The sequence below is a fragment of the Pinus tabuliformis genome, chromosome 2_1, assembly GCF_031772625.1.
Source record: "Pinus tabuliformis cultivar Carrire ecotype Pingquan chromosome 2_1, CPIR1, whole genome shotgun sequence".
NCBI lineage: Eukaryota > Viridiplantae > Streptophyta > Pinopsida > Pinales > Pinaceae > Pinus > Pinus tabuliformis.
The window spans coordinates 751687306-751759394 of NC_142299.1; positions in this window are offsets into that span (position 1 = coordinate 751687306).

Consider the following 72089-nt stretch of genomic DNA (forward strand, 5'->3'; position numbering starts at 1 on the left):
AGGTTTGAAAATTCTCAAAAAGTTGAATGAAAAAAGGATATCAGTCTATGGAGATTCGGAGCTGATAATCAAGAAAGTCAAGGGTGAATATCAAGCTAAACACCCACGGATGAGGGCCTACCAAAATTCAGTTTTAGATACCTTAAGGATGTTTTAGATTATACTTTGACAGTAGTACCCCATGCTCAAAATGTTATTGCAGATTCACTTGCCACTGCTGCAAGTAATTTGAAAATTCCGATGAATTTCAACAACAAATTTGAGATCCATGTCAAGCACTGCCCTACTATTCCAGATAATTTAAGGTATTGGCAAGTGTTTTTAGACGATAAGGAGATCAATAATTTCTTGTACAATGAAGGAAACTACAAGGATGATTCCATATATTGTGATTATGATGATGAAGAACAAAAAATAGAGGTGAATCAGATGGAAATTTTGTAGCTGAAGGACAACATTATCCCTAAAGGCCTCATACCTTTAGAAGAGCTTTTCGATCAAGATGATGTAGCTAGAAAGTGAAGCTTGATGCCTACAGAAAATGGTGTTGAGGATATAAACCTTCGAACAATGGATAAGCCCAAGTTTGTGAAATTTTCAAAGACATTGTCCCGTGAGGCGAAGTCTAAATATGTTAGATTGTTATCTGAATTTGCTGATGTGTTTGCTTAGGATTATTCAAATCTAAAGGTGTATAACAAAGACATAGTTCAACACACTATTCCGATCAAGCCAAATCAGAAGCCATTCCGATAGAAGCTAAGAAGAATCAATCCCAAGTTGTTGCCTTCTGTTGAAAAAGAGGTAAATTATACAAGGCTGGTATAATTGCCCCAATCAGATTTTCTGATTTGATTTCGAATCTTGTTCCTGTGAAAAAGAAGACCGGGAAGATCAGATTGTGTATTGATTTCTAGAATCTAAATAAGGTGTCATTGAAGGACAATTACCCGCTGCCGAAGATGGATCATATCCTCCAGAGAGTGGTTGGAGCATCGCGTATGTCACTACACGATGGATATTCACGATATAACAAATTATAGTACATGAATATGACATAGATAAGACTACATTTACCACCCTTTGGGGAACATTTCATTATGCTAAAATTCCATTTCATTTGACAAATGTTGGAGCCACATTTTAGTGTGCAATGGACATCGCTTTTTCCAATGAAAAGGATGTATTTTTGGTTGTATATTTAGATGATTTGATAGTGTTTTCAAATTCAAATGATGAGCATCTTCACCATTTGAGGATTGTGTTTCAGCGATGTAGGAAATTTTTGATATCACTCAATCAAAAGAAAAGTCTCTTTGCTATGGATGAGGGGAACCTGCTTGGCCATATTATTTCAAAGAAAGGAATTTCACATTGATGCTTCAAGGGTAGAAGAAATTCAATAGATTTCTTTTCCCAGGAATAAGAAGGATATATAAGCATTTAATGGTGAGATGAATTTCCTACGAAGATTTGTACCCAATCTATCTGAGCATTTGAGAGAAATTACTAATATGTTAAAGGAGGACAGCATGGTAAAATGGAAGGAGGATGCTATGAAGTCATTTAATTTGGTAAAGTATGCTTTATTTACAACCCTGGTTTTGATTAGTCCTGATTATACACAAGATTTCATTTTATTCTCATTTGCATCTCAGCATACCATGGCAGCAGTTTTAATGCAAAAGAGAGATCAGCTAGAAAAGCCCATTGCATTTTTCAGCAGGAGCATTAGAGATGTTGCTTTGTAGTACAACATAATTGAGAAACAAGCTCTTGCCCTTGTCAAAGCTTTGAAGGACTTCAGAGTGTATATTCTGCACTCTCACATCATAGCATACGTTCCTAATGCAGCGATTAAGGATGTGTTTGTACAAACCAATCCGGAAGGAAGGTGGGGAAAATGGATTGTAACAATGTTAGAATACGATATGGAGATCAAGCCTACAAAGTTGATAAAAGGAAAAGGCCTAGCGAGGCTAATGGTGGAATCAAATTTTCATGCTTTAGATATAGATCTTATTGCAGCCATGTTGCCTCAGCACAAATGGCTCCTGATAGCAATCGACTATTTTACCAACTGGATTGAAGCAATCCCAACTAGACAGGCAATAGATACGAGAGGCATTCAATTTTTGGAATCAAATATTTTATCTTGTTTTGGTTGTCCTAGTAAAATCATCACACATAATGAAGTTGCATTCAAATCCAAGAAAATGATCAAATTTTGTAGCAAGTATAAGATTACCTTGGGTGATTCTATAGCATATTATCCTCAAGGTAATGGTCTAGTTGAATCATCCAATAAGTCATTGGTGAACATCATCAAGAAGCTATTGGAATCAAATAAGGAAGGTTGGCATAAAAAGTTAGCTAATGCCCTACGGGCTGACAGGGTGAGCCAAAAGAAGTCCAAAGGTATGTCTCCATTTGAAATAGTTTATGGCATTGACATAGTCTTTCTGACATCTCTTACAATTCCAATGGTGAAACTTTTATAGGAGGCTGGTAGTGAGGAAGATTATTTTCAGCAAAGAATCAATTAGATGATCCATTTACAATAGATAAGGGTGGAAGTTTTCCAAAACACCTTCAGATTGCAGGAGAAGATCAAAAAGATCTATGACCAAAAAACAAAAGCAGATAAATTCCAACTTGAGGATGTAGTGTTGTGGTGGGATGCTAGGAATGAAGATAAAGGCAAGCATGGTAAGTTTGAAAAATTATGGAAGGGACCCTATAAGATTGCTACATACATAGGAAAAAATGCATTTCTTCTCAAAGAGATGGATTGACAAGATTGTTCAGGAGGACCAGTCATTGGTAGGATCTTGAAGGGCTACTTCTTGTAAGGCGATTTCTGAATCTTGAAGTGGTCATTATATATGCCATTTTCCTTTCATTGCAAGAGTTCAAAGGTACACAATCATTTCAGCTTGCGGCTCAAGGTGAAGGCTATAAAGTTGAGTAATTTGTATCAGTCTTTGAGTCTTGAGTCAGTTTTCATAGTGTCAGTTTTAGTCTTTGAAGTATCCTAACCATATTGCCCAATGGATGAGGCACTAGTCTACTTATCGCAAAGATATATGGTTCCTGGCACCTCCAAGGAGCTACCATCTTGTTATCGGGAAAACTAGTGTCTATTCAGAGCTGCTAGTCCCACTAAGACAGGTAGCTATCTTAGAAACAAATAGATTAAAGTCACTTGTTTTTCCTTTACGAGAGAGAGATGAGAAAGAAGAAAAGAGTACCAACCTCAGTCTTTTGCTTGGCTGCTTGCTTGTTTACTTTCCCCTTTGACAGAATCTCGCCACTGCTTCCTTACTTGCCCTGCTTCAGAGAACATCTATATATTCACAGCAGCATAATACCATCAAAGCATAGAGATCTTTCACTGTAAACAATATAGGATCAGATATATATTGACCATACAAATTCATATATCAACACAATATTCAAAGATACACAATAATATGGAGGAAAACTCAAATAGCTTTATTAGTAAAAGTAGTAGAAGAGAGGATTACAACCACTTGGTCTGACCCCATGCCATCCTCCCAACTTGAGAGCCCTTTTCACCTCATACAAAGCAAGATCACCCAACAATGTCTTCAAAGAGAAACCAACAACACTTCCTTGCAAATTACAAAATTCCAGCCTCTAGATCTCTTGGATGAGGGATCCATATATATATGTTTACAAGAGAGTGAGTCAGCTTCTGGGATTTTGATTAGTTTCATTTCATTGATAGTTCTTGGTTCCACATGGAGCTTTTAGATCCCTTACTCATCCCTGGGCGAACTCAGAGAGGCAAGTGTCAAATGAGCGGTTTCTAGAAGATTCTCTGGGTGTCCACCTAGCAAACTACTTATGCCATTTGTCTACTCTCGCTCATCGCACCCTATAGAAGGGCTTTCCAGTATGCATCGCACTTTTTCTATGTGGCAGGTGAGATGCATCGCAACTTTAGCACTGGGCAGTCTCTATGGTCCTGCTTTGACCAGTTATGAGTAGTTTTTCATGGAGAACTTCTGGGAGATGATGTGATCAGCTGACCTTGCTCCTTTAGGGTATGAAACAACACTTTTAGGGACTTAGAAGCCCTTGGTTTATGGACATGTATGATTGGGGTTGCAGTGCCCAAATATGTCTATAACAGTTGCCCCCTAGAGTATGAGGTCGTAAGTCCTTTTTGATGTCGGGTGAAATGCTTTATAATTAGGATCCAAGGTTTTTCACACTGGAAGGTGACCTGTAATAAGATACAATACAATACATTATCCTCATAATATTTTCATGATCTAGCTGAGGTGGGCATTCCCATGCTTAGCTTGATAAATTCATTGTACATAGTACAAACAACCGTCTGTGTGCAGACTGATGATTCTGGTAGAGCCATAATCCCTTAATTTGGATGATTATCTATGCAGCAATGATGTACATTTGATGTCTTTATTTTCTTGATTATATCACAGCCCGGATGGATGAAACTAGATCGAGGGTCTTCAAAACTCGTTCAATATTCACCCGAAGTACAAGTCGATCCATGTGAATAGATGTTCTCATGTCGAACATGGAAAGACATTGCCTGATTAGCAGCCAATGATGTAAGTTGTTAACAAGTGCGAGAGGAATTGCCGATGATGATGATCCTCAAGGTACTGCAGTACAATTCACGTGATGTGAATACATGAGTTGATGTCTAACACCATGCAAAGTCTTTCGGTCGAAGGCCGTTAATGTAAACTTGTCGCCGGAAGTGAGAAACTTGCCATTGAGGCATGCAAGCTTCAAAGTACTGAAAGGGTTGTTCCTAGGTCGGCTTCTTGGATAATGAGTTGATATCGATAAGAAGTGACCCGTCATAGGAGGCCATTGATGGATCCCACATCTATGACATGGAATGGAGAAAATCATTTTGTAGAGGTGAAAACGATCTCATGATACAAGGTTGAGGGTGGCAGTCATGAAGGAATGAAGCGTGAAGGTATTGTAGTGGATGAGACACAAGCTGGGTAGGTGAATTCTCTGAGCGACATCTCTTGAACATATTGGTGACACCGAAATGGAGTGGTAGCATTAATCCCAAAAGTGGATGGTATGGTGGACCAATGGTGATATTACCGATGAACGGAATAACCTAGCCCGACTCAATCATGGTGATGGAGTGAAAGTGTCATGTTCAAGAGCGACTTGCTACCAATAAAGTTTCTTCAAGTTTTCTTCCCAATTTTCCCCAGTCATTTCTGACTAGTACCTCTTTATTTTTGTCAATATTGAGGAGGATAACATATTCTTGTTCTATAATTTTCCCTTCAGGAAAACCCATCGCTATGTTTTAACGAGTCTAGCGACAGTGAAACTCTCTCTTGTCTGAATGGACAAGTTTGTCGCTATTGTTTTAACGAGTTTAACAACAACGATAACTCGGTTCTTTTCAATTTTAGAGAGTTTGAAAAGAGACGAAAGGGAAACTCCAATATTCCTTTTTCGTAATATAATCCCTTAAGTGCGAAAAAGTATAAAACAATGTGAAAGGGATGGCTTTTTGATAGTTTTAACGAGCCAAACAAGACAAACGCTCAATCTTTTTGTGTAATAATCCCCCAGGTCCAAAAAGATTAAAATCTAGAGGAGGGATAGTGCTTCCAATCACTTTAACGAGCTGGAGAGGCCAATTGCTCGACAATCTTTTCATATTTTATGAGTCAAATGAAAACAGCTTAAAGGAGACTTGTTTTTTGAGGAACAAGTGATTTTTCAAGATAGTAGCTGGTTATAGGTAATGTTTGGAACTTTTCAATCATGGCAGTGTAAAGAAGGTGGCTAATAGGATCACTTGTCGCAGTTGTTCCTCAAAAGGGGTAAACTATCAAATGGAGGCGTATGATCGGCTAAAAAAGAGTCAAGGTGACGGTAAGCACACGACCAAGGCTCAACAGCTGATAATAATTCGATCTCAATGGTTATTTATTGGTGGTGGGTTCATTTTTTAATGAGCTTAAACTCTGGTGGAACATATGCTCATTGCTAGGTTTATTTTTTAATGAGCTTGAACTTCGTGTAAAACTGCTCGTGCCAGTCGTATAATAAGGATGTCTCATCGATTAGTTCATTTTTTAGGGATCTTGCACCATTCGAAATTATGCTCCGACTCCTTTTATTATGTAAGCTAGGAATGACCAATCCTACGAGTTTAAGGTGTTGAGAATCTACAAACTAGAAAAATAAATGGTCGCTTTTCACTTTCACACAAAAAGGCTTGCATGCCCCTAGGTATAATGAAGTAGAGTTCCCAGGTTACCCTTCAATTTGCAGAGAAAACATTTGTTCTATTGGGAAAAGCCTACCTTTTCCAGGTTACCCTTCAATTTGCAGACAAAACATTTGTTCTATTGGGAAATGCCTACCTTCTAACAGAGGTATCTTATTCCTTTCTAATCCCTTTCTCCTAAACGGACGGGTGTGTCAGACTAGTCATATATCCTCTGCGGAAACCTACCCTATACCTGAAGTTTTTCTGCCGAAGCAGACCAGGGTTCATTCCCCCTTGGGTTTCAGTCACAACCACCGAATCACTCGCGCTCATCACATGGATGGACTGGAGATTGATGAGACATTCCTTGCGCAAAAAGACCTTCCTGGGATGGAATTTGACTATTAGCTATGTGTGAACTGGGGAATGTAAGCTAGTCTATGAGCTAGACCACTCTGCCTTCATGTGGAAAACACATTACTCGAAAGAGTGAGGAGACAATGGCTCCGATGCTATAAATTTAGTCACGTCCAAGGAGTAGATTGTAATATAAATGTCCTTGGACTACCATTACATTTAGATAAATGGTTTTCCTTCTCAAAGTTATAGACAAATCTGGGAGGATCTCTAATGGTCGATTGGTTCCTTTGTCAAAGCCTGTCAGATGTCACATCTCAAGAAGAAGTGATGGTGAACAAAGCGCTTTCTAAGAAGTTGAGGAAAGGATACTCACAGAAACCCCTTCATCTATGATGGTACCAACCATGACCATTCTGTAAGTTTGGACTATGATTCGGAATGGTACATTAGATGGTAAACAGGTTCTGCCTAGTAGATTCCAATCGAAGGAGACAACTAGGTTTCTTGGAGGTGGGACTGAATAAATGGCCAGATACATCTCTAACAAACTTCCTTCCCACGGTAAAGGAACAGGTAGATTGCCCCCATGTTCATCGGAGTCTATATTTATGAAAATAATTTGAATGATGTTGTTCTCATTCTCTTTGCTGACTGTATCATCTGAAGGTAAATCCACTGAAGACAAGATCGGGTCAACTGCCATCTCGACCTGTTGACTTTGGTCTGATGTGGACTCAGAGGTTTCATCTTCAATGATAGGCGTTTTCACCGACAACAAGGGTGTGCCAGTCGGGTTTTCAACTAGCAATGGACTTGGCCAGAGTTTCTTCTATCTAGGAGGAAGTCACTGCAGTGATGCAGGATGGTTATCCAAGACTCTTTTGGCTTCGTCTAGGAAGGGACAACGGTGGAGTGCATGATTGCCTTGACACAGTCTGCAAGGAAATTTATATTTTCTTTTCTGCCCGGTGACTTCGTTTTCACTAGTTGACGGTGTACTCTCAACATGATCATCAGAGGTTGACGACACCAGATTTTGCAAGCGGGGAGACCAGTCCTTTAAGATCTATGGGATGCAAGGACAATCTTAATGATAGTGGTATCCTTTGCAGATGACACATGGAGATTTAGGTTTGGATGGTGCAGTGTGTGGATTTTCACTAGACGATGCATGGTTGCCCCTTTTTGTTGTTGGCCCCTTCTTCTTCTTCTTCTTCTCCTTCCCTTTCTTCTTCTTCCCAGTTACTTTGTTTTAGGTTTACTAGCTTCACCAAGTGAAGAGGAAGAAGGGGAAGGAGAAACAAATGAAGCAGAAAGTTGGGGGGTAACTCTAGTATCATCTAGTTCCTGATTTGATTGCTGAGGAATCACAGTGCTTTGAACGACAGAGGTTGAGAAAAGCCATACCGGCAGGCCAATTGTTAGTTCGAGGAGGGACAATGTGTCGATATGAAGTGCATCAACATCTCCCCAAGAGGAGAAAGGACTAGGATTTCTGCCAAGGGGAAATCCTTGATTGGTGGACTCCATTTTCTCAACCCAAGACCAATGAGGGAACAGTGACGTTATTCAGATTAAAATAAATTTTAGATGCTTTGACACAACTTTCTTTTTCAATTTTTAAGAGTCGAGAAAAAGCTAAAGACGACTCTAGTTGCCTTCGATTTTTAATGAGCCTAAAGTGACAAGTGCTCAGATGGACCTTTTCCTTTAAGGAGTCTGAAAAGGAATGAAAGAGACTACTCCGGAAATCTATACAGAGGGATTACCAAACCAATCACAAAACTGTAGAATACTTTTTACGGTACGGAAGTCAATCTTCCCAAATGCTGTGTTCAGTGCATTGCGATTGATAGGGTGGTAGACACGACTTCCTAAGGATAAAGGATATATCCTATTGTGGTTTCCCAATATATACTCGACGGTACATGGGAGCATAATTTTGCACTGGTAGTTGACATGTCAAAGAGGAGGAATCACCCAACCTATGATGAAAGTGACAGTTACCAGGCTTTACAATGCCGGAATACGTCTCTAGCCCAGACTTCTAGATGTTGTGTGTTAGGTTCCAAAGCATTTTTATGTTGATTGAATTTATTTTACAGTTGATCTTTCTTAAGAAGTTTTCCTTTAAGCTCACCGTGTGATGTAGATATATAATTCCTAAAATGAAATCGAAGATGATAAACAGTCATTTAATCTCCTTTCTGCAATGAAAATCCTAGCTACTAAGGAAAGAGAAAAGAAATCCTTTCAACATAGAGCAGAGAGCACACACTGGATGCGTTGTCCTAAATGGAAATCAAAAAGTAGTCTAAGGCAAATGCACATGAATGTATTTGTTTTCCACTTTCTTAATGTGTGAATGACAAAAATAATTCTAAATACAAATCTGAATTATCTCTTCTTTCAAAGCAACAGTACTAACGATTTTCTTTTCAAAAAACGATACGAAGGAAAGACAACACTTTATTATTTTGAATTGAAAACTACTTTCGACACTTGAAATACTATAAATTCAGATCAAATACAAGAGTAACAGTGTAATCGACTATCAAAAAGAGAAGTATTCTTTTCTTTGACTGAAAATGACACTTGCGACACTTTCAAATCAAAAGACAATAGTTTGATTAAGCTACTATTTTGTAAATGAGAGCTGTGAATGCTGAAAAATACATGAAAACATTCACAAATCTTTGTACAATGGAGGCTGAATGATGCAAATGAAGGGGGTTTCTACAATGGTCTACTGATCATAGACAGCAAAAATTCTGAATAGAACTGAAGACAGTGAAGAAAAAGCCAAAATTTGGAGGCAAAAACAGTCTTACCTGATCATCACACCTGTGACATAGGGAAATAGGGATGCATCCCACCTACTGCACATGGGAGGTGCAATGCATCCATTCTGCCTAAAGGAGAGGGTACGATGGTCCAAGAACGAGATTTTAAATTGGTTTTTGGTCACAGTTTGCAATTTAGTTCAGGGATTTAGGTTGAGCAAATAATAATCAGTAACTATAAAGTATAGGGCTGATCTAATGAGGTTACTCAAGCTACCTCTAGGGAACTTATGATGTTTGCAAGTCAATTTTCCGTCATAAACAAACCCGAAGATTGACTGAAGTAGCATTGATCTACTTTGCACTTGCATAGAAAATGCAGTTTGAAGGCTAGCTGGCTTAACTTCAGGCTCCGTCTGTGGTTTATGAATCAAACAAATAGAGGCAAGCAATCAAACTAATCACTCCCCATTGGAGTCACCATTTTGTTATCGGAAAACTAGTGTCTATTCAAAGCTGCTAGTCCCACTAAGACGGGTAGCTATCTTAGAAACAAACAGATTAATGTCACTTGTTTTTCCTTTACGAGAGAGAGATGAGAAAGAAGCAAAGAGTACCAAACTCAGTCTTTTGCTTGGATCCTTGCTTGTTTCCTTTCCCCTTTGACAGAATCTCGCCACTGCTTCCTTACTTGCTTCAAAGAATGCCTGTAGATTCACAACAGCATAATACCATCAAAGCATAGAGATCTTTCACTGTAAATAATATAGGATCAGATATATATTGACCATACAAATGCATATATCAACACAATATTCAGAGATACACAAGAATATGGAGGAAAACTCAAATAGCTTTATTAGTAAAAGTAGTAGAAGAGAGGATTACAACCACTTGGTCTGACCCAGTGGCATCCTCCTAGATTGAAAGCCGTCTTCACCTCATACAAAGCAAGATCACCCAAAAACGTCTTCAAAGAGAAACCAAGGGCACTTCCTTGCAAATTACAAAATTCCAGCCTCTGGATCTCTTGGATGAGGGATCCATATATAGATGTTTACAGGAGAGTAAGTCAGCATCCGGGATTTTGATTAGTGTCATTTCACTCATAGTTCTTGGTTCCACATGGAGGTTTTAGATCCCTTACTCATCCCTGAGCGAACTCAGAGAGGCAAGTGTCAAATGAGCAGTTTCTAGAAGATTCTTTGGGTTTCCACCTAGCAAACGGCTTATGCCATTTGTCTGCTCTCACTCATTGCATCCTATAGAAGGGATTTCTAGTATGCATCACACTTTTTGCATGTGGCAGGTGAGATGCATCACACCTTTAGCACTGGGCAGTTTGTATGGTCCTGCTTTGACCAGTTCTGAGTAGTTTTTCATGGAGAACTTCTGGGAGATGATGTAATCAGTTGACCTTGCTCCGTTAGGGTATGAAACAACACTTTTAGGGACTTAGAAGCCCTTGGTTTACGAACATGTATGATTGGGGTTGCAGTGCCCAAATATGTCTCTAACACATCCCCATTCGAGCCAATGTTAGTGTCAGTGTCTTCACACTACCATCAGTGATCAAAATTACTCTTTTGCATTTCATACTAGGTGTCCCATTCCGATGAGTTTCTTTCCCATTAGGTCATGGATCAAATGATGGTAGGGTTCATGAATTTTTTCCCTCATGACATATAGCTACCGTCCTCCTTTCATACTTTTTTGTCCATGATTCATGTTTATTTTCAGTTCATTTCATCAATTTGGTCTTAGGTCTTAGGGTTTTAGTGTCATTAGGTATTAGGGTTTTACCATGGTCAAATTCTCAGTAACTATTGATTATTAATGGTTAGCAGACACATGAGGATGACAATAATCATCAGAAAGTTTTAATCTCTTAATTTGTAAACTTAATAAAGTTTTCACCTCAAAACTAGTTTGAGGTGAAAACAGAGCATTGGTATATTATTTCTAAATTTCATAATTTCTCATATGCAATTAATAGTTTCATGTTGCTCCTCGTCACCTGCTAATATTTCCAAGAACATGCCATTGCAAAATTCAAAGAAATGAAAATATCAATTTTCCTATTCAAGCAATAGATCAAGCATCCAAAAAACAAAGTATTTGAAAAGCCAATAGATATTATAAAGTGGGTTTTGAAAATTCAAAAATCAAAAGTTTCCAAGCAATATAAAGGTCGTCCCTCTCCTAAGTCATTCCACTTTTTGAGTTGAAGTCCATAAGCCAAGCTAAAAACACGATTTTGAAGTGTTATCGAGCAAAGGGGGTGAATCATTCTGTCTGTGGAAAAATCTTCTTGGTGCTACGCACCAAAGTCGGGTGCTACACATAGAGCTAGCGCTACATAGCTAGGTTTTTTCTGCAGTGTAAAATTGAACTAGTGCTATGCACCAAGCCCATGCTATGCACCAAACCGGCACTACGCACCAAACCAACACTATGCCCCTGGGTGAGTGCGCTATGCACCTCTCAGTGAAGTTCCAGATCATTCCAAATTGCATCAAATCACTTCAAAACCTCTCCATTTCCTTTTGCATGTAAGTAACACCATCATTGTTGTTGAAAAGAGGTTGTTGCATCAGTATTTGGTGGTTTTGTCTCTCAAAAAATCAAACCCTAATTTTTACCAAATTGCCTTATATATTTTAAAAATTTTACTAATTACTATTGTCCTGTATCATCTATTTTCTTCCCTAAACCCAATCCCCTCATATATAATTCCCTAGACATCATTCCCTAAACTTTTTCTCAATCCCCAAACCCTACTCACTATTCCCAAACCCTACTCACTCTCTTATTCACTCTCACCTATTTACCTATAAAATCTCTTCATACTCATCTTACATTCATTCACCACACTTCGTTCGCCACAAGAGAAATAGCTATAAAACAATGGAGAGGGATAGTGAGTATGAATTGGAAGAAGAAAGCCTTAGTGATAGTTCTAGGGAGAGAGACACACATGGAAGGAAGCCTCATAAGGGAGAAAAACATATCATAGAAGAGCCAACCAATTTGAGGGAGTTGTAAGCCTGCCAACTTGCCATTTCTCGTTTTAGACATCAGTCATGTTTTAGTTTATGTGAAATGGTGGAAAGGTTCAGATTTCATCATGAATTAGTAAGGTTGTTTGTGACACATTTGGACAACAATGAGGTAAACCTTGTTGGAGTTACATTCATTTTGTAACCACTTGTTATTTCAGAGGCTACAGGTATTCCAAATGTGGGTGGAAAGTGAAACAAAGGTCAAGACATTGATACGGAGTATTATGAGTCTTACATCAAGGCTAAATACCATAACCAACTCAAGAGAATATTTCCCTTTAAATTCTTGGAGGACAGGTTTGCTCCATGGATGAAGATCATCATCAAGTACTTTACTTGTGAAGGTAGATTCTCGTGCTTGTATGTGTTATGATCCTATACAATTAGGTGTCATATTTCATGATTGACTTGATGAGCTCTGTAATATGTTCATCCCTTTCCTTGTTGGAAAGGGTTTCCATATTATCAAAAAATAAAAAAATGTAAAAAATGTAAAGAGGGTATACCCTAAAAGAAAAAGCAAAAGGTAAAAAGAATAAAATGGTCAAAAAAGTGAAAGAAATGAACCCCAAATAAAGAAAGACAAGGAAAGTGTGCAATTCCAAAATGCCACTACCTTTTCATTTTCTGTAAATAAAGCATTGTATGCAACTAGTTAATTTATGCCACAATTGATGAATGGCCAAACAACTTAATCTTTGCTAGTTCATGTTTGAATTTCATGTCTCAAAGATAGAGAATAAAATCTGACCAAACTGTTTAATCTTGGTAGATAAATAGATAGGTAGAGTAAATAAAAAGGAGCTCAACAGTTAAATTTGAGCCCTTGGATGTTATAAGTGCAGACTTAGGTAGGCTTACTATGCAAAGAAAAGAAAAGTTGATGAGGGTTTTCTAGTCCAAGTGCAGCCAAAAAAAGAAGGAAAAATGCTAGGCCAAGTAGGCAGGGTAGGTAGTTGGTGTTGCAGAATGATACTTGTGATGGATTATACTTGATACAGCTCAAGCGAGGCAAGATTACATAACTAACTCCCCTTCATACTTTTCCCTAATCATTTACTAATTCCCCCCCTCAAATATTAAGAATCTGTTCTTAATATCCCTCATAAACCATTCAGTCCATTTCATAAAGTTTACCTAAGGAAAACCATATTTTACTAGGAAAATACATTATATCACCTCAAAACCTCTTTTTTCATCCTAAGCCTAAGTTTGGACTACAAAAGTCAATTTTTTTACTTAGTGCTTATTATCGATTCAATTCATATTAACCTCTCACTATTATTATATAACTCCCTTATAAACATTTTTGCCCAACCCCATATTATGTAAATACATTAAAAAAAACCTTGTATATTACATATCCCCTCCCCGGTCGAAGTACGACAATATCACTGTTTAACAGGGACTAACAGGTTTATTTGAAACCCGTTAAAAACCTTCCTAGCGTGAAAATTATGGAATTAATTAACCATCTGGGTTAATTAAATAACCAAAGCCCCGAACCAATCAAAACGTGCCTGAAAACCATTAAAATCGTTTAAAAAAATGTTGGCCCCACTGCTTATCCCTTCGCCAAGTTCAAAGACCCTCCACTGTCTGATCTGGGCCTCACCATCCGACGGTCGATGATCATTTCGCAACCCACATTCTGACCACCTTTTAACGCCCGATCAGCTGGCGGTTTTACCCCAGTACCTCAACCACGCGTCATCCATCTGGGGTGCTCGCTCCCTCTCGGCCCAAAACCGCCCAGCCCCAAAGGCAGTGTGGGAAAAATCGCTTACTAGCCCCTCGCTAACGTCATCTACTGACATCTTCCATCCTTTTGCTGACGCCGCCTGCCACATCACCTACCACATCCTCTGCCACGTCATCTGACCCGTACTTCTGCTGACGTCATCCGTACCACTCATGTCATCCACCCAATCAAATAAAAAATTCCTTCCCAAAAACTTCATTTTGTCAAATAAAAAGGATAAAATATCATTTTTGCAATATTTCACTGCAAACTGGGCTCCGAGCATAACAACGACTGAGGTCGCATTTTCAATTTTCTGACCAGAAAGGCTACATCAATGAGCTCGCAGACTCAACCAACCTACCATTTCACAGTTTCCTCCTAATTTTGACGCAGGTACCTTTAAAAACTTTCTCAATAAATGGCTGTCAGTGCATCAATTGCCAGGACTTCTTAGTAGTCTCTGCATGAAGTTACCATACCAGCCACAGAAAGGTCTAAAGGAAAGGAATTGGAAAGCGCAGAACAACCTTCAGTGTCCCAACAACAGGTGTTTTTCCATAGTGGTGTTGTTACCCTTGGAAAAAAGGGAAATTTTGGGCTAAATATCAGAAGGAGATGAACAGGGATCAACATCACCATTAAAGAAAATCATATCAGAATTAAAGGGTGTCAGAGCAGAATTGAAATGTATCAGATCAGAATTAAAGTATGACAGATCATAATTCAAGAGTATCAGTTAAGATAGGCAGCCAGCGCAGAGTTACTGAAGAAGACTAGTTGTTTCTATTTTTCCTTTTAAACTATTATTGCGTATCGTAGATATTATCTCATAGCTGTTATGAGATATTTGTTGTACAAATTTGTTGCATAAATACCCCCTTTGTTGGATTATTGTAGGTGGATTCCTAGACTCTGTTGTAATATTGAAATTTTGGAATAACGAGCTATTGGGATCAGCTATTGTATGGCCTACTCGATGAAGAATTGAAGTAGAGGACTTGTCATAGACTTCTTGAATCAACCTGTAGACCAATAAGTCCTCTATATCTTGTGTTTTATAGTTTTCTTGTTTATTATACCATCTCTGTTTCATAATCTGAATGATAAAGAAAAGGTTAATTTCATAATATGCTTGATTGCACTCTGTTTTCAATCTTTATTGTTCTCTATGTTTTCTTTAGAATTTGGATAAGCAGTGAAATCTTAATTGCTCCTGTTTCCTTATTCTTTCATGTTGATTATTTGCTAAAGAATACTTAACTGTTGCTTACCAGTAATCATCCATTTTCCCTCTTTCAAAAGGTTGAAAGATTCTTAACTGCCCTTCACCCATTTTGAGCCCATTCCATCTGTTTCAAGCCTCTATTTATTTCCTCTTTGACTACCTTGCTCTGTGAAGCCATCCTTTGTTAAGAAACCAAATCCAGAAAGCCACCTTCTTTGACTCCATTAGCCCAATAGACTGAACTACTCGGTTTTACCTCTCTGTTCTATCGAATCTCACCACCCAAACTCAAACAAACCCTTGAACTTCATAACTAGCCTAATACCTTTAAAAACAAAGCTAAATCATAAAGAGAGAGCCCTCTCTGGATACAGATTAACTAGATTTTGTATCTAAAAGATTGGTCTCTGCTTACCTCGTCATCCTTGCCTTTCTTATAACTTTTGGGAAAACCTAAGTGATAACATCATTGGCGACTCCACTGGGGACCTGAATAATTGTTTGTTACTATTGTTTACTTCATAAGCTATAGACGGAGCCTGAAGTTAGCCATGTATCCTTTGAAATGCTTTTTATTTGCAATAGCAGAAGTAAATGAATGTTGCTTCAGTCTATCTCCGTCTAGTTTATAGACTGAACCTCTAGTTTCAAATACTTGATCAGTTCCTCTTTCAAAAAAAAGTCTTTAGGAAAGTTCAAAACTCCCACATCTAAAATCTCCTAGAAGAGACTTTTAAAGTCGCTTTGTCAAATCTATTTCAAGAAAAAACCAAAAACAAACCTAGAAACCTAGCCTTAGAAAGGATTCATTACACCAGATCAAATCCTGATCCTATTCCCCCACCTGTGTTTTAAAATCCTAATCTGATTCCTAGGATTCTTAGAAGACATGGTAGCCAAGAAAATTCTGCTAGTTCTTGGCCTCTATACAGATCAAGATCTTGTCTTGTGAGGTGGATTTACCCTGAGGATGAACCTTTTGATAGATATTTTGAAAACTCTTTGTTTGGGACCTTTTCAAAATCTGCACTAACCCACATAGTTCAAAATCCAATATTCATTGAAAATTTGCAGATTGAAGTTGTTACTTCACACCTGGATAGACATTTGCAGAACTCCATTCAATCTGAGTTTACCTCTAAAAGAACAAAAAACCTTTCTATGATTACTATAGCTTCTCCAAGTTCAGCATTAGCACCTCAAACTACCCTTTCCACTCCCCCATCTACAACACACATTCCCATTGTTATCCCTACTCCTCCAATTGTCACATCTATTTCTGCAACCATGGCAAACTGATACACTCCCCCGCTCTTACCTTCCAATCCAGGGGATATGCCCCAAGACTATCAAAGTAAAATTCCTTCTTTTGAAGGTACTAGCACTTACATAGCTCAACAACATACCAATAAAATGACAAACTATTTTGAAAGATATGAAGTTTATGATGATGATGTTAGAATGAAAGTAGTTGTTCAAAGTTTAACTAGAGATGTTAGAACCTGGTTTAGAGCCCTCCCTGCAAATAATATCAATGACCCACAAGCTCTTTATTAGACCTTCTTTCATAGATGGGAAAAGAAGAAATATCCTCTCCACATTTTAACAGAATATGAAAACCTAAGAAGAGGCACACAAGAAATTGTCCAAGATTACTGTACCAGATTCAATAATATCTATAATTCTATTCCCCAAAATCTCAGACCTCCTCCAGATTTGGCCTTAATCAAATTCCCTGATGCATTTGATTCTGATATGGCATACCAACTTAGGGAAAGATCTCCTTGAAACTTAGAATAAATGCAGAGTATAGCTATCATTGTTGAGGCCAACCTGATATCTAAACAATCTAGAGCAGGGCTGAAAGGAGGACACCTTTCAAAGAATAACCTTCTGCCCTTGAACATAAATTAGATGCTATTGTTAAATGAATGGATAGACTTGGAGATGTAGTAGAAACAATCGAGAGAAAATCCCCTTGGAATGGTCAACCAAGAAATACTAGGAGAAATCCAAATTTCAGGAAGAACCAAAATCTTGACACTGGAAAGATAGGGCCTGAACAAAATATTAGGCCCCCATTTAAAGAAAATTATGCTGAAGCATCAAGTTCTGATGAACCAATAGAAGACACTGAAATTAATCTGATGGGACTCAACAATGAACAACAAGTTTTCTTGACCCAAGAGGATCAAGAAGCTCAAATTCTTAAACAATTCCAAACTCAATCAGGTGAAACATTTGACTTTAGGGAGGGATATGATACAACTATTTATGAAGTCCACAAACAATACAATCTGAGGAGTAGAAGAATACGTGTCCCTAAAACCAGTAAAGGGAAAGGTACCAAGCAACCTAACAAAGGTAAGATTAGTACCCCCCTTGTACATATTCTTTCTAAAACAGATCCTAACCCTAATAACCCAATTGTTGAAGATGTATCATATAATCAACCACCTAATAGAAGACCTTCCACTTCTATTCCTTCTAAAGGAAACGTAGAAGAGCCTATAGAACTCGATTTGGAAACAACTTCAACCCATAATCCCACTCTTGAAGAGGAGAAAAACGCAGAAAATCCAACTGTCCAAAATACAAGAAATTAGACCGAAAAACCTTTCAATCTTGAGACAGAAGTAGGCAAACTAAAGATAGTTGTTCCATTATTAGAATTGGCTAAACATAATGTCTACATAAGTCAAATCAGCAGATCACTCAAAATTTCTATGAACGAAGATCCAATAAATGTTTTTGATGACCAACATGAATTGATATTTGGCCCTAGAGTAAATGGATAAACAGTAGAGGGAGAAATTCCTCTGTTCTATGTAGGTTTAAACATACATGACAAAATACTCCATAATGCCATGTTTGATTCTGGTGCTTCCCATAACTTAATACCTAAATCTGTAATGGAGAGACTGGACCCTGACATCACTAGGCCATATAAAGACCTTTTCTCTTTTGATTCAAGTCAGGTCAAATTTTTGGGTTTAATCTAAGACTTATGTGTGTCATTAGTCCAATATCCTGCCAAAACCATCTTAATGGACATAGTAGTAGTTGATATCCCACCAAAGTATGGCATGTTATTATCTAGATCTTGGGGTGCAAAGCTTCAAGGATCTCTATAGTTAGACATGTCTTACACTACTATTTCAGTATTTGGTCAACCCAAGAGACTATACAGAGAAACCTTAATGAAGTATGTAGTAATTAGTCAAGAGAAACCTCAAAAATTCCCTATCTACTCAGTACATTTAGATATGGATTCTTTTATCCTTTACAATTCTGGAATTGATCCCCCACATGCAATAAAAGTTCTAGCAGATGAAACAGAAAAAATTGCAAATGAAAGGTCTAGTGTCTGAATCCAAGAAATTTTTGAAAATCATGAAACATTAGATAAACTAGAAAAAACTGATAAACCAGATCTCCCTATTAAATAGATCCCTGAAACATGAGACACTAATTGTGAACATGAAATCCTTTGGTGCTTAGAATTTGATGGTTATGTGAACAAATTAGGAGCAGGAGCAGGAGTCTGGGTGCACAATATTGAAAACAATCATGCTGAAGGCCAGGCCTACATATTAAACTTTAGATGCACTAATAATATGGCTGAATATAAAGCTCTATTGCTAGGTCTTAAACTGGTCAAAAAATTGGGAGCAACTAGAGTGTCATTCATAGGAGATTCTGATTTAATCATTCAACAGATAAAATGGAAGTTCTTGACAAATGATCCCAAATTAGGAGAGTAAAAAGAATAGCTAAAGAGATCCTTAATACATTTCTAGAAACTCAGCTTGCCAAAATCCTGAGAAAACATAACTTGCATGCTGATAGCCTGGCAATGTTTGCCAGCACCTATAAATTACCATTTGAACCAAATCATCAATTCAGAGCTGAAGTTAGACACAGGCCAACCATACCTGATAATGTAAAGAACTGGCAAGTGTTTTCAGTGATAATCAGATCAACACTTTTTTAACCCTATAAGAAGAATTTTCTAGCACTAACGTAGATGGAGATACAATTAGTAAGTTTGATCCAACAAATCAGATAGAAAAAAACATTTCAGCAGAAAATGAAACTCTAATTCTTCATGCAACGAAATTTACCAGGAAGGAAATACAGGATCTTAAAGAAATAGATGTTGATGAGATTATTGAAGGAGAATCTGAAGTTATCAATTGGAAAGACAATCATTTTCCCAAAGGATTAACTCCTTTGGAAGATCTCTTTAATTTCAACGATATTCCAAAGAAACCCAAGATGGAACCTCGAAAAGCAGACATTGAAGAATACAACATAGGAACTAAAGAGAATCCGTAAATGGTAAAATTATCCAAATCTTTGCCTCCTGATCAAAAACATGAGTATGTTGAACTGATCAAAGAATTCCAAGATGTTTTTGCCTAGAGCTATGAAGACATGAAATCTTATGACACCTCTGTAATTCAACATACAATACCCCTCAAGGAAAATCAAAAGCCATTCAAACAAAAGCTTAGAAGAATCAACCATGTACTGCTTCCTTTAATTGAAAAGGAAATCAAACGGATGCATGATGCAGGGATAATTGCTCCAATCAGATTTTCAGAGTGGGTGTCTAATTTAGTGCCTACCAGGAAGAAAACAGGAGAAATCAGATTATGTGTTGACTTAGGAAATGTAAACAAGGTTTCTTTAAAAGACAACCACCCTTTACCAAAGATGGATTATATTTTACAGAGAGTAGTATGTGCTTCTAGGATTTCACTTTTGGATGGGTTTTCAGGTTATAATCAGATTTTGGTTCATCCTGATGACCAAGAAAACACTGTATTTACAACACCATGGGGTACATTCAAATATGTTAAAATTCCATTCGGACTTAAGAATACAGGGGCAACCTTTCAACAAGCAATGGCCATAGCTTTTGCAAAGCAGATTCACGATTTTCTGGTTGTATATCTAGATGACCTCACTGTGCTTTCTATATCAGATCAACAATATTTAGATCATTTGAGAGAAGTGTTTTTAAAATGTAGAAAGTACGATATTTCATTAAATCCTAAAAAGTCTTTGTTTGGTCTAGAGGAAGGCAAACTGTTTAACCATATCACCTCCAAAGATGGCATCAGAATTGATCTTGCTAGAATAGAAGCTATTATGCAAATACCCCACCCTAGAAATGTCAAAGAGCTTCAAGCTTTCCTGGGAAAGATTAACTTTTTGAGAAGATTCATATCTAATTTGGCTGAATTAATTAGATTGCTGAACAATATGTTAAAAAATGATTCAAACATTAAATGGACAGTAGAAGCCAAACAAGAATTTGAAGAAATTAAAATGGCTTTGATCAGAACACCAGTCCTTACAAGTCCAAAGTTTGATAGAGACTTTATAGTTTTCACATTTGCATTAGAACACACTATAGCAGCTATTTTACTGCAAAAAGATGATCGAAGATGTGAAAAACCCGTAGGATTTTTCAGTAAAGCACTTAGAGATGCACCTCTGAATTACAAAATCATGGAAAAATAAGCTTTTGCACTTGTGAAAGATATTAAAGGCTTCATAGTCTACATATTATACTCCCATGTAGTGGCTTATGTACCAAATGTTGTTGTCAAAGACATTCTGAATCAGGATGGAATTGAAAGCAAACGAGGTAAATGGATAGCTAATATATTGGAGTATGATATTGAGATAAAACCTACAAAGCTTATAAAAGGACAGGGATTGGCTAAACTCATGACTGAAACAAACTTTCAAGCCCTGGATATTAATGAACTGGATAATGAATAGGAGATGGCAACTCCATAAATTAGTCAGGCCTTTCTAGAATCACCTTGGTACGCTGATATAACTCATGTATTATTAAACCTACATGCTCGTCCAGGGTTATCCAAAACATAGAAAAGGTTTTTAAAGATGAACGCTTCAAAATTTTGTATTTTAGATAATGCTCTTTTTTAGAAAAACCATGAAGTTATTCTATTGAATTGTTTAAGAAAAGAAGAAGCTGACAAAGTTCTCAAATAATTTCATGTAGGGGACTATGGTGGACACCTTTACTGGAAATCAACTGCAGACAAAATCCTAAGGGTTGGATTTTACTGGCCAACATTGTTTGCTGATGTAAAGAAGTTTGTCACTGCTTGCCACAAATGCCAAATTTTTTAAGGTAAAAGGAAATCGTTACCCTTACCCTTGAGACCAATTTCCATTGAAAATCCCTTTCAACAATGGGGTTTGGACTTCATTGGGGAAATACACCCTCCCTCTTCTGGCCAACGTAAATGGATTCTTACTGCCACAAACTATTTCACCAAATGGATGGTAGCCATTCCTTCTAGACAAGCCAATGATACATTGATTATAGGATTCTTAGAAACCAATATATGGTCTAGATTTGGTTGTCCTGAAAAGATCATAACCGATAATGCTACTGCGTTCAAGTCCAAGAAAATAACACATTTATGTAACAAATACCATATCATTTAGGCCATTCCATAGCCTATTATCCTCAAGGTAATGGTCTATCTGAATCTTCCAATAAAAGCCTGATTAATATTATTAAGAAATTGTTGAAAGAGAACAATAAAAACTGGCACAAGAAACTTACAAATGCACTATGGGCAGACCGACTTACTACAAAGAGATCTATTGGAACTAGCCCTTATGAGCTAGTTTATGGCATGGAGGTTGTGTTTCCTTCATCTCTAGGAGTTCCTGTAATGAAATTACTGCAAGAAGCTTAGGCAGAACCCAATGACATTCAAAGGAGAATAAATCAGACCATCCATTTGCAGCAGAATAGAGAAGAAATGCACCAAAGATCCCAAGCGTTACAAAGAAAACTCAAGAAAATATTTGATAAAAGGACCAAAGAAGAAGACTTCTACCTTGGAGACAAAGTTATAAGGTGGGATTCCATGAGAGAAGACAAAGGGAAACAAGGGAAGTTTGAGTTCCTGTGGAAAGGGCCATTTATCATCCAGGCATTGCAAGGGAACAATACTTACTTTCTGAAGAACCTAGATGGCATAGAAATAGAAGAAGGACCAGTGGATGGTCAAATGTTGAAACATTACCTCGATCTAGTTTTTAATGTATTATGACTCTAACATGTACATACTATATCCTTAATATTGTCACAATTTGGATTGGACAGTAACTTGCTGCAGTTGAAGACCGAAGAGAAGGCCCTAAGATTCACAAAATGTGTTGTCATACATACAATAAAGCAATCAGCAGAAGGAAATTTTAGAGCATAGTCTAAGTTATTCAGAAGGCCATCTGACTTGCTGTTCTTGACTTTCAACCAGGGAAAGCCATCCCCGAGTGGAGCCACTGTTATGCTTTTATACCAATAGGTGTCATATTTCATGATTGACTTGATGAGCTCTGTAATATGTTCATCCCTTTCCATGTTCAAAAGGGTTCCCATATTATCAAAAAATAAAAAAAATGTAAAAAATGTAAAGAGGGTACACCCTAAAAGAAAAACCAAAGGGTAAAAAGAATAAAATGATCAAAAAAGTGAAAGAAATGAACCCTAAATAAAGAAAGACCAGAAAAGTGTGCAAGTCCAAAATGCCACTACTTTCTCGTTTTCTGTAAATAAAGCATTGTGTGCAGCTTTTTAATTTATGCCACAATTGATGAATGGCCAAACAACTTAATCTTGCCTAGTTCATGTTTGAATTTCATGTCTCAGAGATAGAGAATAAAATATGACCAAACTGTTTAATCTTGGCAGATAAATAGATAGGTAGAGTAAATAAAAAGGAGCTCAACAATTAAATCTAAGCCCTTGGATGTTATAAGTGCAAACGTACGTAGGCTTACTATGCAATGAAATGAAAAGTTGATGAGGGTTTGCTAGTCCAAGTGCACCCAAAGAAAGAAGGAAAAATGCTAGGCCAAGTAGGCAGGGTAGGTAGACGGTGTTGCAGAATGATACTTGTGATGGATTATGTTTCTAAAAGTGTGTTAACTTTCACTTATATCACAAGTGCATGGCAGACATTATACTTGATACAGCTCAAGCAAGGCAAGATTACATAACTAACTCCCCTTCATACTTTTCCCTAATCATTTACTAATTTCCCCCCTCAAATATTAAGAATCTCTTCTTAATATCCCTCATAAACCATTCAGTCCATTTCATAAAGTTTGCCTAAGGAAAACCCTATTTTACTTAGGAAAATACATTATATCACCTCAAAACCTCTTTCTTCATACTAAGCCTAAGTTTGGACTACAAAAGTCAATTGTTTTACGTAGCGCTTATTATCAATTCAATTCATATTAACCTCTAACTATTATTATATAACTCACTTATAAGCATTTTTTCCCAACCCCATATTATGTAAAACATTAAAAAAAACCTTGTATATTACATATCCCCTTCGCAGTCGAAGTACGACCATATCACTATTTAACAAGGATTAACAGGTTTATTTGAAACCTGTTAATAACCTTCCCACTGTGCAAATTATGGAATTAATTAACCATCCAAGTTAATTAAATAACCAAAGCCCTAAACCAATCAAAACGTGCCCGAAAACCATTAAAATCATTTAAAAACATGCCGGCCCCGCTTCTTAACCCTCCGCCAAGTTCAAAGCCCGTCCATCGTCCGATATGGGCCTGACCATCTGATGGTCGACGATCATTTCGCAACCCACCTTTTGACCACCTTTTAACGCACTATCGGTCGACGATTTTACCCCCGTATCTCTACCATGTGTCACCCATTTGGGGTGCTCGAACCCTCCCAACCCGAAACTGCCCAACCCCAAGGGCGGTGCGGGAAAAACCGCTTACCAAACCCCCCCCCGCCCCCGCTGATGTCATCCGCTGACGTCCTCTGTATTTTTGCTGACATCGCCCGCCATGTCGCCCGCCACGCCCTTCGCCACGTCATCTACCTTTATACATCCGCTGACATCATCTGTACCACTCATGTCATCCGTCCAGTCAAATAAAAAATTCCCGCCCAAATCTTCATTTTGTCAAATAAAAAGGATAAAATATCATTTTTTCTATATTTCGCTGCAAACTGGGCTCCAGTCATAACAACAACTGAGGTTGTACTTTCAGTTTTCTGACTAGAAAGGCTACATCAACGAGCTCGCAGACTCAACTGACTTGCCATTTCATAGTTTCCTCCTCTTTTTGACATAAGTACCGTTAAAAACTTTCTCAATAAATCGTTGTCAATGCATCAATTGCCAAGACTTCTTAGCAGTCTCCACAGGAAGTTAGCATACCATCCATAGAAAGGTTTAAAGGAAAGGAATTGGAAAGCGCAGAACAACTTTCAGTGTCCCAACAACAGGTGTTTTTCCATAGTTGTGTTGTTACCCTTGGAAAATAGGGAAATTTTGGGCTAAATATCATATGGAGATGAATAGGGATGAACATCAGCATTAAAGAAAATCAGATTAGATTTAAAGGGGGTCAAAGCAGAATTGAAGTGTATCATATCAGAATTAAAGTATGACAGATCAGAATTCAAGAGTATCAGTTAAGACAGGAAACTAGCGTAGAGTTACTGAGGAAGACTAACTGTTTCTATTTTTCTTGTAAACTATTATTACTTATCCTAGATATTATCTCACAGCTGTTATGGGATATTTGTTGTACAATTTTTTTTCATAAATACCCACTTCAGTGGAGTATCATAGGTGGATTCCTAGACTCTACTATAATATTGAAATTTTGGAATAAAGAGTTGTTGGGATCAATTGTTGTATGGCCTACTAGATGAAGAATTGAAGTAGAGGACTTGTCACAGACTTCTTGAATCAACCTCTGGACCAATAAGTCCTCTATATCTTGTGTTTTACAGTTTTCGTGTTTATTATACCATCTGTGTTTCATAATTTGAATGATAAAGAAAATGTTAATTTCAGAATATGCTTGATTGCACTCTGTTTTCAGTCTTTATTGTTCTCTGTGTTTTCTTCAGAATTTGTATAAGAAGTGAAATCTTAATTTCTTTTGTTTCCTGATTCTTTCATGTTGATTATTTGCTAAAGAATACTTAACTGCTCCTTACCAATAATCATCCATTTTCCCTCTTTTAAAAGGTTGAAGGATTCTTAACTACCCTTCACCCATTTTGAGCCCATTCCATCTATTTCAAGCCTTTATCTGTTCACTGTTTGACTACCTTGCCCTGTGAAGCCATCCTCTCTTAAGAAACCAAATCTAGAAAGCTACCTTCTTTGACTCCATTAGCTCAATGGACTGAACTACTCAATTTTACCTCTCTGTTCTATCGAATCTCACCACCCAAACTCAAACAAACCCTTTAACTTTATAACTAGCCTAATACATTTAAAAACAAAGCTAAATCATAAAGAGAGAGCCCTCTCTGGATATATATTGGCTAGATTCTATATCTAAAATATTGGTTTGTGGTTAACCTAGCATCCTCCCTTTCTGACAACTTTTGGGAAAACCTGAGTGATAATAGTATGCCTACCACATTAGACTGATTATGCAATTCACTAGGGTGAAAATGATGAATATCCCCTACTTCATGTTCAAAAACATTGAAAAGGTGTCACTTATTGTATAGAAGAAATCATATCCCCAACAATTAACAAGCATTTACCACTACTCTTTGATTAGAATCATTGTTTTACATTAGTTGAACGTTCTCAGCATGCCGTGGGAAACTTTCATTTCTCACGAAATGTTCAAATTCCCTCAAGTATTTTCATTAGTGGCACATGAAGAAGGTGGATCTTCAGGACATGAAAAGGTCCAAGAGATTGAAACTATTGGAGTGCCATTATCTATGACATATGAGAGGGGCAGTAGGAAACTTTTTGCAACTGCCAGGGGAGTATTATCTCCACAAGGTATGGAAGGGGTTTCTCCTTCATCTTCAGGCCATAGGAAAATGTTATCTCCACAAGGAGTGGAAGGGGATTTGCCTTCCTCTTCAGCTAAACAGGTACAGGTTGAGCAACAACACAATGGCAAAGGTAAAGGCAAAAAAAAGATACATGAGAAGGATCCTAGTGATGGGCAAGAGAGATATTTTGAACTTTTTGATCATGAGGAGACACAAGCAGTTGTTGTCATTGACTTAGATACTCAAAATCCAAATACTGTCAAAGACATGATCATTAAAGAGAAAGAGGTTGAGATAAAAGCTTTGTCTAACAACTTAGAAAGGGCTAAATGGGTCATATGATATCTAGAGCAAGAAAACAAATAATTGAGCGATAAGCAAGTCGTCATGGAGCTACAGACGATCAAGGAAAACAGACAAGAGGCTAAAAAGGCTAAGGTCAAGTTGACTTCCATTGAACAAGAGATCGAGAATGACCAATAAACTTGGCTTGAGAGGGTCAACATACACCTTGAGGGGCTACTTGAGAAGGCCAATAGATACAAGAAGATTTTTCACCACATGGCCTACCACTACATGACCCGGAACAAAATATGCAACATAAGGATGAGGAAGCTTAAGGCTAGGTTAAGGAAGGCCTTAAGGAGAAAAAAGGAGCAAGATAGGTTAAAAATATTGGCTGAAGCCTCACTAGTCCATATAAGCAACTAATGATAGTCCCTTTTGCCAAATATGGGCAACTTTTGACAAATTTTTGTCATTTTCAATTTTTGAGATTTTGAAATAGAGAAAATTGGCCTAGGTGCATAGAGCCACAGGCATTACGCTTTTCTCTGGAAGAATTTTTTGAGAAATGGCTTGTATATTTGGATTGAACATGATGACAACATCAAACCCAAAAAATCTCAGTAATTTTGGAGCAGAACTTGGGCACCAAAAGGTCAAAAAAACATCCAAAAATGACCTCTCTGCCTCTTTTTGGACAAATAGAAGCAGCCTTGGGAGATTTCACTTTTGAGGGGGCAATGAAATCCAAATGAGAAAATTCAAGATGTGCCAGAAACTAGATAGGAATACTCTTGCAATGATCTATCTTGGATCAATTTTTCTAAGGGGAATACCTGAAAAAGTAGTTGCGAAGTGGAGCTATGCACCTAGCCAGTGGCGCTACACATAGAGCCAGTTTGCTCAAAAATCCAATTTTTGCCTAGTTTTTCTACAAGTTGACTTTTTCCCTCATCAGAGATGAATTTATGATTGCAAATGATGTTATGCTATGTAAATGTAATTTTAAAATGATCTTAGAGGGTAGATTCATCATTTTGAGGTTGTTTTGGGGTCAATGAATCAGTTTCCATGCTTATAGAGGCAAGTCGTTCCACTACCTATATTCTTGTTCTTTGTTGGGAAATGGTTGTAACAATCCCTTATCTCTTGGATTTGACCCTTGATGGCTAGAAGAGGTGGTTTGATGTCTATATTTTGTATTTTTTCAATCAATAGCAAAGGTTGGACTCTTTTCTATTCTCTGAGTTACATTGTGCATCTTTATAGTAGTTTGACAAGGAAATAAACTAGGATTTGCAGCTATTTTTGTCGGATACTTGTGGTAATGTGTTTTTGCATAGTTCCTTTTTCTGTCATTAGTTTTTCTCATGTGTTATGTTTTCCAAAAACTAATGCGTTCTTCAAAGCTAAATGAAATCAAGATAGATTGGTGGAATACACTAGTTACAGTGCTCTGCCTTGGGAATACATTTAGTTTTTGATGTTTTCTACTATTTGAAGAGGACTCATGATCTTTGCATGCCCTCCTCAGCTCCTCACCAGTCTTGGACATACCATCTCACTCAATTTCATGTGCTAAAACACCTGGCTACCTCACCCCACAGAGCACCCTACATTCCTAACTTGATTTCCTAGACCCAAAGTTGCGTGGTCCATTTGATCCAGCAACAAAACCAACAAAATCTATAAAAAACCCTAGAGCTACTATACCTAGCCTGAAATCCATATTTGATTCAGTCATCTTGATTGATATTCACAAGGAGAGAGCCCTCTCCCGGCCTGGTAGAGCTAGCTACCAGGTTAAGCTTGGTTTGTGGTTATCCTAGGATTGCGTCCCTTCAGCCTGAATTCAATGTAGGCTTTAATATAGTGGCAAGCATACTGGGGAAGAAAGACAGATCACCCTAGTAATACTAAGAAATTTTGATCTTTTGGATGATGACATAAGAATTCATTAGGATGAAAAGTGGAAAGTTGTAAAGAAATAGAAAAATCTTGAGAAAATTGAACACATTGGCCTCAAGACCAATTTTCAGATCCCATTCATGCCCCGTAGAGTGGTTGTTTCCTGAATATCTTCCTTTCATCGAATATTTTGGTCTATCCCTATTTAGAACCACATATGATAGTGAATTGTTGGACATAGTCACAAACCCAGAATTCATTAGAGAGCTTCAAATCCAATGAGCCAACTTGATATGTAACCGAAATCTTCAAAACTCTCCTCAATCATACCACACTACTGATCGAATTCTTGAACTCTCTGATTCGGCTTCAACATCTTTTGCCTCTCCATCATTTCACCATATTTCAGAGAATCATCCATCATCTCTGTTTATACCTTCACTCCCTCATCAGCCTACCATTACCCCTCAAATACCCATCACTTCCGCTACATCAACAAATCTTGTTGTCATAAATCCTCCTCTTTCCCCAAGACCAATTTCAAATCTGCCTCGAGTCATTGCTACTAGATATGCACCTCTTGTTCTGCATCAGAATTTGGATGATATGCCCACTGATTACCAAAGTAAGATACCTATGTTTGATGCCACTCAAAGTATCACAACGCAGTAGCATGTTGATAGGATGAATGAATGAATTCTTTGATCTTAATGAGGTAGATGCAAAAAATGTGTCCATGAGATTATTTTTACAGAGCTTTGGAGACGAGGTTCGAAAGTGTTTTAGAGCATTACCAGCGGGATCCATCAATACTTTATCATTTCTCCATAGACAATTCTTGGACCAATGGGAGGTAAAGAAAAATCCTCTCCAAATTTTATTTGAGTATGAAAATATTAAAGGAATGTAGGTGAAAGTGTCCAAGATCACTACATAAGGCTCAATACAATTTATAATTCTATTCCAGCTGACATTAAACCACCGATGGGTTTGGAATTGATCAAATTTCCTGACAGTTTCGATGCTGATATGGCATAGCAATTGCAGGAAAGATATCCTACTACACTTGAGGATATGCAGAAGAACGTTGTAAGTGTAGAGGAAAATCTCCTGGCCAAAACAGAAAGGATGAAAAATTAAAAGAAGGTGACAATAAGGGAAGAATCATCTTCCTCAAATGCTAAGACAGATAATATTCTCTGGAAAATTGAGAAGATGTTTGATCAGTTGACAATTGCATACAAGCCTGAAACCACAATCAGAAATCCAAGCTTCAGAGGATAGTAGCAGCCCCAATTAAGGATTAAACAAATGGAGCAGAAGGGACAAGATCAGTCATTGCAACAACAGATCAAAACTCCTTTGCAGAAAAATTATGTACATGGAATAAAGTTTTAGGATGATCATGATCCGGTGGTAGAAGCAAATAAATTCTTTATTGCTGATGGTTTGCTTATCTATCTCACGAAAGATGAAAAATATTCAGAGATCCCTGATGTTCAAAAGGATGAAGATTACATAGTGGCAAATGAGGCAGTTTTCGAGGATGAGTTAGATGATTATCAGCGGGGATATATGAATGCATTGACAACATAAGAGAAACAATATTCATTGAGAAGCAGACATGTATGAGTAATCCCAATTCAAAATATTAAGGAAACACAAACTAAAAATGACTCCTCAAACATTCAGAAGAAAGGGAAGGAGCCTACTAGCCCAACTTCCAGCAAAGGATCATTCACAAATGAGAAGACCAATCAGCAAGGTGCAGCAAAAGAGAATGTCGAGAAGAAGGACCCTCCAGTCAAAGAGGTAGATAAAGTTTCAGCTTTTAGTTTGGAAAGTGAGATTGCTAAATTAAAAGTTTCAATTCGCTTGACTGAGTTGATGAAGAAAAATAGTTATAAAAACCAAGTGTCCAAAATTTTGAACATAGATCCTTTATTTGATATGGTCAATGTAGAAGATGATCACCATGAGCTCATCTTTGGCCCTGCTTTAGAAGGCCAGTCTAAGGATAGTGAAGTTCCTCCATTCTATATAAGCCTTAGATTGCATGAGTATGTCCTCCACAATGCCATGTTCGATTCCGGAGCTTCCCATTATTTGATGCCAAAAGCCATTACGGAAAACTAGGCCTTGACATTACTCAAAAATATCATGACATGTATTCTTTTGATTTGGGTAGTGTTTGTTGTATTGGTCTTATTAAAAACTTGGTGGTGTCTCTAGACCAAATCCCAGTAAAGAATGTTCTCATGGATGTAGTTGTTGCAGACATTCCATGATGGTTTGGTATGCTTTTGTCTAGATCGTGGGGTGCAAAGCTTAAAGGGACTTTACAACTAGATTTCTCCTATGCTACCATTCCTGTGTTTGGCCAATTGAGAAAACTATATAGGGAGAAGAAAATGAAGTACATGATTACAAGCAAGAAAAAACCGCTTAATCATCCAATTAATGCTCTACGTACAAATTTAGAGTCAACTGTATTATATTTAGATAGTGGTCTGAATGATGTTGATAGTCAGTTTGTTGAAGTAGAATGTGTGCCAAAGATTTCAGAAAATTTTAGAGCAATCTTTGATCAAGAAAGACAAAAAATTGCAAGTACCTCTAAGCAGTCCACATTCCGGCAGTAGCAGAAAGGTAATGAACAGTAGAAAATTGAAGAGATCAGTCAAAGTAAGAAAGGGAATGAAACATAATTTTAGCATTTAGAGGAAGAAGCAGCCCTATGGAGCATGGATTTTGATGGAGCCATGGGTAAGGATGGTGTCGGCATAGGGATTTGGATTCGTAGCCCTGCTTTCCAGCCAAATAAAGTCCCTAGTAATGTCATAATTTGTTCATATAAATTGGCCTCTGACTGTTCTAATAAACAAGATGAATATGAAGCATTGACTGCAGTTGAAAAGTCTTAAAAATTTGAATGCAAAAATGATTTAAGTCCATGGAGATTCGGAGCTGATAATCAAGAAATTCAAGGGTGAATATCGAGATAAACACCCACAGATGAGGGCCTACCAAAATGAAATTTTAGATATCTTAAGGATGTTTCTTGATTATACTTTGACAAAAGTTCCCCATGCTCAAAATGTTATTGCAAATTCACTTGCCACTGCTGCAAGTAATTTGAAAACTATGATGAATTCCAACAACAAATTTGAGATCCATTTCAAGCACCGCCCTATTGTTCTAGAAATTTTAAGGTATTGGCAAGTGTTTTGGGTTGATAAGGAGATCAATAATTTCTTGCAGAATGAAGGAAACTACAAAGACGCTTCCATAGGATGTGATTATGATGATGAACAACCAGAAATAGAGGTGAATGAGATGGAAATATTGCAGTTGAAAGACAACATTATCCCTAAAGGTCTCATACCTTTAGAAGAAGTTTTCGATCAAGATGATGTGGCTAGAAAGCCAAGCTTGATGCCTACAGAGAAAGGTGTTGAGGATATAAACCATGGAACAAGGAATAAGCCCAAGTTTGTGAAATTGTTGAAGAAATTGTCCTCTGAGGTATAGTCTATATATGTTAGATTGTTACCTAAATTTGCTGATGTGTTTGGTTAGGATTATCCAGATCTAAAGGTGTATAAAAAAGATGTAATTCAACACACTATTCCCATGAAGACAAATCAGAAGCCATTTCGTTAGAAGCTAAGAAGAATCAATCCCAAGTTTTTGCCTTCCATTGAAAAGGAGGTAAACAGATTATACAAGGCTGGTACAATTGTCCCAATCAGATTTTATGATTGGATTTCGGATCTTGTCCCTGTGAGAGAGAAGACTTGGGAGATCATATTGTGTATCGATTTCCGGAATCTAAATAAGGTGTCACTGAAGGACAATTACCCATTGTCGAAGTTGGATCATATCCTACAGAGTGTGGTCGGAGCATCGCATATGACACTACTCGATGGATATTTAGGATATAATCAAATTCTAGTGCATGAAGATGACAAATATAAGACTACATTTACCACCCCTTGCGGAACATTTCATTATGCTAAAATGCCATTTGGTTTGAAAAATGTTGGAGCCACATTTCAACGTGGAATGGACATCACTTTTTCCAATGTAAAGGATGTATTCTTGGTTGTATATTTAGATGATTTGACAGTGTTTCCAAATTCAAATGATGATCATCTTCAACATTTGAAGATTGTGTTTTACCGATCTAGGAAATTTGGGATATCACTCAATCTAAAGAAAGGTCTTTTTGCTATGGATGAGGGGAAGTTGCTTGGCCATATTATTTCAAAGGAAGAAATTCACATTGATCCTTCAAGGTTAGAAGCAATTCAGCAGATTGATTTTTCCCAGGAATAAGAAGGACATACAAGCATTTAATGGTAAGATAAATTTCTTATGAACATTTGTACCCAATCTAGCTAAGAATTTGAGAGAAATTACTAATATGTTAAATAAGGACAACCTGGTAAAATGGACAGAGGATGCTATGAAGTCATTTATTTTGGTACAGCCCTGGTTTTGATTAGTCTCGGTTATACACAAGATTTCATTTTATTGTTGTTTGCATCTCAACATATCATGGCAACAATTTTATTGCAAAAGAGAGATTAGCTAGAAAATCCCATTGTATTTTTTAGCAGGACCATTAGAGATGCTGCTTTGCAGTACAACATAATTGAGAAACAAGCTCTTGTCCTTGTCAAAGCTTTGAAAGACTTCAAAGTGTATATTCTGCACTCTCACATCATAGCATACATTCTTAGCGCAACGATTAAGGATGTGCTGGTACAAACTGATTTGGAAGGAAGGTGGGGAAAATGGATTGCAGCAATGTTAGAATACAATCTAGAGATCAAACCTACAAAGCTAATCAAAGGACAAGGCCTAGTGAGGCTAATGGTGGAATCAAATTCGCATGCTTTAGATATAAATCTTATTGTGGCCATGTTTGAAGATGAAGGACAAAGCTCCCTGATTCAAGTGTCTGAAATGTTCCTTCAGTCACCATGGTATTTAGATATTCTATATGTACATCAGCACATCACGCCACCTCTGGAAATGACAAAAGACAAAGGTAGAACTCTCAAACTTAAAGCTGCCAAATTCTGCTTTTTGAACAATGCCCTTTTTTGGAGCGATCCAGGTAGTGTTTTTCTGAACTGTTTAATTAAAGATGAAGCCCAGCAGGCGATGAGTGACTTTCACAAGGGTGATTGTCGTGGTCGCTTGTTCTGAAAGACGACAAAATTTTTTTTATTGAGAGCGGGTTATTACTAGCCAACCTTATTTTCAAATGTCTACAAAATAGACATGAGCTGTCATGAATTTTAGGTCTTTTAGGATAAAAGAAACTTGTCGCCTCTTCCTCTAAACCCGGTTGAATTCAATGCACCATCTCAGCAATGGGGAATCAATTTTATCGGGGAATTCCATCCAACGTCGTCAGCTCAGCACAAATGGATCCTAACAGTAACCGACAATTTTACCAAGTGGATTGAAGCAACTAGAGAGGAAACAAATATGGTAATCATTCAATTTTTGGAATCAAATATTTTATCCCGTTTTGGTTTTCCTAGTAAAATCATCACAGATAATGGAGCTGCATTCAAATCCAAGAAGATGATCGATTTTTGCAGCAAGTATGACAAGAAGTCATTGGTGAACATCATCAAGAAGCTACTGGAAACAAATAAGAATGGCTGGCATAAAAAGTTAGTTAATGCCTTATGGGCTAACAAGGTGAGACAAAAGAAGTCCATAGGTATGACTCCATTTGAAATAGTTTATGGAATTGACACAGTCTTTCCAACATCTCTTGCAGTTCCGGTTGTGAAACTTTTACAGGAGGCTGGAAGTGAGGAAGATGATCTTTAGTGAAGAATCAATCAAATGATCCATTTACAGCAGACAAGGGAGGAATTATCCCAAAACACATTCAGATTGCAGGAGAAGATCAAAATGATCTATCACCGGAAAGCAAAAGCATATAAATTCCAGCTTGAGGATGTAGTGTTGTGGTGGGATGCTAGGAATGAAGATAAAGGCAAGCATGGTAAGTTTGAAAACTTATGGAAGGGACCTTATAATATTGATGCATACAGAGGACAAAATGCATTTTTTCTCAAAGAGATGGATGGACGAGATTTTTCAGGAGGACCAGTCAATGGTAGGCTCCTGAAGCGCTACTTCTTCTAAGGTGATTTTGAAATCACGAAGTGATCATTGTATATACCATTTTCCTTTCATTGCAAGTGTTCAAAGGTACACAGTCATTTTAGCTTGGGTCCTGAGGTGAAGGCTATAAAGTTGAGTGATTTGTATCAGTGTTTGAGTCTTGAGTCTTTGAGTCTTGAGTCAGTTTTGGTAGTGTCAGTTTCAACCTTTGAAGTATCTTGACGATATTGCCCAATGGATGAGGCACTAGTCTACCTATCCTACAGATATATGGTTCTTGGCACCTCCAAGGAGATACCATCCCCATTGGAGCCAATGTTAGTGTCAGTGTCTTCACACTACCATCAGTGATCAAAATTACTCTTTTGCATTTCATACTAGGTGTCCCATTCTAATGAGTTGCATTCCATTAGGTCATATATCAATTGATGGTAGGGGTCATTTTAGTTTTTTCCCTCATGGCATATATCCGTTGACCTCCTTTCATACTTTTCAGTCCATGATTCATGTTAATTTTTAGTTCATTTAACCAATTTGGTCTTAGGTCTTAGGGTTTCTATCTCGTTAGGTATTAGGGTTTTACCATGGTCAATTTTTCAGTAACTATTGATTAATAATGGTCAGTAGACACATGAGGATGACAATAATCATCAGAAAAGTTTCAATCTTTTAATTTGTAAACTTAATAAAATTTTCACCTCAAAACTAGTTTGAGGTGAAAACAAAGCAATGGTATATTATTTGTCAATTTCACGTAATTTATTATTTCTCATATGCAATTAATAGTTTCATGCTGCTCCTAGTCAACTGTTGACATTTCCAAGAACATGCCACTACAAGAGTCAAAGAAATCAAAGCATCAGTTTTCCTATTCAAGCAAGAGATCAAGCATCCAAAAAACAGTGTTTCAAAAGCAAATAGACATTATAAGGTGGGTTTTGAAAGTTAAAAAATAAAAAGTTGCCAAGCCATATAATGGTCATCCCTCTCCTAAGTCATTTCATTTTTTGAGTTGAAGTCAATGCGTTGAGCTAAAAATGCAATTTTGAAGTGTTATTGAGCAAAGGGGGTGAAATCACTATGTTTGCGGAAAAATCTGTCTGGCGCTATGCACCAAAGTTCGATGCTATGCATAGAGCTCGCGCTATGCGCTTTGGTTTTTTTTGCAGTGTAAAATTAAACTGGCGCTATGCACCAAACTGGTGCTACGCACCTTTGTGAGTGCACTACGCACCTGTCAGTGAAGTTCTAGATCATTCCAAATTGCATCAAATGACTTCAAAACCTCCCCATTACCTTTTGCAAGTAAGTAACACCATCATTCTTGTTGAAAAGAGGTTGTTGCACCAGTATTTGGTGGTTTTGTCTCTCAAAAAATAAAACTCTAATTTTCATCAAATTGTGTCATATATTTTAAAAATCTCACTCATTATTGTTGTCCTGTATCATCTATTTGCTTCCCTAAACCCCATACCCTCATATATAATTCCCTAGACATCATTCCCTAAAAATTTTCCCAATCCCCAAACCCTACTCACTCTCTTATTCACTCTCACCTATTTACCTATAAAATCTTTTCATACTCATCTTACATTCATTCACTACACTTCATTCACCATAAGAGAAATAGCTATACAATAGTGGAGAGGGGCAGTGAGTATGAACTGGAAGAAGAAACCCTTAGTGACAGTTCCAGGGAGAGAGACACATAGGGCAGGAAGCCTCATAAGGGAAGAGAACATATTAGAGAGGAGCCCACCAAGTTTGAGGGAGCTACAAGCCTGCCCATTTGCCATTTCTTGTTTTAGACATCAATCGTGTTTTAGTTTCTGTGCAATGGTGGAAAGGGTTAGATTTCAGAGGCTATAGGTATTCCAAATGTGGTTGAAAAGTGGAACAAAGGTCAGGACATTGACATGGAGTACTATGAGCCTTACATCAAGGCTAAATACCATAGCAAACCCAACATAGTATTTCCCTTTCAATTCTTGGAGGAAAGGTTTGCTCCATTGGTGAAGATCATCATCAAGTACTTTACTTGTGAAGGTAGGTTCTCCTGCTTGTATGCCTACCACATTGGACTGTTGATGCATTTCACTAGGGTGAGAATGATGAATATCCCCTACTTCATGTTTAGAAACATTGAAAAGATGGCACTTATTATAAAGAAGAAATCATATCCCTAGTACTTAACTAGCATTTACCACTACTCTTTGATTAAAATCATTGCTTTACATCAGCTGAACCTTCTCAACATGCCATGGGAAACTTTCATTTCTCATGAAAAATTCAAAGGCTCTCAAGTCTTTTCATCACTGCCACATGTAGAAGGTGGAGATTCAGGACATGAAAAGGTCCAAGAGACTGAAACTATTGGCATGCCAGTATTTGTGACATATGAGAGGGGAACTAGGAAACCTTTTGTAGCTGTTAGGCGAGTATTATCTCCACAAGGTGTGGAAGGGGTCTCGCCTTCATCTTCAGGCCATAGGAAAATGCTATCTCCATAAGGAGTGGAAGGGGATTTTCCTTCTTCTTCAGCTAAACAGGTACAGGTTGAGCAGCAACACAAGGGCAAAGGTAGAGTCAAGAAAATGATGCATGAGAAGGATCCTAGTGATGGGCAAGAAAGAGATTTTGAACTTGTTGATCATGAGGAGACACAAGGAGTTGATGCCATTGACTTGGATACTCAAGATCAAAAGACTCTCAAAGACATTATCATTAAAGAGAAAGAGGCTGAGATACACGCTTTGTCTGACAACATAGGGAGGGCTAAATTGGTCATCAAATATCTAGAGCAAGAAAACAAACAATTGAGCGACAAGAAAGTCCTCATGGAGCTGCAAATGATCAAGGAAAACAGGAAAAAGGCTAAGAAGGCTAAGGTCAAGTTGTCTTCCATTGAACAAGAGATCGAGAATGACCAAGAAACTTGGCTTGAGAGGTTCAAAATACACCTTTAGGGGCTGCCTGAGAAGGCCAATAGAGACCAGAAGATGCTTCACCACATGGCCTACCACTACATGACCCAGAACAAAATATGTAACATAATGACGAGCAAGCTTAAGGCTAGGTTGAGGAAGGACTTAAGGAGAAAAAAGGAGCAAGAGAAGTCAAAAATTTTGTCTCAAGCATCACTAGCCCATCAAAGCAACTAATGATGGTGCCTTGTGCCAAATATGGACAAGTTTTGACAAATTTTGGTCATTTTCAATTTTTGAAATTTTGAAACACAGAAAATTGCCCTAGGTGCGTACTGCCATCGGTGCTACGCTTTTCACTGGAAGAATTTTTTGAGAAATGGCTTCTATATTTGGATTCAGTGTGATGAGGGCATCGAACCCAAAAAATCTCAGAAAATTTGGAGCAGAAATTGATCACCAAAAGGTCAAAAGACCATCCAAAAATTATCCCTCTGCCTCTTTTTGGACACACAGAAGTAGACTTGGGAGATTTCACTTTTGAGGGGGAAAACGACATCCAAATGCAAAAATTCAAGATATTCCAGAAACTTGACAAGAAGGCCTTTGCAAGGAGCTATCTTGGGCTCAATTTGGTTAAGGGTAAGGCCTCCAAAAGTAGCTATGAATTAGAGCTACGCACCTGCGCAATGGTGCTACGCATAGAGCCAGTTTTCTCTAAAATCCAGTTTTCACCTAGCTTTTCTACAAGTTGACTTTTTCTCTCATCATGGATGAATTTATGATTGTAAATGATGCTATGCAATGTAAATGTAATTTTAAAATGATTTTCGAGGGTAGATTCATCATTTTGAGGTGGTTTGGGGGTCAATGAATCAGTTTCCATGCTTATAGAGGCATGTTGTTCCACTGCCTATATTCATGTTCCTTGTCGAGAAATGGTTGTAACAATCCCTTATCTATTGGATTCGACCCATGATTTCTAGCATAGGTTGTTTGATGTATATATTATGTATTTTTTCAGTCATTAGCAAAGGCTGGACTCTCTTGGATGCTCTGAGCTACATTGTACATCTTTACAACAACTTGGCAAGGAAATAAACTAGGATTTGCAACTATTTTTGTGGGATACTTGTGGTAATGTGTTTTTGCATAGATTCTTCTTCTACCATTAATTTTTCTCATGTGTTATGTGTGCCAAAATCTAATTCATTCTTCTAAACTAAATGAAATCAACATAGATATGTGGAATACATTGGTTACACTGCTATGCCTTGGGAATACATTTAGTTTATGATATTTTCTATATTTGAAGAGGACTCATGATCTTTGCATGCCCTCCTCAACTCCTCACCAGTCTTGGACCTATCATCTCACTCAATTTCAAGTGCTAAAACACCTACCTACCTCGCCCCACAGAACACCTGCACTCCTGACTTGATTTCCCAGACCCAAAGTTGCCTGCTCCATTTGATCCTGCAACAAAACTAACAAAATCAATCAAAAACCCTAGAGATGCGATACCTAGCCTAAAATCCATATTTTATTCAGTCATCTTGACTGGTATTGACAAGGACAGAGCCCTCTCCCGACCTGGTAGGGCTAGCTACCAGGTTATGATTGGTTTGTGGTTATCTTAGGATTGCCTCCCTTCAGCTTGAGGTCAATCTAGGCTCTAACATTGTGGTGACCACACTGGGGAAGAAAGACAAGTCACCCCAGTACTACTAAGAAATTCTGAACTTTTGGATGATAACTTTAGAATTCATTAAGATGAAAAGTGAAAAGTTTTAAAGCAATATAAAAATCTTGAGAACATTGAACACACTGGCTTCAAGAAGATACACCAAGTCTAATCTCGATACTGATCCTCCTCACATAATTGAAAATCCTAATCTTATCCCGTGGATAACTAGACAAGAATGTTTAGCAAGTCCTAGATCGGTTTTAAAATCTCATTCATGTCCGATAGAGTGGTTGTTTCTTGAAGATCTTCCTTTTGATGAATATTTTGGTCTATCCCTATTTAGAACCACATCTGGTAGTGATTTTTTGGAGATAGTCGCAGACCCAGGATTCACGAGAGAGCTTGAAATCCAATGAGCCAACTTGATAAGTAACCGAAATCTTCACAACTCTCCTCAATCATCCCTCACTACTGATTGAATTCCTGAAATCTCCGATTCATCTTCAACATCTTTTGCCTCTCCATCATTTCCCCATATTTCAGATAATCATCCATCATCTCCTTTTATACCTTAACTCCCTCATCAGCATATCATTACCCCTCAAATACCCATCACTTATGCTACATCAACAACTCCTGTTGTGATAAATCCTCCTCTTCCCCCAAGACAAATTTCAAATCTGCCTTGAGTCATGGCTGCCAGATATGTACCTCTCATTCAGACTCAAAATTTGGATGATATGCCCACTAATTACTAAAGTAAGATACCTCTATTTGATTCCAGTCAAAGTATCATAGCACAACAATATGTTGATAGGATGAATGACTTCTTTGATCTTCATGAGGTAGAGGCCGAAAATGTGTCCATGAGATTATTTGTACAGAGCCTTGGAGGCATGGTTAGAAAGTGGTTTCGAGAATTACCAGTGGGATCGATTAATAGTTACTTTGCTAGTTCTCCACAGACAATTCCTGGACTAATGGGAGGTAAAGAAAAATCCTCTACAAATTCTAGCTAAGTATGAAAATATCAAAAGGAATGTAGGTGAAAGAGTCCAAGATTACTGCATAAGGTTCAATACAGTTTATAATGCTATTCTAGTCGACATTAAACCACCGATGGGGTTGGCATTGATCAAATTTCCTGATGGTTTAAATACTGATATGGCATATCAGTTGCGGGAAAGAGATACTACTACACATGAGGACATCTAGAAGAACAAAGTAAGTGTAGAGTCAAATCTACTGCCCAAAAGAGCAAGGATGAAAAATGAAAAGAAGGTGACAATAAGCGAAGAAGCATCTTCCTAAGATGTTAAGACAGATAACTCTGAAAAATTGAGAAGTTGTTTTATCGGTTGACAATTGCAGACGAGCCTAAGAGCACAATCAAAAATCCAAACTTCAGAGGACAGTGATAGCCCTAATTTAAGATTAAATATAGGGAGGAGAAGGGACAAGATCAGTCATCACAACAGTAGGTCAAAACTCCTTTGCAGCAAAATTATGTACATGGAATAGAGTCTGAGGATGATGATTATCTTGTGGTAGAAGCAAATAATTTCTTTACTACTAATGGTTTGCCTATCTATGTCACGGAAGATGAAGAATATTCAGAGATCCCTGATGCTCAAAAGGATGAAGATTACATAGTGGCAAATGAGGAAGTTTTGGAGGATGAGTCAGATGATTAACAGTGGGGATATATGAATGCATTGACATCATAGTAGAAAAAATATTCCTTGAGAAGCATAGATGTACCAGTCAGCCTAGTTCAAAAGAGAAAGGAAACACAACCTAAAAATGACTCCTCAAACATTTAGAAGAAAGGGAAGGAGCCTGTTGACCCAACTTCCAGCAACGGATCATCTGCAAATAAGAAGACCAATTGGCAAGGTGCAGCAAAAGAGAAAGTCGAGAATAAAGACCCTCCAATCAAAGAGGTATATAAAGTTTCAACATTTAGTTTGGAAAATGAGATTGCTAAATTAAAATTTTCAATTCCTTTGACTTAGTTGATGAAGAACAATAGTTATACAAACCAAGTTTCCAAAATTTTGAACATAGATACTTTATTTGATATAGTCAATGTAGAAGATGATCGCCCTGAGCTCATGTTTGGCCTTGCTTTAGAAGGTTAGTCTGAGGATAGTGAAGTTCCTCCATTCTATATAAGCCTTATATTGCACGAGTATGTCCTCCACAATGCCATGTCTGATTCTGGAGTTTCCCATAATCTGATGCCAAAAGCCATTATGAAAAAACTGGGCCTTGACATTACTCGAAAATATCATGACCTATATTCTTCTTATTAATGACTTAGTGGTGTCTCAAGACCAAATACCAACAAAGAATGTTCTCATGGATGTGGTTGTTGCGGAAATTCTACCACGGTTTGGTATGCTTTTGTCCAGATCGTGGGGTGCAAAGCATAAAGAGACTTTACAACTAGATTTATCTTATGGTACCATTCCCATGTTTGGCCAATTGAGAAAACTATATAGGGAGGAGAAATGAAGTACATGATTACAAGCAAGGAGAAACTGCTTAATCACCCAATTAATTCTCTACATAAATATTTATAGTCATTTGTATTATATTTAGATAGTGGTTTGAATGATGCTGATAGTCAGTTAGTTGAAGTAGAAGATGTGCCAGAGATTTTAGAAAATTTCAGAGTAGTCCTTAATCAAGAAAGACAAAAAATTGCAAGTACCTATGAGCAGTCCGTATTCCGGCAGTAGCAGAAAGGTAATGAACAGATCCGGATTTAAATAGGAACCCAACAAATTACAAAGATAACCATATACAAAAAGATGCAGTGGAAATAATACTTCATTTCATTAATGGAAAATACTGAAATATGCTTACAACCAGAAATGGAAATAAACCAGCTAGGGCAATGGTAGCTTATCTCTCAGAAGAGATGCAGTGGCTACATGCCTCTGAACTATGTTACAATGAGGCTCGAAGGCCTATTTATTGTTGAGAAACAATGGAAAACCCTTAAAATTCCAAAACCTAACCCTAGAAGATGAAACGCCAAACTGTGGGCCCCGTTTGGGTAAATTGTTACACCAACTTCCCAGGGTCGTAACTTTGGCATACGATCTCTGTTTGACGCGTACAATAGCTCGTTAGAAAGATCTATCCCAGCACTGCCACTTTGGGAGGCAACATCGTTCCATGGACCCATGTTGCCCCAGATTTCCCAAAAACATCGTTTAGGGCCTCAAAACGACTCCGGAATTTCAGGACCCGAAAAACTGCTAAAAATAGTAAGTTTTGCTACAATTAAGGAAACTGAAAATGCTGAGAGAAACAATGGTGGGGGTCCAGGTGGACTTGGCAGGTGGCCACCAATAACCACCTGGATCATTCCTCCCCCATTAGGAAGCAATGGTACCCATTGCATTGAGTTCCTCCATGAGATGAGGAAACTTTTGCTGAACTTGTTCCCTGGTGAGCCACCCGCCCTGCTAAAGGAGTTGGCCTGCTTTGACAACTCGATACAGTTGGATATTCTGTTGGCGAGTGTTCTTGGTCTGTGTGTCCATGATTCGATTAGTTGCAGCTTGTTCCATGCAATCTGGATTTAATTCTGTGGGTGTGAGCTGTTCTGCAATGTCGAATGTGTCTAGCAATGGTGGAAAGTATGGCTGAAGGCGGTCCACATTGAACACTGGGTGCAGGCCAAGGAATGGGGAATGCTGAGCTCAAATGCATTGTCTCCCATAGCCTTAGTAATGGTGTAAGGACCATATCGGAGTGGTCTCATTTTCCGATAGGCTCCAGTAAGGCGTTCCTTTTGCAAATGCAACCAGACTTTGTCGCCCACCTGAAACTTGTGTGGCACCCGATGTTGATCATGTCGCTGCTTGTACTTGGCATTTCATTTCTCCAGAATGTCATGGACCTGCTGGTGAATATGTTGGATGTGCTCAATGAAGCTAGTGGCCTTATCGGTTTCGGACTGGACATGAGCTAAATTTATGTGAGTAGCTGGAAGTGGCATGGCCACATCAATGGGGCATAATGGCTGGAACCCCAAACCCACCTAAAAAGGGCTATGGCCAGTGGAGCTGTGAAGAGCTCGGTTGTCGCTGTGGTGAACATAGGGGAGGCTATCATCCCATGTGCGTGGATTCTTTGAGTTATACATGCGCAGAATGTGCACAATCATCCTATTGACCACCTCTGTCTGGCCATCAGTTTGACGATGGAAGGCTGTGGACTTCGTGAGTTTGGTGTCCAGCATTGACCAGAGACTGGACCAAAATGTGCTGAGAAACCGACTGTCCCGATCTGAAATGATAGACTGTGGGATCCCAAAGTGCACCCACACTCGTTTAGAGAAGAGTTTACCAATGGCTTCTGCTATGATATTCTTCTTGCAGGCCACCATAATGGCCATCTTCGAGAACCTGTCGATGACCACAAAAACACAATCATTTCCATGCTCAGTGGAAGGAAGGCATGACATGTAATCCATGGAGATGGATTCCCAAGGTCGGCTAGGGGTAGGCAACGGGGTATAGAGATCGTGCTTCTTGATGGTCGGTTTAGCAATGGCACAGGCAGTACATGATCTGATGTACTTCCCAACATCCTGTCGAAGATTCGGCCAATAGAAATAATTTTGCAGTACTGCCATTATTTTCTCGACCTCGAAATGCCCAACAGCCCGACTGTAGTGTGCTTCCCAAATCATCTTGGCATGCTAGCACAAAGGTGACCTAGGTGGCATAACAGGGCATCCTGGAGGTGAAAATCTGGAACATGCCGACCCTCCAAGAGTGTCTGGTATGTGTGGCCGAATTCTGGGTCGCTTTTGTAGAGAAGTGGCCAATCAGAAGTCTCATGCCCACAAGAGTTGAGCACAGTGGTTAACGCCATGATCGGTGGTTGACTGAGGCAATCTGCAACATTATTGGTGCTGCCCTTCTTATACTTGATATTCAAGTGGAACTGTTGCAGGTATGTAGACCACTTCTGATGGCGATCATTCTGCAATTTCCCTTGGGTCTGTATGAACTGCAGGGGTCGGTGGTCTGTGTGGATGACCGTTTCCATCCCCAAAATGTAATGCTTCCATTGTCGGCAGGCCTGTACAATGGAATACATCTCTTTATCATAAGTGGGGTACTTTCAGATTGTGTCTGAAAGCTTTTCACTGTGATATGCCACTGGATGTCCATGTTGAGTAAGGACTGCCCCAATAGCATAGTCAGAGGCATCTGTCTCGACCTCAAATGGTTGTTGTAAATCTGGTGACGTGAGCACTGGTGCCATGCAAAGGCGATCCTTCAACTCCATGAATGCCTTCTGTTGAGATTCAAACCAAAAGAATTTTTCTTTCGCCCCTCCCTTGGTGACTTGACTCAAGGGCCAAGTAATATGAGAAAACCCCAACACAAACCTGCGGTAGAAGTTGGCAAGACCTAGAAAGCTGTGGAGCTCTATTAGAGTGGTTGGAGATGGCCAATCCCGAATGACTTGGATCTTGGCTAGATCGACATGCACCCCCTGTTCATCAATGATGTATCCCAGATAATGAACCCGGGTCATGCCAAAAGTGCATTTCTCCAAATTGGCACATAGCTTGTGTTGCCGCAGTGTTTGGAGAACTTGTCGGATGTGGTGGAGGTGCTCTTCCCAACTCTGGCTGAAGATCAGAATGTCATCCAAGTATACTACTACAAAGGAGTTGGTGAATGGCCGCAAGATGTCATCCATTAGCCTCATGAAGGTTGCAGGAGCATTTTTCAATCCGAAAGGCATAACCAACCATTCGAAAAGGCCCTCCTTGGATTTGAAGGCAGTCTTCCACACATCAGAGGGTTCGATTGGTACCTGGTTGTATCCTGACTTCAGATCGATCTTGCTGAAATATTTCGCCCCCTTTAGCTGGTCCAGGAGGTCATCGATCTGCAGGATCGGGTACCTATTACGGGCAGTGATCTTGTTCAGTGCTCGATAGTCAATGCAGAGTCTCCACGTCCCATCCTTCTTCTGTACCAACACGATCGGGCTCCCACAAGGCGATGAACTCGGACGAATGTGACCTTTCTGCAGGAGCTCCCGAATCTGCCTCTTGATTTCATTGTTCTCCAGAACGGAGTGCTGATAAATTGGTCCATTGCGTAGTGGCAAACCTGGGGTCAGATCGATGGAGTGCTTGACCTGACAGTGCAGAGGAACCCCCGCATGGGAGGTGAAGATGTCCTCATACTCCTCCACAACCTTGTCCATCTATAGTTGTCGTGCAGAGGGACCCTGTCTGGAGGTCGCGGCCACCGCCTTCTTCTTTCCTTGAGGGCGTATCTTTAGGAAAACAAATTTGCTAGTTTTGGAAATGATCTTACTGCATTGTTTTGCAGTAATCAAAGAGATGGTGGTAGGTGGTGCTACCTCTGGTATCCTGTACAACTTATTTCCCAATGTAATAATAACAACATGGGGCCTTGATTCATACATAGCATGTCGCTTCCACAAGTATGGTTGTCCTAATAATACATCAAAAACTTCAAGGGGAGCAATGTCACACAATACGTCATCTGTGAAGGGCTTGATGTAGTATGGAAGGCGACACTGCTGGCTCACATGAAGTTCTCGTCCTTGGTGAAGCCACCCAATGGTGTATGGTTGTGGATGTGCTATGGTCGGTAAGCCCAACCGCTTCATGACCTCTGCCGAAATGAGGTTCTTTTGACTCCCGCTATCAACAATGAACTGTATCGGGGAGTCCTTTACCCACATCTGGGAGTGGAAGAGACGCTCCTCCTCCTCTGGATCTTTGGGTTCATTTTTCTGGATCTTGGCGGTAGCAACAGTGTCGTTGGGATCCACATCAATGATCTGATTCCCTTTTTCATTCCCTTTATCGGCTTCTGACTCAGAGTCGGAACATGCATCTAATTCTGAAACCTTTAGCTCAGCCACGAGTGACATCTTGGCCTGACACTCACTTGTGTTGTGGGTGGAGCTCTTATGGAACTCACACCATTTTCCCGTGTCCTTTTTCAGCTTTGCGGTGCTATTCTTTGCTTGCAGCTTCAGTGGATTGTCTTGGGCTATGCCGCCTTGGCTTTGTCCTTTGTTCTGTGGTTTAGGGGCACCTTTCCCCTACTTTGGATTCGCAGATCCAAGGTCTCGCTTCTTTTGTTTAAACTTCTGCTCGACCTTGACGGCATACCAGTATGCTGCACCGAGCAAGGAGATGTTCAGGAATTGTATTTCTTCCTGGATGTACTTGTGCAGGCAGCCACGATATTTGAGTATCAAATGTTGCTCCGAATCCTTGATACCCAACTTTGTGCGAAGGGTATGGAAAAGATTGGTGAACTCCAGCACGTCTTGGTCCCTTCCCTGTCGCAGCGTGGTCCACTTTATGTATTCCTCCTCATAGCTTCCAACAGGGTAGTACTGCTCCTTGATGGCATCCCCGAATGAATTCCAGGTGGGTGCGGCTGAAAATAGTGAGCCAATACTTTGATCCTTCTGCTCGCTGTAGGTTTCCCACCAGTCCTTGATGTGGGGGGCTGCTTTGAGAAGAGCGAAAACGATCTTTTCCCGACTCGAAAATTCATGAACAGAAAACCTCTAGTAGATTTAACCATTTATCTATGGAATCTGCATCTATCTGACCCTCGAATATGGGGATTTCAAAATTACCTTGTACCTTAAAGGGCGTGGCGTTTCCAGAGTAGCTACTGGAAGTCGATGCGTCGCTTCTGGGTAGCCACTGAAGGATCTGGGCAAAGCTATCCATCATCGCGTTCCATTGTCGCCCGAGGGCTTCTTCGAGCAAGATTTTGATAGGATCTCCTGCCCCTCGTCTTTCTTTTCATCCGCCATGGGAGGCTGTCGGGATTTCCGAGGCTGGTCTTGCAAAGGTTCGACCAGTTCAAGCCCTAACTCCTTATATCCCGACCTTGTTGGGGACATGCAAGGAAAAACAGAGAAAAAGCAGACCGCTCTGATACCACTGATTTGGATTTAAATAGGAATGCAACAAATTATAGAGATAACCATATACACAAAGATGCAGCGGAAATAATACTTCATTTCATTAATGGAAAATACTAAAATATGCTTACGACCAGAAATGGAAATAAACCAGCTAGGGCGATGGTAGCTTATCTCCGAGAAGAGATGTGGTGGCTACATGCCTCTGAACTGTGTTACAATGAGGCTCGAAGGCCTATTTATTGTTGAGAAACAATGGAAAACCCTTAACATTCCAAAACCTAACCCTAGAAGATGAAACGCCAAACTGTGGGCCCCGTTTGGGTAAATTGGTACACCAACTTCCCAGGGTCGTAACTTTGGCATACGATCTCCATTTGACGCGTACAATAGCTCGTTAGAAAGATCTATCCGAGCACTGCCACTTTGAGAGGCAACATCGGTCCATGGACCCATGTTTCCCCAGATTTCCCAAAAAATGTCGTTTAGGGCCTCAAAACGGCTATGGAAGTTCAGGACCCGAAAAACTGCTAAAAATAGTAAGTTGTGCTACAATTAAGGAAACTGAAAATGTTGAGAGAAACAATGGTGGGGGTCAAGGTGGACATGGCAGGTGGCCACCAATATCCACCTGGATCATGAACAACAACAAATTGAAGAGATCATTCAAATTAAGAAAGGGAATGAAAAAGAATTTCAGCATTTAGAGGAAGAAGCTGGCCTATGGAGCATGGATTTTGATGGAGCCGTGGGTAAGGATGGTGCTGGCATAGGGATTTGGATTCACAGCCCTATTTTCCATCCAAATAAAGTACCTAGTAATGTCATAATTTGTTAATATAAATTTTCCATTGACTATTCTAACAATGAAGCTAAATATGAAGCACTGATTGCAAGTTTGAAAATTCTGAAAAAGCTGAATGTAAAAACGATATGAGTCTATGGAGATTCGGAGCTGATAATCAAGCAAGTCAAGGGTGAATATCAAGTTAAACACCCATGGATGAGGGCCTACGGAAATGAATTTTTAGATATCTTAAGGATGTCTTCAGATTATACTTTGATAGTAGTACCCCATGCTTAAAATGTTATTGCAGATTCACTTGCCACTACTGCAAGTAATTTGAAAATTCTGATGAATTCCAACAACAAATTTGAGATCCATGTCAAGCACTTCCCTACTGTTCCGGACAATTAAAGGTACTGTCAAGTGTTTTGGGATGATAAGGAGATCAATAATTTCTTGCAGAATGAAGAAAACTACAGGGATGCTTCCAAAGATTGTGATTATGATGATGAAGAACTAGAAATAGAGGTGAATCAGATGGAAATATTGTAGCTGAATGACAACATTATCCCTAAAGGTCTCATACCTTTAGAAGAACTTTTCGATCAAGATAATATAGCTCGAAAGTAAATCTTGATGCCTACAGACGGAGGTGTTGAGGATATAAACCTTGGAGCAGCAAATAAGCCCACGTTTGTGAAATTTTCAAAGACATTGTCCCCTGTGGTAAAGTCCAAATATGTTAGAGTGTTATTTGAATTTTCTGATGTGTTTTCTTTCAATTATTTAGATCTAAAGGTGTATAACAAAGACATAATTCAGCACACCATTCCCATCAAGCCAAATCAAAAGCCATTCCAACAGAAGCTAAGAAGAATCAATCCCAAGTTGCTGCCTTCCATTGAAAAAGAGGTAAACATATTATACAAGGATGGTATAATTGTCCTAATCAATTTTTTTGATTGGATTTCGAATCTTGTTCTGTGGGAAAGAAGATCATGGAGATCAGGTTGTGCATAGATTTCCGGAATCTAAATAAGGTGTTATTGAAGGAAAATTACCCGCTGTCGAAGATGGATCATATCCTCCAGAGAGTTGTTGAAGCATCGCGTATGTCACTGCTCGATGGATATTTAGGATATAATCAAATTATAGTGCATGAAGACTACAGAGATAGGACTGCATTTACCACCCCTTGGGGAACATTTCATTACGCTAAAATGCCATTTGGTTTGAAAAATGCTGGAGCCACATTTTAGCATGCAATGTACATCACTTTTTCCAATGAAAACGATGTATTTTTGGTTGTATATTTAGATGATTTGATAGTGTTTTAAAATTTAGATGATGAGCATCTTCATAATTTGAGGATTGTGTTTTAGCGAAGTAGGAAATTTGGGATATCACTCAATCCGAAGAAAAGCCTCTTTACTATGGATGAGGGGAAGCTACTTTGCCATATTATTTCAAAGGAAGGAATTCGCATTGATCCTTCAAGGGTAGAAGCAATTTAGCAGATTGATCTTCCCAGGAATAAGAAGGGGATACAAGCATTTAACGGTAAGATGAATTTCTTACGAATATTTGTACCCAATCTAGTTGAGCATTTGAGAGAAATTACTAATATGTTAAAGAAGAACAATGTGGTAAAATGGACGGAGGATGCTATTAAGTCGTTTGATTTCGTAAAGTATGCTTCATCTACAGCCTCAGTTTTAATTAGTCTCGATTATACACAACATTTCATTTTATTCTCATTTGCATCTGAGCATACCATGGTAGCAGTTTTAATGCAAAAGAGAGATTAACTAGAAAAGCCCATTGCATTTTTCAGCAGGACCATTAGAGATATTTCTTTGCGATACAACAAAATTGAGAAACAAGCTCTTTCCCTTGTCAAAGCTTTGAAGTACTTCAGAGTGTACATTCTGCACTCTCACATCATAGCATACATTCCTAATGCAGCGATTAAGAATGTGATGGTACAAACCGATATAGAAGGAAGGTGGGTAAAATGGATTGTGGCAATGTTAGAATACGATCTGGAGATCAAGCCTACAAAGCTAATCAAAGGACAAGGCCTAGCAAGGCTAATGGCAGAATCAAATTTGCATGCTTTAGATATAAATCTTATTGTAGCCATGTCTGAAGATGAAGGAGAAAGATCCCTAATTCAAGTGTCTGAAATTTTCCTTTAGTCACCATTGTATTCAAATATTCCGTATGTGCTTCAGCAACTCTCGCTACCTCCAGAAATGACAAAAAACAAAAGTAGAACTGTCAAACGTAAAGATGCCAAATTCTACATTTTGAATAATGCCCTTTACTGCAAACATCCGAGTGGTGTTTTGCTGAACTATTTAATTGAAGATGAAGCCCAGTAGGTGATGAGTGACTTTTACAAGGGTGATTGTGGTGGTCACTTGATCTGGAAGACAACAACAAACAAAATATTGAGAGCAGGTTATTAGTGACCAACCTTATTTTCAGATGTCTAGAAAACAGTCATGAGCTTTCATGAATGTCAGGTATTTCAATGTAAAAGAAAGTTGCTACCTCTTCCTCTAAAACCAGTTGAAGTCAATGAACCATTTCAGCAGTGGGGACTCGATTTTATCGGGGAAATCCATCCAACATCATGCGCTCAACACAAATGGATCCTGACAGCAACCGACTATTTTACCAAGTGGATTGAAGCAATCTAAGGAAGACAAGCAACATATATGGTAATCATTCAATTTTTGGAATCAAATATTCTAGCTCGTTTTAATTGTCTTAGTAAAATTATCACAGATAATGCAGCTGCATTCAAATCCAAGAAGATGATCGATTTTTGCAGCAAGTATAACATTACCTTGGGTCACTCTACAACGTATTATCCACAAGGTAATGGTTTGGCTGAATCATCCAATAAGTCATTGGTGAACATCATCAAGAAGCTGTTGGAAACAAATAAGAAAGGTTGGCATAAAAAGTTAGTTAATGCCTTATGGGATGACAAGGTGAGCTAAAAGAAGCCCATAGGTATTTCTCCATTTGAAATAGTTTATGGCATTGACACAGTCTTTCCGACATCTCTTGCAGTTGCGGTTGTGAAACTTTTACAGGATGCTGGCAATGAGGAAGATGATTTCCATCGAAGAATCAATCAGATGATCCATTTATAGCAGACAAGGGAGGAAGCTTTCCAAAACACCTTCAGATTGCAGGAGAAGATCAGAAAGATCTATGACTGGAAAACAAAAGTAGATAAATTCCAGCTTGTGGATGTAGTGTTGTGGTGGGATGCCAGGAATGAAGATAAAGGAAATCATGGTAAGTTTGGAAAATTATGGGAGGGACCCTATAAGATTGCTACATACAGAGGAAAAAATGCATTTCTGCTCAAAGAGATGGATCGAAAAGATTGTTCAGGAGGACCAGTCAATCGTAGGCTCCTGAAGCACTACTTCTTTGAAGGAGACTTCTAAATCATTAAGTGATAATTGTGGATACCATTTTCCTTTCATTGCAAGTGTTCAAAGGTACACAATCATTTCAGCTTGGGGCCCAAGGTGAAGTCTATAAAGTTGAGTGATTTGTATCAGTCTTTGAGTCTTGAGTAAGTTTTCGTAGTGTCAGTTTCAATATTTGAAGTATCCTGACCATATTGCCCAATGAATGAGTCGCTAGTCTACTTATCCTAGAGATGTATGGTTCTTGGCACCTCCAAAGAGCTACCCTCCCCATTGTAGCCAATGTTAGTTTTAGTGTCTTCACACTACCATCAGTGGTCAAAATTACTCTTTTTCATTTCGTACTAGGTGTCCCATTCTAATGAGTTGCATTCCATTAGGTCATGGATCAACTGATCGTAGGGTTCGTTTCAGATTTTTACGTCATGAAATATATCTGCTGACCTCCTTTCATACTTTTTCGATCCATGATTCATGTTTATTTTCAGTTCATTACATCAATTTAGTCTTAGGTCTTAGGGTTTCAGTCTCATTAAGTATTAGGGTTTTACCACAGTCAAATTTTCAGTAGCTATTGATTAATAATGGTCAGCAGACACATGAGGATGACAATAATCATCAAAAAAGTATTAATCTCTTAATTTGTAAACTTAAAAAGTTTTCACCTCAAAACTAGTTTGAGGTGAAAATAGAGCATTGGTATATTATTTGAAAATTTCATGTTATTTTATTATTTCTCATATGTAATTAATAGTTTCATGCTGCTCCTGGTCACCTGCTGATATTTCCAAGAACATGCCACTGCAATAGTCAAGGAAATCATAGCATCAATTTTTTTATTCAAGCAATAGATCAAGCATCCAAAAAACAGAATATTTGAAAAGCAAATAGACATTATAAAGTTGGTTTTGAAAATTAAAAAATTAGAAGTTTCCAAGCCATATAAATGTCATCCCTCTCCTAAGTCATTTCATTTTTTGAGTTGAATTCCATAAGCTAAGCTAAAAATGTGATTTTGAAGTGTTACTGAGCAAAGGGGGTGAAATCACTGTGTTTGTGGAAAAATCTACTTGGCACTAGGGACCAAAGTCCAGAGCTACACATAGAGCTGGCGTTACACACCTGGGTTTTTTCTGTAGTGTAAAATTGAACTGGCGCTATGCACATGGCCGAGTGTGCTATGCACCTATCAGTGAAGTTCCAGATCGTTCCAAATTGCATCAAATCACTTCAAAACCTCTCCATTACCTTTTGCAAGTAAGTAACATCAATCTTGTTGAAAATAGGTTATTGCATCAATATTTGGTGGTTTTGTCTCTCAAAAAATCAAACCCTAATTTTTACCAAATTTTCTCATATATTTTAAAAGTCTGACTCATTACTATTGTTGTGTATCATCTATTTTCTTCCCTAAACCCCATCCCCTCATATAATTCCCTAGACATCATTCCCTAAACGTTTCCCCAATCCCAAAACCCTACTCACTATTCCCAAACCCTACTCACTCTCTTATTCACTCTGGCCTATTTACCTATAAAATCTCTTCATACTCATATTACATTCATTCACCACACTTCATTCACCACATTTCATTCACCGCAAGAGAAATGGCTATAAAAAAATGGAGACGGACAATGAGTGTACTGGAAGAAGAAATGCTTAGTGACAATTCCAAGGAGAGAGATACATAGGACAGGAAGCCTCATAAGGGAGGAAAACATATCATAGAGGATCCCACTAGTTTGAGGGAACTGCAAGCCTGCCCATTTGCCATTTCTTGTTTTAGACATCAGTCATGTTTTAGCTTCTGTGAAATGGTGGAAAGGGCTATATTTCATCATGAATTAGCTGGGTTGTTTGTGACACATTTGGACAACAATGAGGTAAACCTTACTGGAGTTACATTCACTTTGTCAACGACTGTTAGTTCAGAGGCTACAAGTATTGAAAATGTGGATGAAAAATTGAAAAAAGGTTAGGACATTGATAGGGAGTACTATGAGCCTTACATGAAGGGTAAATACCATAACAAAATCAAGAGAGTATTTCCATTTAAATTCTTGGAGGACAAGTTTGCTCCATTGATGAAGATCGTCATCAAGTACCTTACTTGTGAAGGTAAGCTCTCCTACTTGTATGCCTACCACAAAAGACCTCTGATGCATTTCACTAGGGTGAGAATGATGAATATACCCTACTTCATGTTCAAAAACATTGAAAAGATGGCACTTATTGTAAAGAAGAAATAATATCCCCGATAGTTAACTAGAATTTACCACTACTCTTTGATTAAAATCATTGTTTTACATCAGCCGAACCTTCTCAACATGCCACGGAAAACTTTCATTTCTCATGAAATGTTCAAAGGCCCTCAAGTATTCTCATCAATGCCACATGAAGAAGGTAGACCTTCAGGAAATGAAAAGGTCCAAGAGACTGAAATTGTTGGAGAGCCAGTATTTGTGACATATGAGAGGGGCACTAGGAAATGTTTTGTAGCTACTAGGTGAGTATTATTTCCACAAGGTGTGGAACAGGTCTCGCCTTCATCTTTAGGTCACAGGAAAATGCTATCTCCATAAGGAATGGAAGGGGCCTTGCTTTCTTCTTCAGCTAAATAGGTACAGGGTGAGCAACAACACAAGGGAAAATGTAAAGGAAAGAAAAATATGCATGAGAAGGATCCTAGTGATGGGAAAGAGAGATATTTTGAACTTGTTGATCATGAGGAGACACAAGGAGTTGATGTCATTGACTTGGATACTCAAGATCCAAATACTGTCAAAGAAATGATCATTAAAGAGAAAGAGGCTAAGATACAAGCTTTGTCTAACAACTTAGAGAGGGCTAAATGGGTCATCAAATATCTAGAGCAAGAAAACAAACAATTTAGCGACAAGCAAGTCCTCATGGAGCTGCAAATGATCAAGGAAAACAGGCAAAAGGCTAAGAAGGCTAAGGTAAAGTTGATTTCCATTGAAAAAGAGATCGAGAATGACCAAGAAACTTGGCTTGAGAGGGTCAACATACACCTTAAGGGGCTACTTGAGAAGGCCAATAGAGACAAGAAGATGCTTCGCTACATGGAATACACTACATGACTTGGAACAAAATATGTAACATAAGGATGACAAAGCTTAAGGCTAGGTTGAGGAAGGCCTTAAGGAGAAAAGAGGAGCAAGACAAGTTAAAAATATTGGTTTAAGCCTCGCTATCCCATCAAAGCAGCTAATGATGGTGCCTTGTGCCAAATATGGGAAAGTTTTGACAAATATTTGTCATTTTCAATTTCTGAAATTTTGAAACACAGAAAATTGCCCTAGCGGCGTAGCGCCACCGACGCTACGCTTTTCACTGCAAGAATTTTTTAAGAAATGGTTTATATATTTGCATTAAACATGATAAGAGAAACAAACCCAAAAAGTCTCAGAAATTTTGGAGTAGAACTTAGTCACCAAAAGGTCAAAAAACCATCAAAAAATGACCTCTCTACCTCTTTTTGGACACATAGAAGCAGCCTTGGCAGATTTCTCTTTTGAGGGGGCAAACGAAATCCAAATGCAAAAAAGCAAGATGCTCTAGAAACGAAACAGGAAGAAATTTCCAATGAGCTATATTGGGCTCAATTTGGCTAAGGGGAACGCCTCCAAAAGTAACTGTCAAGTGGCACCAAGCACCTGGCCAGTGGCACTACGCATAGACACAGTTTGCTCAAAAATCCAGTTTTCGCCTAGTTTTTCTACAAATTGACTTTTTCTCTCATCATGGATAAATGTATGATTTTAAATGATTCTGTTCTATGTAAATGTAATTGTAAAATGATCTTAGAGGGTAGATTCATCATTTTGAGGTGGTTTGGGGGTCAATAAATCAGTTTCCATAGCTATAGAGGCAAGTTGTTCTGCTGCCTTTATTCCCGTTCCTTGTTGGCAAATGGTTGTAAAAATCACTTATCTCTTGGATTCGACCCCTAATGGCTAGAATAGGTGGTTTAATGTCTATATTATGTGTTTTTCAATCATTATCAAAGGTTGGACACTCTTGGATGCTCTGAGCTACATTTTAAATCTTTATAGTAGTTTGGCAAGGAAATAAACTGGGATTTGCAGCTATTTTGGTGGGATACTTGTGGTAATGTGTTTTTGCATAGTTTCTTATTCTATCATTAGTTTTTATCATGTGTTATGTGTGCCAAAATCTAATTCATTCTTCTAAACTAAATGAAATGAAGATAGATTGGTGGAATATATTGGTTACAGTGCTCTGCCTTCAGAATACCTTTAGTTTTTTATGTTTTCTACTGTTTGAAGAAGACTCATGATCTTTGCATGCCCTCCTCAACTCCTCACCAGTATTGGACCTACCATCTCACTCAATTTCAAGTGCTAAAACATCTACCTACCTCAACCCATAGAACACCGTGCATTCCTGACTTGATTTCCCAAACCCAAAGTTGCCCGCTCCATTTGATCAAACAAAAAAACCGACAAAATCAACTAAAAACCCTAGAGCTACTATACCTAGCCCAAAATACATATTTGATTCAGTCATCTTGATTGATATTCACAAGGAAAAAGCCCTCTCCCGACCTGGTAGGGCTAGCTACTAGGTTAAGCTTGGTTTGTGGTTATCCTAGGATTGCCTCCCTTTAGCCTAAGGTCAATCTAGGCTCTAACATAGTGGCCACCATACTGGCAAAGAAAGACAATTCACCCTAGTATTACTAAGAAATTCTGAACTTTTGGATGATAACTTTAGAATTCAATAGGATGAAAAGTGGAAAGTTGTAAAGTAATAAAAAAATGTTGAGAACATTGAACACATTGGCTTCAAGAAGATACGCCAGGTCCAATCCCGATCCCGATCCTACTCCCGTATTTGAAAATCCTAATATTATCCTGTGTATACTTAGACAAGAAAGTTTATCAACTCCTGGACCTGTTTTCAGATCTCATTCATGTCAGGTAGAGTGGTTATTCCTTAAATATATTCCTTTCGACGAATATTTTTCTCTATCAGTATTTAGAACCACATTTAATACTGAATTGCTGGACATCATCTGTTATGGAACTAGCTCACAAAAAGATAGAAAGGGAGATCAACGCCTTAGAATTCAGCCTCTTTGAGGGGGCAACCTCCTTTACATTACACAATTGAGCAATTCTTAGATGATTCAAATGACAAAACCTCTTTTTATATATAAGAGTCTAAGGAGTCACAATATAACCCAGCCGACCTAACAATAATAATATAAATCCACAAAAATAACAATATAGGGATTCTATGGGACACAGTAATAATAATATGGGGACAATAGGGGCACAAAAATATTAATAAGGGATACAACTACAATAGTAATGGGGTAATCACTAGTATTATAGGGACCCAACATGCCCCTCTCCTTCAAAAAAGTTTTGTCCTCAACGCTTCAATAGTTCTGGATGCTTCTATATAAATTCTCACCCTCCCATGTGGAATCTTCAATGGATAAGTTCTTCCACTTGATAAGATACTCCGAAATTGATCGATTTCATAACTGTCGAGTTCTTGTTTCCGTGACTGCTTCTGGTTCCAATATAATTTTTCCTTCCTCGTCAAATTCTGGAAATTTTATTTAAACTGGGAGCTTGTCGCCTATAACCTTCTTTAAACATGAAACATGTAAAGCTAGGTGCAATCGAGAAGCTGCAGTAAGCTCCAATTTGTATGCCATAGTACCAATCTTTTGCAACACCTTGTATGGACCATAATACTTTGGTGATAATTTATTATCCTTCTTAGCTTTCTTGAGGGACATTTGCTTATATGGTTGTAGTCGTAGGAATACCCAATCACCTACATCAAAACTTCTTTCGCTGCGATGTTGATCTGCCTATTTTTTCATTCTATTATGTGCCAACACGAGGTTATCCTTTAAGAGTTGGAGGACATGTTGTTGATGTTCGATGTGATGTTCCACTGCTTGAACCTTAGAATTTTCTCTTAAATATGATGTGATGGATGGTGGTTGATATCCATAAAGTGCCATAAATGGGGTCATTTTTGTTGATGTATGGAAGGAAGTGTTATACCACCATTCAGCCAAAGGCAACCATTTGACCCACTGTGTCTGTTTATCAGATACAAAGAAACGCAGATATCCTTCCAAACATTTGTTTACTTTCTCAGTTTGCCCATCCGATTGAGGATGATAACATGAGCTATGAGCTAACTAAGTACCAAGACAAGAAAATAATTCTATCCAAAAATTTCTAGTGAAAATGGGATCTCTGTCACTTACAATAATCTTTGGGTTTCCATGTAGATTTTGAATTGTTTCCATAAATGTGGTAGAAACTGTACTAGATTTAAATGGATGTGATAATGCACAAAAGTGTGCATACTTCGTAAGTCTGTCAACTACCACCATGATGACACTCTTTCCCTCATACTTGGGTAAACCTATGAGAAAATCCATTAAAACCTCCTCCCAACGTTGGTTTGGAATGGATAAAGGTTGTAATAGACCCGGTGTCTTAATTGTTTCAACTTTATTTTGTTGGCAAACCAAACATTCCACCACAAACTTTTGAATATCTGGTTTAAGGCCCTCCCAAAAAAATTCCTTCTTAACCCTGTGGTAACTTTTTAAAAATCCTGGGTGCCCTCCTAAGGGAGAAGTGTGCAATTCCATAAGAACCTTTTGTTTTATCTGGGAATTCTTACAGAGGTATAAGTGATCTTTGTACCATAACGAATCATTTTTCCATCTAAATGCATCAGACGTACTGGAGTATTGTTGTAACTTTTGAATAAGTGCCCACACTTCTTCATCAACCTTCTATTGCTCCCTTGCTTCGTTTATCCATTCTGGTTGGATAATAGAAATGGCGCACAACAATGCTTCCACATCCTCATCCTTTCTTGAGAGTGCATCTGCCACCACATTTTGCTTCCCTTTTTTGTAGATGATTTCATAGTCATAACCCAACATCTTTGTGACCCACTTTTGTTGCTGTTCAGAGGATAATCTTTGTTCTAAAAATTATTTAAGGTTATCATCGTCCGTTTTTACCTTGAAGTGTCTTCCCATTAGGTAGGGTCGCCATTTCTTAAGTGCATGGAGTATTGCCAACATTTCCTTCTCATAAATAGCTTTGTGTAAAAACTTTCCCTTGATTGGATGACTTTCGAAAGCAATGGGTCTTTCATCTTGCATTAAAGCAATGCTAATTTCATTTCATGAAGCATCACATTCCACAATAAAGGTTTTTGTGAAGTGTGGTGTAGCTGAGACCGGTGCTTGGCACATTGCCTCTTTAAGATGCTCGAAGGCCTTTGTTGCTTCTAGAGTCCATGAAAATGCATATTTCTTCAATAATGTTGTTAGAGGTGTTGTTATTCTCCCATAATTCTTAAAAAACATGCGATAATACCCTGTCAACCCGAGAAATCCTCGCATATGCTTTATGGATGTGGGGATTTTCCATTCCTTAACAGCTTTAATTTTGCTAGGGTCTACCTTAACTCCTTCATGAGATACAATATGACCTAGATATTCCACCTCTTGTACTCCAAAGAGACATTTGGTTCTTTTTGCATATAATTGTTTCTCCTCCAATAGTTGTAGCACCCTGTCAACATGTTCAACATGATTCTTCCAAGACTTGCTGTAGATTAGTATATCATCAAAAAATATTAACACAAATTTTCTAAGGAATGGTTTGAAAATGGAATTCATCAAACCTTGAAATGTTGAAGGTGCATTGGTAAGGCCAAAATGAAAGACCAAAAATTCATAATGACCCTCATGAGTTCTAAATGTTGTTTTCGAAATGTCTTCAATCTTCATTATGATTTGATGATATCCTGAACGAAGATCCAACTTGGTGAAGTAAATTGATCCATGCAATTCATCCAGTAATTCATCAATGAGAGGAATGGGAAACTTATCTTTAATAGTGAGCTCATTGAGCTCCCTATAATCCAGACACATGCACCATGATCCATCCTTCTTGTGCACCAATACTAATGGAGCAGAGAAAGAACTTTGACTTGGTTGAATTATACCGACCTCTAGCATTTCTACAACCATACGTTCAATTTCACTCTTTTGGGCATAGGGATATCTGTATGGCTTGATGTTTGGAGGAACACTTCCTGGAATCAAATGAATAGGATGATCATGATCAAGAATACGTGGGATATCTTTGGGAGTCTAAAATACCTTGGAATGATTGTCCAAGAATTTTTGGAGATCTCGAGAAATAGATGATTTTAATGTGGAGACATCTAGCGAACATAATTGTGCAATTACACCTCTTTGTTCCTTTTTATAAGCTTTGTCATACCGTTAGAGCTGATTATCTTTCCCCTTTTCCCTGCAATACCCCTTAATTCAACTTCCTTTCCTTCCATAGAAAATTTCATGAAAAGTTCTTGGAAATTAAAAGCTATTGTACCCAAGGATTGTAGCCATTGGACTCCTAGTACAACATCAGCACCTCCCATTGGAATGGAAAGAATTGGGCTAATCAATACATATTCTCCCATGGATAGCTTGATATTATGAGACTTTCTAGAGCGATTTATTGTTCCTCCATTTGCAACCATCACTTGACACTCTGGTGCTAGATATAAGAAGCAATTCAATTCTTTTGCTACCTTACAATGAATAAAATTGTGGGTACTTCCTGAATCAATCAACACTATTACCTTTTTCTTCTTTATTTGTCCTTATATCTTGATGGTTTGAGGAGTGGTAATTCCTGCCAATGCATTACAAGATATGGTCAGATTCATTTCTTCTTTATCTAGGCTTTGTTCCTGGAGTATATCCTCTCTTTTTGAACTTTCTTGCTCCTTTTATTCTTCCTCTTCACAATCTATGTAGAATAATTTCTTCTCAGCACACTTATGACCTTTAGTATATTTGCTATCACAACTGTAATAAAGCCCTTTTGCTCTTTTTTCTTTCTATTTTTGTGGTGTTAACCTTATAGGTTGTGGAAGACTAGGGGCAATAACACTTCCATCTTTATAGTTGTGAGTGGTATGCTTCCTGCTTGCCATAATTTTGCTTTCCATTTTTCTTGCTAACCTGAATGCCTTCTCTAATGAATCGGGTTCCCAAAGGCAAACATCATATTGGATATTATCCTTTAAAGTCCCTATGAACAAATGAATCCTATGCTCCTCTGGAATATTTTTTACCGTTACGTTCAATTTTTGGCACTCCTCAATGTGCTCCATTATTGAACCCTTTTTTGAGACTTATCAATTGGCTAAAAAAAGTGTTTCTTTTTTTATCCTCATAATGTAGAGTCAATTATTCTGTAAAAATTGCCCAAGTGATAATTTGTTTACAAGAGCAAAGCCATTGATACCATAAAAACTGATTTGGTTCCAAATATAAAGTTGCAATATGTACCTTTTGTGTGTTTTGCACATTATTGAGATCAAAAAATTACTCCATCTGTAATATCCATATTGCGGGATCCTTGCCATCAAACTTCCTCATATCAATTTTTTGAATACGGTGGGTCTTCGATCCAAAATTCAAGTCTATGGAATCATGATTAACATTTCTTTTGTTCTCATGATGAGTTTCCATTACTACCCTTTCACCATTAGTGACCATTTCTTGTAGCAACTTATTCATATTTATCTTCAATTCTTCCATCTTATCATCCATGCCATCAATTTTAGTGTCCATACCATTCATCTTAGCTTCCATGCCATCCATATTAGCTTCTACACCTTTCTTTAAACAATCCATCTTGCCTTCTACACCATTCTTTAAACCATCCATCTTAGCTTCTACATCTTTCCTTAAACCATCCATCTTAGATTTTGTTGCTTTTTGTGCAGGTGACAATTGTTGCACTTGGTCTCATAATTTTGATATATCATGTTGCATTTCTTCCTCTTCTTCATGAGTCATGCTAGAGTTTTCAGGTTTCTTACTAGGTGCTTGCATTTTCTTTCCTCAGGGCATCAATTACCGATTCAAACTAATTTTTCAAACCAAGCTTATGCAAAAATTAAAAAAAAACTACACACCTTTTTTCACTTTGTAGAAGCTTGATATTGAATATGATGTATCTCTACAATTTCAGATCATCTAGTTCTGAAATTGTGACCTGTAGTAGCCCTCCACGTCCTCTTTCCATTGCCACCAGTCTGATCCAAATTGGATTCTCCAAGGAAGACTTATGCACAATCTCCGAATATGACCTAATTATAGACTAGTTCAGTAGAGCGAAATTGTACGACATGCCACGAGTCACTGTTTCAACCTCTGGATTTGACAAAGATATAAAAGAAACTAAAGTCCATCCTCTTTCTATACCTTCTTACGAAATTTCGATCCGATGCTTAGAGAGAAAGTTATGACGATTTTCCACAGGTCATTTGTTTGGAATGTAATTCATGAGTCTGCAAAAAGACCACCTTCCTCAGATCATATCTTCGCAAATATAGCGTGAAAAGCTTCGAAATGCAGACCCAAGATTCAGAGTGATCTCTTCTTAAATGGGGTTTTTTTAAGCTTCGGAAACACCGCAGAAAAAAAAGTTATAGAAAAAATGCCACGATGACCTTTTTGGAGCAGCGAAACCCTAGAATCCAAAGCTCTGATACCAAATGTTATGAAACCAGCTCACAAAAGGATAGAAAAGAGAGATCAACGCCTTAGAATTCAGCCTCTTCGATGAAGAAACCTCATTTACATTACACAATTGAGAAATTCTTGGATGACTCAAATGACAAAACATCCTTTCTATATATAGGAGTCTAAGGAGTCACAATATAACCCAACCGACCTAACAATAATAATATAAAGCCACAAAAATAACAATAGAGGGATTCTATGGGGCACAGTAATAACAATATGGGGAAAATAGGGGCACAACAATATTAATAAGGGATACAACTACAATAGTAATGGGGTAATCACTAGTATTATAGGGACCCAACATAGTCACAGACCCAACATTCACCAGAGAGCTTGAAATCCAATGAGCCAACTTGATAAGTAACCGAAATCTTCAAAAATCTCCTCAGTCATCCCTCACTACTGATCAAATTCCTAAACTCTCTGATTTGGCTTCGACATCTTTTTCCTCTCCATCATTTCCCTATATTTGAGAGAATCATACGCCATCACCATTTATACCTTCACTCCCTCAACAGCCTATCATTACCCCTCAAATACCCATCACTTCTACTACATCAATAGCTCTTTTTGTCATAAATCCTCCTCTTTCCCCAAGACCAATTTCAAATCCACCTTGAGTCATGGCTTCCAAATATGCAGCTCTTATTCTGCCTCAGAATTTGGATGATATGCCCACTAATTAGCAAAGTAAGATACCTCTGTTTGATGCCACTCAAAGTATCACAACGCAGCAGCATGTTGATAGGATGAATGACTTCTTTGGTCTTCATGAGGTAGATGTCGAAAATGTGTCCATGAGATTATTTGTACAAAGCTTTAGAGGTGAGGTTCGAAAGTGGTTCAGAGCATTACCAGCGGGATCCATCAATACTTTACCGGTTCTCCATAGACAATTCTTGGACCAATGGGAGGTAAAGAAAAATCATCTTCAAATTCTATCTGAGTATGAAAATATTAAAAGGAATGTAGGTGAAAGTGTCGAAGATTACTGCGTAAGGTTCAACACAGTTTATAATGCTATTTCAGCCGACATTAAACCACTGATGGGGTTGGAATTGATCAAATTTCTGACGGTTTCGATGCTGATATGGCATATCAGTTGCAAGAAAGAGATCCTACTACACTTGAGGATATGCAAAAGAACGTTGTAAGTGTAGAGGAAAATCTGCTGGCCAAAGGAGTAAGGATGAAAATTGAAAAGAAGGTGACAAAAGAGGAAGAAGCATCCTCCTAAGATGTTAATGTAGAGAATATTCTCTGGAAATTGAGAAGATGTTTGATCGATTGACAATTACAGACAAGCCTGAAACCACAATCAGAAATCTAAACTTCGGAGGACAACAGCAGCCCCAAATCAGGATTAAACAAAGGGAGCAAAAGGTACAAGATCAGACATCGCTGCAGCAGGTCAAAACTCTGTTGCAGAAAAATTATGTACATGGAATAGAGTCTGAGGATGATGATGATCTGGTCATAGAAGAAAATCATTTCTTTACATCTAATGTTTTTCCTATCTATCTCATGGAAGATGAAGAATATTCAGAGATCCTTGATGTTCGAAAGGATGAAGATTACATACTAGCAAATGAGGCAGTTTTGGAGGATGAGTCAGATTATTATCTGTGTGGATATATGAATGCGTTGACAACACAATAGAAAAAATATTCATTGAGAAACAGAGATGTACCAGTCATCCCAATTCAAAAGAGAAAGGAAACACAACCTAAAAATGAATCCTCAAACATTTAGAAGAAAGGAAGGAGCGTGCTGACCCAACTTCTAGCAAAAGGATCATCTACAAATGAGAATACCAATCAGAAAGGTGCAACAAAAGAGAAAGTCAAGAAGAAGGACCCTCTAGTCAAATACGTAGATAAAGTTTCAGAGTTTAGTTTGGAAAATGAGATTGCTAAATTAAAAGTTTCAATTCCTTTGACAGAGTTGATGAAGAGCAGGAGTTATAAAAACCAAGTGTCCAAAATTTTGAATATAGATCCTTTATCTGATATGGTCAACGTAGATGATGATTACCCTGAGCTCATCTTTGGCCCTACATTAGAAGGTCAATATAAGGATAGTGAAGTTCCTCGATTCTATATAAGCCTTAGATTGCACGAGTATGTCCTCCACAATTCCATGTTTGATTCTGGAGCTTCTCATAATCTGATGCCAAAAGCCATTATGGAAAAACGTGGCCTTGAGATTACTCGAAAGTATCATGACATGTATTCTTTTGATTCGGGTAGAGTTCGTTGTATTGGTCTTATTAACAACTTGGTGATGTCTCTAGACCAAATCCCAGTAAAGAATGTTCTCATGGATGTGGTTGTTGCAGACATTCCACCACGGTTTGGTATGCTTTTGTCCAGATTGTTCAGTGCAAAGCTTAAAGGGACTTTAAAACTAGATTTCTCCTATGCTACCATTCCCGTGTTTGGCCGATTGAGAAAACTATATAGGGAGAAGAAAATGAACTACATGATTACAAGAAAGGAGAAACTGCTTAATCATCCAATTAATGCTCTACATACAAATTTAGAGTCAATTGTATTATATTGAGATAGTGGTTTGAATGATGTTGATAGTCAGTTAGTTGAAGTAGAAGATGTGCCAGAGGTTTCAGAAAATTTCTGAGTAGTCCTTGATCAAGAAAGACAAAAAATTGCGAGTATCTCTGAGCAGTCGACATTCCAAAAGTAGCAGAAAGGTAATGAAGAGTAGCAAATTGAAGAGATCAGTCAAAGTAAGAAAGAGAATGAAACATAATTTCAGCATTTAGAGGAAGAAGCAGGCCTATGGAGCACAGATTTTGATGGAGTTGTGGGTAAGGATGGTGCTGGCATAGGAATTTGGATTCGCAACCCTGTTTTCTAGCCACATAAAGTCCCTAGTAATGTCAGAATTTGTTCATATAAGTTTGCCTTTGATTTTTCTAACAATGAAGCTGAATATGAAGTGCTAATTATAGGTTTAAAAGTTCTCGAAATGCTGAATGTAAAAAGGATATCACTCTATGGAGATTCAGAGCTGATAATCAAGCAAGTCAAGGGTGAATATCAAGATAAACATCCATAGATGAGGGCCTACCAAAATGTTGTTTTAGATATCTTAAGGATGTTTCCAAATTATACATTGATAGAAGTACCCTACGTTCAAAATGTTATTGTAGATTCACTTGCCACTGCTACAATTAATTTAAAAATTCAGATGAATTCCAACAACAAATTTGAGATCCATGTCAAGTACTGCCCTACTGTTTTGGACAATTTAAGGTATTGGCAAGTGTTTTGGGATGATAAGGAGATCAATAATTTCTTGGAGAATGAAGGAAATTACAAGGATGCTTCCATAGATTATAATTATGATGATGAAGAACCAGAAATAGAGGTGAATAAGATGGAAATATTGTAGTTGAAGGACAACATTATCCCTAAAGGTCTCAGAACTTTAGAAGAACTTTTTGATCAAGATGATGTAGCTAGAAAGCCAAGCTTGATGCCTACACACAAAGTTGTTGAGTATAAAAAGCTTGGAACAACGGATAAGCCCAATTTTGTGAAATTGTTGAAGACATTGTCCCCTAAGGTAAAGTCTAAATATGCTAGATTCTTGTTTGAATTTGCTGATGTGTTTGCTTGGAATTATTTTGATCTAAAGATGTATAAAAAAGACATAATTCCGCACACTATTCCCATCAAGCCAAATCAGAAGCCATTCTGACAGATGCTAAGAAGAATCGATCCCAAGTTTCTTCCTTCCATTGAGAAAGACATAAACAGATTATACAAGGCTGGCATAACTGTCCCAATTAGATTTTCTAATTGGATTTTGAATATTATTCCTATGAGAAAGAAGACTGAGGAGATTAGATTGTGTTTCGATTTCTGGAATCTAAATAAGGTGTCATTGAAGGAGGATTTCCCACTGCAAAATGTGGATCATATCCTCCAGAGAGTGGTTTGAGCATCGCATATATAACTACTCAATGGATATTCAGGATATAATCAAATTGTAGTGCGTGAAGATGAAAAAGATAAGACCACATTTACCACCCCTTGGGGAACATTTCATTATGCTAAAATGCCTTTTGGTTTGAAAAATGTTGGAGCCACATCTCAGCGTGCAATGGACATAGCTTTTTCCAATGAAAAGGATGTATTTTTGGTTGTATATTTAGATGACTTGACAATGTTTTCAAATTCAGATGATGAGCATCTTCACCATTTGAGGATTGTGTTTCAGAGATGTAGCAAATTTTGGATATCACTCAATCCAAAGAAAAGTCTCTTTGCTATGGATGAGAGAAGCTACTTGGCCATATTATTTCAAAGCAAGGAACTCACATTGATCCTTCAAGGGTAGAATTAGTTCAGCAGATTGATTTTCCCAAGAATAAGAAGGAGATACAAGCATTTAATGATAAGATGAATTTCTTACGTATCAAATTTGCATGCTTTAGATATAAATCTTATTGCAGCCATGTCTGAAGATGAAGGAGAAAGCTCCCTGATTAAGGTGTCTGAAATGTTCCTTCAGTCACCATGGTATTCAGATATTCTGTATGTACTTTAGCACCTCTCGCCACCTCTAGAAATAACAAAAAAGAAAGGTAGAAATCTCAAACTTAAAGCTGCCAAATTATGCATTTTGAATAATACCCTTTATTGGAAAGATCTGGGTGGTGTTTTGCTAAACTGTTTAATTGAAGATGAAGCCTAGCAGGTGATGTGTGACTTTCACAAGGGTGATTGTGGTGGTCACTTGTTCTGGAAGACAACCACAAACAAAATATTGAGAGCAGGTTATTACTGGCCAACCTTATTTTCAGATGTCTACAAAACAGTCATGAGCTTTCATGAATGTCAGGTATTTCAAGGTAAAGAAAGTTGCTATCTCTTCCTCTAAAACTGGTTGAAGTCAATGCACCATTTCAACAGCGGGACTCGATTTTATCTAGGAATCGATCTGACATCGTCGACTTAGCAAAAATGGATCCTGACAACAACTGACTATTTTACCAAGTGGATTGAAGTAATCCCAGCCAGAATGGCAACAAACATAGTAATCATTCAATTTTTGGAATCAAATATTTTATCTCATTTTGGTTGTCCTCATAAAATCATCACAGATAATGTAGTTGCATTAAAATACAAGAAGATGATCGATTTTGTAGCAAGTATAAGATTACTTCGGTCATTCTACAACATATTATCCACAACGTAATGGTCTGGATGACTCATCCAATAAGTCATTGGTGAACATCATCAAGGAGCTGTTGGAAACAAATAAGAAAGGCTGGCATAAAAAGTTAGTTAATGCCTTATGGGCTAGTAGGGTGAGCCAAATGAAGTCCATATTTATGTCTTGAAATAGTTTATGGCATTGACACAGTCTTTCCGACATCTCTTGCAGTTCTGGTTGTGAAAATTTTACAGGAGGTTGGCAGTGAGGAAGATGATTTTCAGTAAAGAATCAATTATATGATCCATTTATAGTGGACAAGGGAGGAAGTTTTCCAAAACACCTTCAGATTGTAGGAGAAGATCAAAAATATCTATGACTCGTAAACAAAAGTAGATAAATTCTAGCTTGAGGATGTATTGTTGCAGTGGGATGCTGGGAATGAAGATAAAGGAAAGCATGGTAAGTTTGAAAACTTATGGAAGGGACCCTATAAGATTGCTGCATATGGAGGACAAAATGCATTTCTGTTCAAATAGATGGATGGACAAGATTTTTTAGGAGGATCGATGAATGCTAGGCTCCTGAAGCGCTACTTCTTCTAAGGCAATTTTTGAATCATGAAGTGATCATTGTATATACCATTTTACTTTCATTGCAAGTGTTCAAAGGTACAGATTAATTTTACCTTGGGGCCCAAGGTGAAGGCTATAAAGTTGAGTGATTTGTATCTGTCTTTGAGTCTTGAGCCAGTTTGAGTCTCGAGTTAGTTTTCTTAGTGTCAGTTTCAGTGTTGGAAGTATCTTGACCGTATTGTCCAAAGGATGAGGCACTAGTCTACTTATGCCAGAGATCTATGGTTCTTGGTACCTCAAGGGAGCTACCATCCCCATTGGAGCCATTGTTAGTGCCAGTGTCTTCACACTACCATCAGTGATCAAAATTACTCTTTTTCATTTCATACCGGGTGTCCCATTCTCATAAGTTGCATTCCATTAGGTCATGGATCAACTCATGGTAGGGTTCGTTTCAATTTTTTCCCTCATGACATATATCTACTTTCCTCATTTCATACTTCTCAGTCCATGATTCATGTTTATTATTAGTTCATTTCATAAATTTGGTCTTAGGTCTTAGGGTTTCAGTCTCATTAGGTATTAGCGTTTTACCATGGTCAAATTTTCAATAACTATTGATTAATAATGGTCAGCAGACACATGAGAATGAAAATAATAATCAGAAAAGTTTTAATCTTTTAATTTATAAACTTAATAAAGTTTTCACCTCAAAACCAGTTTGAGGAGAAAATAGAGCATTGGTATACTATTTGTAAATTTCATGTACTTTTATTATTTCTCATGTGCAATTAATAGTTTCATGCTTCTCCTGGTCACCTATTGATATTTCCAAGATCATGCCATTGCAAAAGTCAAAGAAATGAAAGCATTAGTTTTCCTATTCAAGCAACAGATCAAGCATCCAAAAAACAGAGTATTTGAAAAGCAAATCGACATTATAAAGTGGGTTTCAAAAATTAAAAAATCAAAAGTTGCCAAGCCATATAAAGCTCATCTCTCTCCTAAGTCATTTCATTTTTTGAGTTGAAGTCCATGAGCTAAGCTAAAAACACGATTTTGAATTGTTATTGAGAAAAGGGGGTGAAATCATTGTGTTTGGGGAAAAATCTACCTGGACCTACACACCAAAGTCCAGTGCTACACACCAAGGTCTTTTCTATAGTGTGAAATTGAACTAGCACTATGCACCAACTCAACGCTATGCACCTGAGTGAGTGTGCTATGCACTTGTCAGTGAAGTTCCAAATCATTCCAAATTGCATCAAATCACTTCAAAACCTCTCCATTTCCTTTTTCAAGTAAGTAACACCATCATTCTTGTTAAAAAGAGGTTTTTGCATCAGTGTTTGGTGGTTTTGTCTCTCAAAAAATCAAACCCTAATTTTCACAAAATTGTATGATATATTTTAAAAACCTCACTCATTACTGTTATCCCGTATCATCTATTTGCTTCCATAAACCCCATCCCCTCATATATAATTCCCTAGACATCATTCCCTAAAATTTTCCCCAATCCCCAAACCCTACTCACTATTCCCAAACCCTACTCATTCTCTTATTCACTCTCACCTATTTACCTATAAGATCTCTTCATACTCATCTTACATTCATTCACCACAAGAGAAATAGTTATAAAACAATGGAGAGGGACATTGATTATGAACTGGAAGAAGAAACCATTAGTGACAGTTCCAGGGAGAGAGACACATAGGGCAGGAAGCCTCATAAGGGAGGAAAACATATCAGATAGGAGCCCAATATTTTGAGGGAGATGCAAGCCTGCCCATTTTCCATTTCTTGTTTTAGACATCAGTCATGTTTTAGTTTCTGTGAAATGGTGGAAAGGATTAGAGTTCATCATGAGTTAGCAAGGCTGTTTTTGACACGTTTGGAAAACAATGAGGTAAACGTTGCTGGAGTTACATTAACTTTGTCACCAGTTGTTATTTTAGAGGCTATAGGTACCCAAATGTGGGTGAAAAGTGGAACAAAGGTTAGGACATTAACAGGGAATACTATGAGCCTTACATCAAGGCTAAATACCATAACAAACTCAAGAGAGTATTTCCCTTTAAATTATTGGAGGAAAAGTTTTCTCCATTGATGAAGATCATCATCAAGTAGTTTAATTGTGAAGATAGGTTCTCCCGCTTGTATGCCTACCACAATAGACTACTGATGCATTTGACTAGGGTGAAAATGATGAAAATCCCCTACTTCATGTTTAGAAACATTGAGAAGATGTCAGTTATTGTGAAGAAGAAATCATATCCCCAACAGTTAACTATCATTTACCACTACTCTTTGATTAAAATCATTGTTTTACATCAGCTGAACCTTCTCGACATGCCATGGGAAACTTTCATTTCTCAAGAAATTTTCAAAGGCCATCAAGTCTTTTCATCAATGCCACATGAAGAAGGTGGACCTTCAGGACATGAAAAGGTCGAACAGACTGAAACTGTTGGAGTGCCAGTATTTGTGACATATGAGAGGGGCACTAGGAAACTTTTTGCAGTAGCGAGGCAAGTATTATCTCCACAAGGTGTGGAAGGGGTCTCACCTTCATCTTCACGCCATAGGCAAATTCTATCTCCACAAGGAGTGGAAGGGGCTTTACCTTCTTCTTCAGCTAAACATGTATAGGTTGAGGAGCAACACAGGGGAAAAGGTAGATTCAAGAAAAAGATGCATGAGAAGGATCCTAGTGATGGGCAAGAAAGAGATTTTGAACTTGTTGATCATGAGGAGACACAAGGAGTTGATGCCATTGACTTGGATACTCAAGATCAAAAGAATCTCAAAGACATTATCATTAAAGAGAAAGAGGCTAAGATACAAGCTTTATCTGACAACTTAGGGAGGGCTAAATTGGTCATCAAATATCTAGAGCAAGAAAACAAACAATTGAGTGACAAGCAAGTCCTCATGGAGCTGCAAATCATCAAGGAAACCATGTAAAAGGCTAAGAAGGCTAAGGTCAAGTTGACTTCCATTGAACAAGAGATTGAGAATGACTGAGAAACTTGGCTTGAAAGGGTCAACATACACCTTCAGGGTTGCTTGAGAAGGCCAATAAAGACAAGAATATGCTTCGCCACATGGGCTACCACTATATGACTCGGAACAAAATATGAAACATAAGGATGAGGAAGCTTAAGGCTAGCTTGAGGAAGGCCTTAAGGAGCAAAAGGAGCAAGACAAGTTACAAATATTAGCTGAAGCCTCATTAGCCCATCAAAGCAACTATTGATGGTGTATTGTGCTAAATTTGGGCAAATTTTGACAAATTTTGTTCATTTTCAAGTTTTTCAATCTTGAAACACAGAAAATTGCCCTAGGTGCATAGCGCTACTAGCACTACGCTTTTCACTGGAAGAATTTTTTGAGAAATGGCTTGTATATTTGGATTTAGCATGAATAGAGCATCAAACCAAGAAAATCTCCACAATTTTGGAGCATAACGTGGTCACCGAAAGGTCAAAAAACCATAAAAAAATGAGCTCTCTGCCTCTTTTTGGACACACAAAAGTAGCCTTGGGAGATTTCACCGTTGAGGGGGCAAATGACATCCAAATGCAAAAATTCAAGATGTTCCAAAAACTATACATGAATACCTTTCCAGTGAGCTATATTGTTATCAATTTGGATGAGGAGAAGGCCTCCAAAAGTAGCCATTAATTGGCACCATGCACGTGGCGAGTGGCTCTACGCATAGAGCAAGTTTGCTAAAAAATCTAGTTTTCGCCTAGCTTTTCTACAAGTTGAATTTTTTTCTCATCATGGATGCCTTTATTATTGTAAATGATTATATGCTATTTAAATGTAATTCTAAAATTATCTTAGAGGGTAGATTCATCATTTTGAGGTGGTTTTGGGGTCAATGAATCAGTTTCCATGCTTATAGAGTCAAGTTGTTCCACTGCCTATATTCCTATTCCTTGTTGGGAAATGGTTGTAACAATCACTTATCTCTTGGATTAGACCCTTGATGGCTATAATAGGTGGTTTAATGTCTATATTATGCATTTTTTCAGTCATTAGCAAAGGTTGGACTCTCTTGGATGCTTTGAGCTACATTGTACATCTTTACAATAGTCTAGCAAGGAAATAAACCACGATTTGCAGCTATTTTTGTGGGATACTTGTGGTAATGTTTTTTTGCATAGTTTCTTCTTTTGTCATTAGTTTTTCTCATGTCTTATG